This window comes from Mangifera indica, chromosome 6 (assembly GCF_011075055.1).
Source record: "Mangifera indica cultivar Alphonso chromosome 6, CATAS_Mindica_2.1, whole genome shotgun sequence".
Taxonomy (NCBI): Eukaryota; Viridiplantae; Streptophyta; class Magnoliopsida; order Sapindales; family Anacardiaceae; genus Mangifera; species Mangifera indica.
In genome coordinates this window covers 10,770,190-10,842,278 of record NC_058142.1, presented here as the reverse complement: position 1 = coordinate 10,842,278, position 72,089 = coordinate 10,770,190, and the positions used below count along the sequence as shown (strand labels likewise).

At 31.9% G+C, this 72,089-nt stretch overlaps 3 protein-coding genes across 3 annotated transcripts; 1 reads left to right on the top strand and 2 right to left on the bottom strand.

Moving 5' to 3' along the window:
- Positions 1-30,662: 30,662 nt before the first annotated feature.
- Positions 30,663-36,230, bottom strand: LOC123218837 (polyadenylate-binding protein RBP45-like). Its single transcript, XM_044640492.1, has 6 exons — positions 35,891-36,230; positions 33,787-34,261; positions 31,519-31,574; positions 31,310-31,440; positions 31,124-31,220; positions 30,663-31,018 (listed from the first exon to the last, which is right to left on the bottom strand). The coding sequence occupies exons 1-6, from the start codon at positions 36,143-36,145 to the stop codon at positions 30,851-30,853; spliced, it is 1,182 nt and encodes a 393-aa protein (XP_044496427.1). The 5' UTR covers positions 36,146-36,230; the 3' UTR covers positions 30,663-30,850.
- Positions 36,231-47,045: 10,815 nt separating this feature from the next.
- Positions 47,046-55,406, top strand: LOC123219250 (putative ALA-interacting subunit 2). The gene is made up of 9 exons (XM_044641089.1): positions 47,046-47,240; positions 47,586-47,679; positions 48,445-48,506; positions 48,616-48,690; positions 48,785-48,901; positions 49,266-49,336; positions 49,534-49,831; positions 53,963-54,252; positions 55,019-55,406. Exons 2-9 carry the CDS (start codon positions 47,601-47,603, stop codon positions 55,071-55,073), a joined length of 1,047 nt encoding a protein of 348 aa, XP_044497024.1. The 5' UTR covers positions 47,046-47,240; positions 47,586-47,600; the 3' UTR covers positions 55,074-55,406.
- A 9,424-nt stretch (positions 55,407-64,830) lies between these two features.
- Positions 64,831-66,200, bottom strand: LOC123218350 (NAD(P)H-quinone oxidoreductase subunit T, chloroplastic). The gene is made up of 2 exons (XM_044639769.1): positions 65,777-66,200; positions 64,831-65,322 (listed from the first exon to the last, which is right to left on the bottom strand). The coding sequence occupies exons 1-2, from the start codon at positions 66,112-66,114 to the stop codon at positions 64,899-64,901; spliced, it is 762 nt and encodes a 253-aa protein (XP_044495704.1). The 5' UTR covers positions 66,115-66,200; the 3' UTR covers positions 64,831-64,898.
- Between the last annotated feature and the right edge of the window lie 5,889 nt (positions 66,201-72,089).

Below are 72,089 nucleotides of genomic sequence, written 5' to 3'. Positions count from 1 at the left end.
ATGCTTCTTGACACACAAGTGGGTGTCCCTGTGTTCACACGCACATTACCAACCTTTCTGTGTAATATTTTTTGTATACACGAGCATATGCCTTTTTAGGTATTTATTTTACTTTCCTTTCTAAAAAATTATCTCAACCACACCGCTTTGTAAGGGTATTTTGGTCATTTTCTCCTATATATGGTCATGCTAAAACTTTACATAAGAAGTCCACATGTTCTAGTTAACCGCTAATTAGTCAATAATATCCAAAAATCATTGGAATGCTGGAAATCTTGACCTAAAATCTTGAATTCACACACGAGTGTGTATTTCATATCACACGATCGTGTGGTAAATGCAAATAGCAAATTGGGAAGACTTAATTTTGATCCTTACTTGATTCCAAACACTACGTATTCAATTCTTTGGCATGAACGAATATGTTAAGGTAATAATATAACTCAATCCTATAACATATATATACATATATCTACATATACATCAATAACTCAGGCTACATTCATCCCAATAGAACACGGTAAAATTATTCAACTTAATCTTCATATTATCACATGATGAAACCTTGTCACCTAACATAACTTTTGATTTGATGTTTAATAATACACAAGGGAGAGATAGAAGAATCCCTACTTACCTTTTGATAATTTTGTTGTCGCAACAATGATTACTAGGCTCTATTTTTCTCTTCTTTTCATGTCACCACGCCACAAGAATCAAGATGTTGGAGACACTACATGAAAGCTGGATGATTAGACTTTTGCTCTCTTTTTTTTGAAAGAGGTTTTATGTGTTTAAGGATTATAAATAATAATCCCTAAAACACAACAACATGTCTTTTATAAAACTAAAATGCATAACGCCACACACAGGCGCGTACTCCTTTGTACATAATCGTGTGTTATGCAATTTGAATTCTACATGGAATTCATCTTATTTAATTGATGTGGCAATGACACACGGACTTGGCCTTGCTATACATGGTCATGTGTCACCGAAAACTCATAATTTGACTTTCAAATCATAATAAGTCATTCATACATCAATTAAGCTCATGGATAAAGACAATTTTACCTTCAAGATGTGTTTATAGGTGTTACAATTCCTCCTCTTTATCAAAATTCTAACTCCAAAATTCATTGGAAATAGCTTGGGATGTTTATCTCTTATGGTCTGCTCCATCTATCAGGTAGCCTCTTTTACCTTATGGTTCCTCTAAAGCACCTTGACTAAGGGAATCAGTCTGTTCCTTAGTTGTTTGATCCTCCTATCTAGAATCTAAACTAGTCTCTCATCATAACTCAATTTCTCTAATAGTTAAATCTCTTTGATCATTAGCACATGAAAAGGAGCACCAATAGACTTGTGTAACAATAAGACATGAAACATATAAAAAATACGGTATATGTTTGCTGTAACGCCAATCTATAGACCACCTTGCCTACTCATTCCACAATCTCATAAAGGCTAATATACCTAGGAGCCAATTTACCCTTCCTCTTGAATCTCATCATGTGCTTAAAAGGGGTTACTTCAATTAAAACTCTATCACCTACACTAAACTCTAAATCTTGATGTCTTTTATCAGTATAACTCTTTTATCAATCCTAGGCCTGTTTCATTCTCTATCTAATCAAATGAATATCTTAAATCAATTTTTGAGTCATCTTCAGTCGAATAAACTAAACCAAGTCATCTCTATTATCTAACTCATCCTAGTGTAGAAGAGAACAATACCTTTTACCATAAAGTGTCTCATAAGGTGTCATCTGAATTGTTATCTGATAACTGTTATTATACAAAAACTTTACTAGTTTCAACCCAATTTTGTTGAGCAAGAACCAAATTGCAATTTTCTAGTCCTTACGGGTTGAATTACAAGTATGCATAATTTGAAAGACTAAAATATAAGTTAACACTTAGCTAAATAATTAAAATTAATTAATTTTAATTTTGATTATAATATATGTATGTTTGTATATGCATGGTGCTTGGTACACAGCTAGAGCCTATGGATGTTTAACTTTATTTTGGAGAATGATTGCTTGCAATTTATTTTTAGTAAATAAGACCTATATGTCCTGTCTTCTCTTATTTTTTTATTGTAATTTTGTTCTCACCTAACTCTCTTAAATGTAATTTGAGGTTTTCGATTCTAAATGTAAAATTAGAATTAGGTTATTTTATTTTTCTTTTATTGAAAATATGTAATTAGGAAACAAAACAATGTACTTTTTAAGAATGAAGACGAAGGAGAAACATTGAAAACCTAAAGAGCAGGACCTAGGTTGACTAGTCAAACCTCTAATGGCTTAAGGGTTTTGACATTATAATTAATTGTATACCAAAATAACTAAATTTTATGTTGTAGAATACATGCTTAGGTTTTATATTTCGTAAATAACACCTCACATGCAGATTAAAAAATGGTGAGACATTAAATAACAAATCTCTCAACTAAATATTAAGTCTAAGATAATTATTGGTGCCTTCCAATATGACACCTCGATTATGACTCTATTCGTCGAAACCTTGTTAACCAAAACAAAAAGTAAATTTCTACCAACAAATGATCAGGTGTTGCTTATATTGGATCTAACTTAACTAATGTACTTTTCTTGTCTTCCAAAATGAGGGTAAAGGATATCAAAGGCATGAGCAGGGAATGCATTTATTGATGCAATGAGATATGTAGTATCTACTCTACTGATACCGAGAGTCATAATTAATGTTGCATGATTTGTTAGGGTAACACTTGGCTTGAGATCGTGGGTTTTTATAATTAGATTGAATCTACCTAATGGATTAATTCGAACTTGTTTGCCAAAGCAAAATGGAAAATATGTCACACGGAGGTAATTTCACTAATTGGTATTAAAATCTTTAGATTGTACTGCATCAGAAGAAGAGGTTGTACATCCTTAAAAAGGTTATACCCTATAAATTTAGTCTCGATGCCACCTAGGAGAAGAAAGATAATTTCAATAAGAATTTTGATGACTCTGTGAAGGTTTAGTGTTTCATGTTATCTTCCATGACACATGAGTTGAAAAAGCTACTTGAGAAGATGGATATGTCATCCATTCTTACTCACCTTCATAAGTTGTATGACACTCGTGCGAAGGTCAAATGTTATGAGGTGTTAGGTGTATTGTACAATTATAAGCATTTAGAAGAAGGCCAAGTTAGCTCTCATGTGGTCAAGATGATTGGTTACATCAAGCGATTGATAAGCTTAGGTTTTATCATGGATAATGAGCTTGCCATTGATGTGATGGTTAAATATCTTTCTAGGTCTTAGATTAATTTCATCATAAATTTTAACCTGAGTAAGAAGGAAAAGACCCTTGATGAGTTATTGTGCATGCTTAAGACTGCAAAGTAGGAGGTTAAGAAGGCTACTAATAACATGCTTGTAGTTAATGCTAAGGCAACCAAAGGCAAAGGCAAGGTAAGAGCCAAGTCCAAGTCAGTTGCGTCCTGCTCACAAATGCACAAGTTGCCAAGTAATATAATAAATGTCATTCAAGGATTAGAAAATCAACCACTAATTAAACCAAGGCTTGGATTTAGCTAAGGATTAGAAGACTATATTCAAAATCAATTATTTGCTTAGATGTAAATAAAGTACTAAAACTAAATTACAATTTAAATAAAAGCAAGTAAATAAGACAATCCTAAAGAGTTCGTATATGTCAAATTTCTAGGACTTTAGGTTTGTTGATAACACATACATAAGTATGTGGCATAATGAAGCTACTAAGGTAATCAAGATATTATTACCAGTTGGATATCTTAATTTAACCTAGTTCTCCTTTCAAGGTTGATTAAGTGTGTAAGCCCTAAACAAGTTTTTACTTTCATGATAACTTGAATAGTTGCTACCCATTACAAGTTATGACTTCAATCACTTCATAAGGAGTTGACCTAACTTTAATATTGGTGATCCAAGTTCAAGGAATATATGCACTAACTCATTACTTACCTTTCAATAGTCTACAATCATGTGGAAAGATAGGCCCAAATCATTATCACAAGCATGGAATAACTATTCAATGAAGCAAAATATAATAATTTATAAAATAAAGAAATAATGTACTACATACTAATCGGTTTAACAGGTCCCCCTTAGTTCCTAGAATATAAAAAACTTAACTACTTATGCTAAAAACATGCACGCAATAATAAATATGAAGTATTGTATTAAAAATAAAAAAACTCATATTAACTATGAATGCGTGCTTCTAAAGACTACCTGACATTATTGCTGCTACCATGCACTATTGTAAGTTCTCCTAGTAGCTCTTGGAATGCAGACTATAAATTGTTAAAGTTGTCATTATAGGCTCTCTCTAGAAGTTCCTCTTTTAATGCACATTGACACCTTTTATATATTCCTTTCTCTTTATGCATTTAGGATTCTTTGAAGATCCTTTCTTGATTTTGTTCAGTGCCAAATCTATGCTTTCTCGATCTCTTGATGTTGATAGGTTTGGATTGTTTCCTTTTTCTTCTACCCACGTCAGCTAAATCCTAATGCAGTCAAGAGATTTCTTTGAAAGCTTCTTGTTTCTTCAAGTTTTCCTTAGCAAATTCTTCCTAATTTTTGAATTATTTTCCTATAAATAGAAAAAGGATAATTAAACAAAATATCTAATAATTATAAATAATTATAATTAAAAATCTTAAACTAAATTACTATTAAATGTAGAATTTTTATGCCTTCTGACCCTATATGAGAGTGCATGTTTTTAATACAACAAATTCCCCTACATTTAAACTTTGGTTGCCCTTAAGCAAATCAGAAATTAGAACTTAGAGTGATTATGCCAATATCATACATTTTGGTTCCCTTATCGGCTCAAGTATTTATGAAACCAAAAAATTTTGCGAATAAAAATAGATTTGTACAAAAGATTAAACTTTCCAGCACTCGATTACAACATCAATTGCCAACCAAACCTCTTTCCCAATTCTATTGCATTTAAGATTAGGCATATACACACCTTGTGCCTTATCATGACCTCAATAAATTATTATGATTTCCAACCCATAAGCAAAACAAAATAGCCTATCTCTATGTCTTTTATTTGGTTGCAATATCGCTAAAGTGTGGGCTATGAAATAAGAGGGTATAAGAATATTTTCACAAAGTCATGAGCATAATAATGAGAACAAGGTCAAAACACTTAATTGTATTAGCATAATTACTCAAAGAGGTCTTCTCGTAATAAAGCAAGTATACTTCTTATTTCGGTAGGGTAAGATGTCATCTATTTATACATTTTATAATTCTTTTCTTTTGTACCTATCTTCCCTTTCTTTCTCCCTCACACTTGATTCCTTGTATACTCAGGGTTCTTGTATTTTTTATAGATAATATTCATTAATTGTACACTTTTTTTTCCTTTTTTGGATGGAGTAGATAAATTTCCAGTGTCTATGACCTGTCATTAGTCTTATACTTATGCAAAGGTAAGGCTTTCTTCAGCGGCTAGGTTGGTTTATGTGGGTTCCACAAGAAAATTTTGCATGGCCATCATACATTATATAATCAAGGCTCAACAGGCTAGCAATTGTTGATGTACACATATGGGTTTATGAAGGGAAAATATTAATAAGCTTTTAGGCTTATGAAAAAATAAGTGCTATATCATCTCTTTTTCTATGCACACATTCGAATTTCACCTTGAAAGACCATCTAGCAAATTCTAAGGTGGTTGATGTTTTAGTCGAGTTACTTGGTACACATTAGCTTTCTTTAAGTAAACTACACTTCCCTAGTTAGTTGGTTATTTTAAGGTCCTTTCTGATTGGAAATTGTTGACCTTACTTCTGGCCTTGCCATATTCTAATGCCTTCGAGTCTGAACTTTATAGAAATAAAAGAAAATTTGGTTGATATAAAATGAAATTGCTCACATTATATCCTTGGCATAGGGTTAGGAATGGATTTTTGAGTCACATGCAACTCTTCATATTTAATATTTGGCTATGAGGTGTATATACGTCTATGCTTAGCCATGCATTTCTCAAGGTTATGTCTAAAATGGTGCAATGCATATACTATTATCTCCTAATATGTAAGACAAAATTGTAAAATAAACCATGACTAAATGAAAAATTAAGGTTGCATTCAAGTCGTTAAAAGTAATATTTCTATCCTCCCCCTACCCTATTCATACACACATATACATATACTTAAATAATGCAATGTCTTTATTGTATTGAAAAATAAAAGTAGGGTACAGAGTGCACCTTATGAAAGAATGTCTATATGTATTCTTGTAGTGTGATTATGTTGATATTCGTTCACATTTGCTCACTTGTATTCCCTGTTAATGCAACTTAGATGCTTGCATTCGAAACTAACTCGATTGATTGAATTGATAGAATCAAATGGCATACCCCATCTTGACCTAAATGAAAATAAAAATAAAAACAAAAATTTACTGACTAAAATATCTGAAAATAAATGTAAAATGTTTAGGTTGCCTCCTAGTAGCACTTGTTTATGGTTTGTAGCTTGACACTCTTTCTTATGTAGCTTAGGTTGGGAATGGGTTAGATAGTAGGCATGATGCTCCCACTATAATTGATTCATTTAGCAAGTATGTTTTGAGATGTTTACCTTCTACTTTGAAAATGCATGTATTTTATCTTTAGACTTCTACTTCATTGTGCGGATATACTTGCATGACCTTGAATAGTCCTAACCAATGTGATTTTAACTTTCTTAGAAGAGACGTAACTTGGACTTGAATAAAAATGTTGAATCTCATTCTTTAAATTCCTTTTTCACGATATGCTTGTCATGTTATTTCTTTCTTCTTTCTTTGTATGTGTGGGCATTCTCATATGCATCCAAGCGAAATTCTTTAAGTTCCTTTAATTATAGGAGTATTTTCTCTCTAACAAGTTTAGCATCGAAGTTTAGGTATCTTGTGGCCTAATATGTTTTGTGTTCCAACTCAACTGGTAGGTGGCATGATTTTCCATATATGACACAAAAGGGCAATATTCCAATTAGTGTCTTACACATGTTGTTATATGCCCAAGCTGCATCATCTAATTGTATACTCCAATCCTTGCATAAATTATTTACTGTTTTCTTTAGTATGGATTGGTTATCTCAACTTTTTTTTTGGTTTGTGGATGGTAAGGCGTTTTGACTTTGTAAGTCACATTATATTTCTTCAAAACCTTTTCCATCAAGTAGTTACAAAAATGTAAGTCTCCGTCATTGATTAATGCTCATAATGTACCAAAACGAGTAAAAATATGTTTTTTCAAGAATCACGCTATAGTCTTGGCATCATTTGTTAGAGTTGTTATAGCTTTCACCACTTGGATATAGAGTCCACTACTATTAGTATGTAATAATTTTCGTATGACATCGAGAATGGTCCAATTAAATCTACCCCTTATACGTCAAACAATTCGATTTCCAAGCTTATGCTTAAGGGGATTTTGTCTCTTCGTGAAATATTCCAAGTCCTTTGGTAGTGCTTATATTTCTTCACAAAATCCTTTGTGTCTTGGAACATCATGGGCCAATAAAATTTGCATTTCAATACCTTTGTTATGGTTCTAGATGCACTAAAATGTCCTCATGTTTCCAAAGAATGACAATGGGTTAGTATGTTGTGTATCTCATCTTTTGGTACACATTGTAACATAACATCGTTTGTATAGTACTGGTTTTTCCCAAAAATAGTTTTTGAAGTCTTATAAGAACTTTTTCCGTTAATGAAAGCTGAGGTCCGACGGTAAGATTCCACATACTAGGTAGTTTACTATGTTTGCATACTATGGGGTCTTTTTCTATCTATGATAGTGATCAATAACTACATTCTTTACTTCTTTTTTATCTTGTATCTTTAAGTCAAACTCTTATAAAAGTAAGATCCAATAGATTAGTCATGGCTTGACATCTTTCTTATTCAACAAATACTTGAGTGTTGTGTGATTTGTGTATACAATCAACTTTAAGCCTACTAGATATGATCAAAACTAGTCAAATGCGAAAACCACTGCTAATAGCTATTTTTTTGTTGTGGCATAGTTAATTTGTGTTTTGTTTAGTTTATGGCTTGCATATGGTTTGTTTTCCTTTCTCTATCCTAGTACTATTCCAATGGCATAATCACTTATATCATACATTATTTCAAATGGGAGGTCTCAATCTTGTGGTTGCATAACCAGTGCTATTATCAATGTTTTTTTTAACCTACAAAATGCATTAAGAAATTCTTTATTAAAATCAAAGTTCACATCTTTAGCAAATAGGTTCGAGAGTGGTTTGGCTATCTTTGACAAATCTTTGATGAATCTTCTATAAAATCTTGCTTGTCTTAGAAAACTTTTGACTCCTTTTATAGTGATAGGTGGTGGTAGTCTCTTTATTGTCTCTACATTTACACGATCCACCTCTATTCCTTATTCGGATATTAAGTGGCTTAATATGATTCCTTTTTTTACCATGAAGTGGCATTTTTCCTAATTAAAGACAAGATTTACCTCTTTACATCTCTGAAATACCCTGAAGATGTTTTCAAGATAGTTGTCAAAATTGCTTCCATAAATTGAGAAATCGTTCATGAAGACATTTATTATACGTTCAACAAAGTTAGAGAATATGACTATCATATAACGTTGAAATGTGGTAGATGCATTGCAAGGTTGAAAGACATCTGTCTATAAGTGAAGGTTCCATATGGGTAAGTGAATGTCATTTTTTCTTGATCATCTAAATGTATAGAGATTTGAAAGAAACCTAAGTGTCCATCTGGGTAACAGAAATATGAATAGTTTGCAAGCCTTTCCAATACTTGATCGATGAAGGGCAGTAGGAAATGATCCTTTTAGGTGGCACTATTTAACTTCCTATAGTCGATGCATATTTGTCATCATGTGACTATCCCTATTGGAATCAATTCATTTTTTCATTCTTTACCACAATCAATCATTCTTTCTTTGGAACTACATGAATTTGACTCATCCAGTTATTGTCGGATATTGGATATATTACCCTTTCATCTAGTACCTTTATTACTTTGTTTTGACCACTTTTTTCATGTTAGGATTCAACTTCATCTGGTTTTTGACTGAAGGTTTGTGGTCATTTAAGATATGAAGTTGATGCATGCACATAAAAGGATTGATACCCTTCAGCTTGTGGATATTATATTCAATCATTTTCTTGTGTTCCCTAAGTAATAGCACTAGTTTGTCTTCTTGTTTAGCATTCAATTCCACGTTACTGATAACATGGTAAGTAAAGTCTGGTCTGACATTTGCGTACCTTAGTTTGGCAGGTAACCACTTAAGTTCTAACTACGATGAATCTTTTGTGGATAATTGTAGTGTGTTTTTACTTAATTGTATATTTGCTTGATTTGAAATTTTAAACTTAAGGCGTGTCATTGCTTCTATTGTTTTTATAACTTCTAGGTATTATACATATGCAACAATTTCAATGTTCTCATGGGTTGTTGAGTTGTTATAGATTAAGCAAGACTTTAGTGCATCAATTGGTAATACATCTTTAAGTATCTTGTCTGCCTACTCTTTGGTGATATCTATCCTACAACATGAATTAATAATAGAACGTTGTGTAGTCAATTTAAACATGTTAAATTTTACCTTTTCTTGCCCCATTTTGAAAGTCAGTTTTTCATTCTTTACCTTTATAATAGCTCCTACAACTGCTCAAAATGGTAGCTTGAGGATTATAAGGATGTGGGCGTCCTCCTCCATTTCTAATATTGTAAAGTCTACAGAGATATAAAACTTGCTTAAACGTATAGGAATATTTTCCAATACTCTACTCTGATATTTAATCGATCTACCTGCTAATTGTAGAGTTACTATTATAGGTTTAAGTTTTCCGATGTATATTACCTATAGCTCGCAAGTATATGAGTCAATCAAGTAATATAGAAAGATGTTGATTGGTTGTTGAGTACTAGTTCATTTTGCAATTAAGATTAGCTAGAGAAATAAAATACTATGGAGGGAAATTGAATTAAAATTAATTGAAATACAACTAACTAGCCAAAATTAATAAAAGAAATAAACACCTAACAAATTAAAAGTGAATACCAATATAAAGAAGTCTAGTGTTTATGATTTTACTATCAATTACTCAAAAAATTAGTAACAAATTCAATTAAGATCAATGATAAAATAAATTTTTTGATGGTTGATTATCCTATTTTACCTAATTTCTCTCTCAAAGTTAATTAGACATGTTAAGATTAAAAGTTTACCGACTTTCATGGTATGATGTTAAACAAAACCCGTTAATTTATATGACAATTAATTTACTCACAAAAGATTTATATTTATGTCAACCCTAGGTTTAGCAAAGACATGAACTAATTGAATATGTATTTCTGAATATCACACTTTAATCTATAAACAAACATGATATTAGGCTTTAACACTAAGCGAAAAATTAAAAACACAATTACTAAATCAAACATTTATCATTATTGATCAATAATAAAAAACCATTACATAATATTTGAGAATTTATAGATTTATCATAAAACCTAGCAAAGAAAATTATCTATTCATGGTAATAAAGTTTATACTACAAAAAAAGTTGAATGGAGAGACATTTTAATCATTAAAAAAAGATATTAGGAGAGATAAAAAAAACTCTAAGGTCTTCAAATCTTGATTCTCTTGGGTCTTACTTTTTTAATCTTGAATCTTCACTCTTCTTATAGGTCTGGATTTTTTCTTTTTCCTTCTGCCTGCATTAGCTAAATCCTAATGTGATTAGGAGATTTCTTTGAGAGTTTCCTATTTCTTTTAGCTTTTCTTAGCAAATTCTTCCTGATTTTTAAATTATTTTCCTACAAACAAAAAAAGGATAATTAAACGAGATATCTAATAATTATAATTAAAATTACTAAGCTAAATTACTATTAAATGTAGAATTTTTACACCTTTCAACCCTGTATGCAAGTTCATGTTTTTTATACAATAAGTCCAAGGCCCAAAAGCAATCTACTTCTCCTACTGTTACGTAGCCCACTAGTAGTGTGGAGAAGGGAAAAGTTGTCTACATCTTTTATGGCAAGTCTGGTTATTAGTGCAGACATTGTAAGGCCTTCCTAGAAAGCAAAAAGAAGACAACTACCATTTCTATTTCAAGTATGTTTGTCATTGAGATAAACTATTCTCCTTACACATCCTAGGTTATAAACAAAGGATGTTGATCTCATGTTTGTTCTGGTATGCAAGAACTATGATAAGGTAGATTGCTAGCCAAAAGAGAAGTTGACCTATGTGTTGGAAATAGAGAACACATTGTTGCATTAGTTGTAGGATCTTATTATCTTAAGTTGTCCACTGGGTTAGTTTTGAAATTGACTAATTGTTACTAAGTACCTTCTATTTTTAGAAACTTAATTCTAGTGTTTGTTTTGGATATAGAAAGATATTCATTTTTATTTTTGGTGGTATTATAGTCATCAACTTAAATAATATTTTTATGGAACAATAGAAAAAGTAATGGTTTATATATTTTGAAACTTGATAATGAGGTACTTAATGTGTAAATAAAAGATTGAAAACTAACAGTCTAAATATCACATATTGTGGCATTGTTGACTAGACCATAGAGGACCAAAATGCATATAAAAACTTCTAAAAGAAGGAGTTTTCTAATCATTTGATTTTCTGTCAAATGATGAATACAAATTGTGCCTATTGGGTAAGATGACCAAAATACCATTCATTGGACGTAGTGAAAGGGTGATTGAAGTAATTATACACTGATGTGTATTGGCCCATGATAGTGCATGGCAAATGTGGGGAATCTTACTTTGTCATATTTACTAATGACTTCAATAGATATGACTATGTATTTTTGATGAAACATAAGTCCGAATGCTTTGAGAAATTCAAAGAATTAAAGATCGAAGTGGAAAAACAACTTGAGAACCATATTAAAATCCTTTGAAATGATCAAAGAGGTGAATACCTAAATGTTAAATTTAGAAATACCTGAAACAAAATGAGATAATATCTCAACTCACCTCTCATAGTATACCACAACATAATAATGTATTTAAATAGAGGACATGACCTTGATGGAAATAATCAGGTCTATGATGAGTTTTATGAATCTATCCTTATCATTTAGGGTTATGCCTTAGAAATAGTTGTTTATACACTAAACTATATCTTCTCCAGTTTTATAGACAAAACTCAATATGAGTTGTGGATTAGGTGAAAGCCCAATATAAATTACTTGAAGATTTAGGGATGTAAAGCTTATACCAAGAAATTGAGTTCGAACAAGCTAAGCTGTAAATTTTAAAAAGTATTTTTGTGGGGTACCCAAAGAAAACTAAGGGATATTACTTTTATCACCCGGAAGAGCAAAATATCTTTGTTGCTTGAACTAATGTCTTATTAGAAAGAGAATTTATTCTCAAAAAAACTAGTAAGAGGAATGTAGAACTTGATGAAATTTTAATAATACAATATACCACGGACATTGGATAAGGCAATATGCCATCACAAATAGTTAAACATTGTGAAAAGGTTACTTCACCTTAAGTGGAACATAGTAAACTAACTCAACACACACAAGAGCTATATAGGTCTAGCCAAGTACTTTACAAGCTAGAAAGATTCAATTTGCTCATGACTTATACAAAGACATACTGGTCATCCATGATGATAAGCCTATGACCTACATTGATTGTAGTTTGAGTCCAAACTCTAAAAGATGGCTTAAGGCCATAAAATCTAATATAGACTCCTGTACCAAAACCAAGTATAGACATTGATGGATACACCTGAAGAGGTGTAGGTTTTCAAAAAGAAAATCAACATGGAAGTTAATATACATACTTATAAAGCACAACTGGTTACCAAAGGTTTCACCTAAAACCATGACATTGACTATGATGAAACTTTTTCATCGATTGTAAAGTTTAAGTCTATTAAAATTATGCTTGCAACAACTACACACCACGACTATGAAATCTAGAAGATAGATGTTGAAATAACCTTTTTAAATGGTAACCTTGCAAAAGATGTGTATATGGCATAACCCAATTGTTTTGTTCTGCTAGACAAGCTAGCAAGGTATGTAAGTTGCAAAAATCCATTCATAGGATCAAGTAGGCTTCGAGAAGTCGAAACATTCATTTTGATCAAGTTGTAATGAGTTTGGTTTTATCAAAAATAAAGGTAAACCATATGTGTACAAAAAGGTTAGTGGGAATATTATAACGTCTCTAATATTGTATGTCAACGACATATTGATTATTGAAATTGATGTATTGCACTTGCTATCAATAAAGATTTGGTTATCTAAGTGCTTTTCCATGCAAGACTTAGGAGAAGTAGCATACATCCTCAACATTAAGACTTAGCACGATAGATCACATAAGTCGCTTAGACTAAGTCAAAACATTTACATAGATAAAGTGCTAACTAGGTTTAGCATAAAAAAGTCCAAAAAAGGATTCTTACCATGTCCTATGGTGTATATCTCTCAAAATAGATGTGTCCTCATACATAATCTAGGAGGAATAAGATGAACCAAATATTATACACATCCATGATATAATCAATCATATACGTCATGTTATGTACGAGGGTTGATGTCTTATACACTTTGAGCATTTATAATAAATATCAATATGATCCAAGTGAAAAACATTAGACAACTATCAAAAATATTTTGAAATACCTAAGAAGGACTAAGGAAATATTCTTAGTTTGTAGAGAAGAGTCTGAGCTCAATATGTAAGGATACAATGATGCTAGTTTTTAAACTATCAAGATGACTTCAAATCTCAAAGAAGATTTATGTTTTATTTGAATGATGGTATAGTTAATTGGAAAAGTTTCAAACAAAATACAGTTACTGATTCTACAATGAAGTATGAGTACATTGCTCTTTTTAAAGTAGCAAAGGAAACTATTTGGGTCAAAAAGTTCATCATAGAACATAAACTAGTTTCTAGCATTGTCAAGCCAATTGAGCTTTACTATGACAACAACAAAGCCATTATCCAAGCAAAAGAATCGAGGTCTTACAATATACTCAGATGATATCACATGATTTGAGAGATCGTTTAGCATGGAGACATAGCTAATACAAATGACAATTTGACAGACTCTCTGATCAAACCTCTGTCACACTAGAAGCATGATAGACATATAACTACATATAACATTAAACATATGAGTGATTGGTTATAATGCAAATAAAAAATTATTAACTTAATGCCTTAAAGTTAATCAATTTGTATATTTGCAATAATACAATTTACTTATTTACTAATATGCCCTTAAAATCATATCAATATTTCACAAAATATGATGGACAAATAATATGCTCTCAGGATGGTAGAATCATGATTAACAACGACTAATCATAAAAACCTTATGCACACATTAGATAGTCATTTCCAAAATGCCGTAATTCTAATATTACTTAGATCAAAGGTATAAGTAATAGTGATGAGATTATCACAGTGCTGAATGACCTCATCGAAAGGTGGTGAAAGTTTACACATGTCAAAACTGTTAGTTAACAATTTGGTGTAACACATAGGTGCATATTATAGATGTGTTCATCAAACCAATCTGATAAGAGGATTTCCATTTGGATGGCTATTTCAATGTCTACAGAGTAAATCCTCTAACTTACAAACACATGTGATCCTTAGACTTGAGGTCAATGAAATGTCTTGTACAATGATCGGTGCAATTTGACACTACCTAACATACCACCATAATTAGGGTAACTATAAAGGTGATTATTGGCCATATTGAGATATGTATAAAGGCTATATTGGATCAATAGAGGATTCTTCACTCACTAAGGAGTTACTGAAATAGGCACACATTTGTATCTCAATCCCAAGAGATATAGATTGACAAAAAGATCAAATTATATGTAATCGTGTAGTTGACAAAGCTTAGAGTTGTTCACTAATACTTTGTCAATTAGGTGGCTATGATGTCTTACTAGAGGTCAATCTTAGTCTATGTCTATATTCGAATCAAATCTAGACACTGTTAGTTCAATAGAGAGCTTATAGGTCACACGCATATAAAAGTTAATTCAAATTTAAGGGCATATAGTTATTTGGTGATAATCCTAGTGTATTTGGATTGAGGAGAAATCACAAATAGACTAGGCTTGTTTGATAAGATTGAATTAGTTTAGTTTGACTTTTTCCTTGACCATGAATGCTCATTCATTGTGAGTTAAATTTGGATAAAGTTGTATCCAAATCTGTATATGAGAATTTGAATAAATCCCAAATTGTACAGATAAGGATAAAACATTAATGATTGTTCAATGTCGTATGAACAATCATTTATGATGTTCTGTATACACGTTCTTTTGTGATTTTAAGATAACCTTTTGCAAACCCTAGCCAACAAATACACGTTCTTTTACATTGAAAGCCTATTTACAAAGCCCTAAAAGCCTCTAATGGATGGTTTAGCCTCCTCATCATCCATGTTTCATATGGATACCAAGGTGTCACCTTATTATGGACTGGAAAGTATTCATATAGTCACGTAAAGAATGAGTGAATCGTCTAACATAGGTATAAGATTCTCAAACACCCTTTGTTTGATGATTTCCATGTTTCATGATTATATTCCTAAAACATGATCCCAATGGGCCTTTTGGGTTATCTATGAATTTTTATTGTTTATTCTATTGTCTTACTAGTCTCCGATGACCTAATAAGCATTACTAAGATACAATTATGTTATTTATTAATTTTGAGTAAATTACATTTTCACACACAAAGTTTGGCCAAACAAAAAAAATATTTTTCCGTCATTCTATAGTGTAAATAACACTTTTTCACTAAAAATAAAACTTTGTAAAAAGTTATGTAACAGACAAAATAGCAATTTCATAATTTATAAATTTTTGAAAAAATTGAAAAATAATCATTTTACTATTAGACTCAAATTTCTTAAAAATGACATTTGAACATTTCAATAGTTTTGAATATTTTCCTTTATACCCCTAAAACCCTAGCCATTGATATCAAATGGAGTGGTAAAGGTTGATATCGATGGGATAAGTTGCCAAAAGTTGAAATCAAAGTCAAAAGGAGTAAAAAATGAGGAGATTAATGTGTGAAAGGAGCTGCCATTTTTTGTCAACATGAAATAAGATGGAAATAACAACCCTAGTTAGTAAAAACGAGAAAGGGAAAAAAACGGTACAAGAATTGTATGGGTATAATATAGTAAATGGTGAAAAATGTGTTTATAAAAAAAATAGTCATAAAATTTAGACATGGTAAAGATATAGAACCTATTTATACAAGTTTAATATGACATATCGCCAATAATACGTTTCTAAAAATACAACAATACCAAACATAATTTTAACACTTTTCATTGATCTTCTAGTTAACAAATCAAATGTGCAGTATCTAATTGACAGTTAAATCAAATATAACATAATATATAATTAAGATTCAATCATCATAAAAAATTATTGGAAGAGGTTAGAGATTTAAATAACAAAAAATTGGGTTTTTCATTTTATATAGTTATAATATTATTGTAATTAACTAAAAATGCAAGAGACATTTTTTACTTCAAAAAATGTTTAATATGGGAAATGTATACAATATATATTTAATACATTTTGAGTTCTAAAATTTGGAATGGCGTGTTTAAAACGATAATTAAATGAGAACACATAATTCACGTTTTTTTCTAACTAGGGTAATGACATCATTAGGGAAATGAGTCAAAGATGGATAAATGAACGTTGAAATTTTTTGCGGAAGTTGAATCGACATCAAAGATGAGTTATCAAAAGTAAGATTGTCAGTTAGCTTTCAAGGAAGACAAGGTTACAAGTGAAAGAAAATGAGAATAAGAGGGTTTTACTGTAAATTTCATGTTTAAAGTATTTTTTTAATTTTTATTAAATTCAAGTGATATGGTAATTTTGAAAAATTGTATAATTAAGGATAATATGATAATTTCACATCCAAACATTGTTTTAGAATTCTTTTTCTTTAAAAATGTTTGATTTTGGGTAGGAAAGTGTTATTTATACCATCAAGGGTTAGATAAGTGTTTTAGACCAAACCTAAGGTAAGAGTGAATGATGGCACATAAATTAACCCTTTAATCTTTTCTTCAACTCTTAGAAGATTTCCTCACAAGCTTCCATCCATTGAAATTGGTCTCTTTCTTCTTGAAAGTTGTTAGTGATCTAGCTAATCTTGCAAACCCTTTAATGAATCTTTTATAGTATCCATACACAGGCATACGCGTTTAATAATTTTGTTATTCCAACCCATGTATAATTGTGACTCTTCAAATCTTAGTCGTAAATGGCATCCTAGAAATTGATTTTGGCTAATTCTTAACTAGAATCCTATGTAGCTTTTAGTAATTCAAGCATAACACATTGACTCAACATCACAAGCAATCAAGTAAGAATGAAATCCTTTTGGAATATCCTATTGATAATTACTCTCTATCGATTTCTTGAATTCATATAGCATATAATCAAAATCTTATTCTCATTCTTATAACATCATCACAAAACATCAATCGAGACCCAAAAGTAATCAAGAATTGAATCAAAGAAGTGGAAAGAACACACCTATTTTCTTAGTCTCCAACTAGTAGAGTGTTATGATAGGTATCCTAGAGCCAATCACATTTGGCATTTGTAATTGTAATTTTATATTAATCATTAATAAAGGATTTATTGTTATTTAATTCATATGTCAGTTAATTATATGATTGTATGAATAACATGTCTTTAGAATAGTAGTATTATGATGAAAGGATCAAACGACTGATTGTGAGGGCCCTATACATATATTAAATGGTTATTCTATAAACGTCCATAATCCAAATATTATAATGAATAAGGGCAAATGTAATAATAATAGGATTCTCATAGTGTTAAGTGATCCCACCAAAAGGCAGCAATAGTTCTCAAGTGTCGAAGCTATTGTAGATAGCTTGGTGCAATATGTCGATACACGTTATAGACACGTTCACTAGATAGACCTGATTAAAGAATATCCATATTGATGGTTACTATAGTATCTAAGGAATAAATCTTTTAAACACCATATGTGCATGCGATCCTTTGACTTGAAGTTACCAGATCATCTCATGTAAAGATTGATATAGTTTGACATGATCCAATGTGTTGTCAGAACTGGGGTAATCATGAAGGAAATGATTATTCATATCATGAGATATATAAAAGATATGGTTTATCAATAAATGATTCATCACTCTTTAACATAAGAGAAGATATCTCACATGATAATACTGAATGACATCAATGACCGCATGAATTTTTGGTCATAATTGGATTATGTTATAGTCTAATTCATGTTGGTTGTTGATGTATATTTGTTCATACCAAGGAACCACTAAGATAGACAAACTACTATGTCTTAGCCTCGAGAGATTTTAATTGACGAAAAGATTGAATTACAAGTAACTATGATGTTGTAAAAGCTTAAAAGATGTTTGTTGACATTTTATCGTCTGAGTGGCCATGACACCATGCTAGAGGCTAATCTTGGTCTGTGTTTGAATTCGACCTAAATTTAGACATTACCGACTTAATAAAGAGCTTCTGGGTCATATGCACAAAAGAGTTAAATCAAACTCAAAGGTAAGGATTATTTGTTGATAATCCCATGTTTATGGATGAAAGAGAGACTACAAATGCATTGGGCTTGCCAAAAGGCCTGGTTTTACCATGACTTAACCAAGTGCACAACCATGCATAAGACATGCCAATTGGGAAAGGAAGTGTAGGCCAATACCATATGAAAAGGTGATGGGTCGATTGTGCAAGCCTTTTGAGTCAGTCAACACATGGTGTTTTGGAATAGTCGTCAGCATATGGTATTCTAACCGTGCATCAACTCCTAAACATAAATATAAATATGTGTTGCATGGAAATTTAATACACAGTTTATTTTATAAACCCTAGCTATCATATACTCTTTCTCATTCGTAAGAACACAATCTTCCAATCCAAGGGCCCTAGTGGCCTTTTGATTAAATTAGCCTCTTCCATCATTTGTGCTCTACATGGATATCAAGGCATCGCTTCCTAAAGGTTGAATAGCATTTTTTCTCAGGCCACATGAAGACCAAATGAGTCATCAACACAAGTGTAATTTTAAAATACCCTATATGTGTTTTGCATGTTTATAAATCTTATGCATAAAACGGGTATCCTGGTTAGGGTTTCCAAGATTATTTGATTTTTAAAATTTTTAATTATGTTGCACTGCCAGTTATTAGTGCCATGAAAATGCAACACAAAGTTCGATGTTGTCTTTTCTCTCTTCAAGGACTTGCTCTTTGGATTATCTTCCTATCTTATATCACTTGTTGATAGTTTTTTTGAATGTCTCTCTATGCTCAAACAAATAATCTATCTTTATTTGGATGGAAGATAATGACAAAAATTGGGGTTTTAAAGGTGGATATATATATATATATATATATATATATATATATATATATATATATATATATATATATATATATATATATATATATATAAAAATGGTTCTCTAGAATCCTTTTTTCACTGGGATTCATATACCCACCTAATGTACAATCATACATCCCCTTACACAATTTACAGGCATACATTCCTTAGGTGCACAAATATACGTTAGGCCAAAATTACTATTTCATTCCAGATTTAAGCTCGATTTAATTCATATTCAATTCTAATTTTATAAAAAAGATAATAATGTCCTTGAAACGTACTTGAAAGTGTTACATCTTCATATTTGGAAGATGAAACCTTTTGGATTTGAGGATTAATCTTTACCAACCCAAGGAGGATGATGTAAGAGCACTTAACACACCTTGTTTAGCCTAAGCCCATTACATGACCCATGACAATTCCAAAATAGCAAATTTAACCTCAAATTGTCCTATTGGTTGTAATATGATCAAATGGATCAAGGGCATTAGTTCTTAAAAAGAAATAGGAAAATTAAATTGATTGCCCTAAACATTAGGGTTCTAAAAAAATTGCCCCAAAATTTTAACATTAGGCAAAAACAAAATTGCCCTGAAATTTTAATACCAATATTCTTAATTTATTTATATTCTCTCAAAATCAAATTTTGCCTTATTCGGTAATATTTAAATTACACTATCCTATTAATGAATAATATATCCTACCAAATTTTACTTCGCATCAAATCCTAAATTTATTTAAATCTTTCCCAAAATTCAAAATTTCTTTATCCATGGTAATATTCCAATTGTAACAATCACCAACTCTTATCTCCAAGGTAAAATAAAGTAAAAGCAAATTATATATTCAACAATCATCAATATTATTTTTTTTTTTAGATTCTCTCAAAATCCAATTTTTTCTTATCCAATAATATTTACATTACACTGTCCTAGAGTAATATATCTTACTAAATTTTACTTCATATCAATATCCTAAATTTATTTAAATCTTTCCCAAAATTCAAATTTTCCTTATCCTTGGTAACATTCCAATTGTAACAACTACTAACTTTTATCTCCAAAATAAAATAAGAGCAAATTATATATTTAACAATCATATCAACAAAAATGAGAGCTATCTTATATATTTACCTAACATTTCATTTAATACCCTCATATATTATCTTGTTTCGAAATGGTCCTATATTTTATCAAAAATTTTCTATATTTTCCTAATATTTCATTTAAAACCTTAATACATTGATCAATATCAAAATACATTTATATTTTTTAATATTTTATTTAACACCCTAATATATTATCAAATATCCCCCTCTATATAATAGATGAACTTAATTTAATAAATAAAATTAAGTTTTGAGTTAAGATTCATATAAATATTTTATTCTCGTGAAGTGATTTATTTTATTCGAATTTAGAAATATGAATTTTCTTCCTTTCGAACAAACCCACAATATCAAATATTGAGTAAAAAATAATATGAGAGTGAGAGTTTGAATAATGTGAGAATGACATAAGAGTGAGAGTTTATATAGAAGTGCTAAAGGGTAGTCTTGGTATTTTTTAAAATTTTTTGGCGCATTTTTGCGTGAGGCATTGAAAAGGGGACATTTTTGCTTAGTTTAGGATATGATAGGTTATTTAATTTAATTTCCCAAAGAAATACAAGGCATAAAAAATCAATACCAATATTTACAGCCATTAATTCATTTTCAGACTTTTAAAGATAACTATGTTTTCGTTTCAAACATTTTGAGGCAACTATGTCAATTGAGTTGTCATTTATAGTTTTCTCTTAGTTTTCTTGAACAATTCCTATTTCTTTTTTTTCATTCCAATCTAACTTCACTCTTGATCTCCAACATGTCAAAATCCTCCTTAAAACCTTATCTTTGAGTTTGGCTCACTAAATCCTACCACAAATTACATTACAAGGTGAAAAAGTTTTGATATGCAATAGAAGTAAGTTGGATGAAGTTAACGAGTTTGTTTGGCATGAAAACAAAGTTCACACTAAAAAAAAAATCTATATTGATAAATAAATTTAGGTACAACGTTTAAGATGAGCAAAACTTGGATAACTGAGACTTTTGTGGAAAAGCATAATGTCATAATAAAAAACAATTCACAAAGACATTAAATTAAAAATTCAAGAGCTTGAAGTAAAACCAACAAGGGACTTGTAATAGAGGTTACTTTGCTCCTCAATATTGCTAATCATTAGCCCTAAAGACAACTTATGAAAAGGAATAAAAATTACATTATAGTGAAGACTACGAACAAGTTTACTTACAAGAAAAAGGTTGAACTTAAGTTCAAGAACATTAAGAACTAAGAGCAGTTGAAAGCCAAAAAGAATAATATCTCGCAAACAATCAACCTTCATAAATGTTTCATCGGCCACTATAATTGTACTATCATCAGTAAACTTCTAATAGGAAGTGAGGCCATTAAAAGACCTTGCCATTTGATTAGAGGTCTTTGTCCTAACTATCCAATGGTTATCTATAGTTGTTTGTGTTAGAAAGGACATTGGCAAGGTATCTTTTTAAGCAATAAAGGTCATTGTTTGCAAATCATTTACATCGAGTTCCTTAGAAAATTGAATAAGATTTTTTTAGCATCTCCAACTATTCAATAGTGAAAGGAGAGAGGCTTGATTTTTTATCTCCATTGCAAACTTGATGGCATAAGTAGATTGAGTTTGATGCCTTTCATTTTGTGGCTTCCAGTCAATCTATTTATTATGAATTTTCAACAAGTATCTTTGGTACTAAGAAGTCTTTCCTTGGATTATTGCCCTTTAGAAGTAGAATAATTATGGTTGACAACAAATGTAGAATTTAAAGGAACATTATCTATAGTAGAGCTAGTTGGTGAATAAAGGATAACTGTTACAACAACCTAATCAGACTTGGATAGGAATGCTACTAGTTTCCAACAACTACAATCCAATAAGGAGATCTCGATAGTAACAAATAGACCAAATAGTAACATTTAATGACCTATATGATTTAAGAACTAATAGATCTCACAATTATAAGGTTTTTTATATTCGATTTCTTCTTCTTAATTTAGCAAGTAAATATTTAATTAGTTTTCTAAATTATTATTTTAATTAATATTGGAACTCTTATTTAAGGATGGATTATAATGAAGAACACAAGCAATTTGTTTTTCTCCAAAACTTTCTTTTTTTTCCCTTTCCTTTGTTTCTTTCTCTTTGTTCTGTTATGCTTCTTCTTGGATACTCTTCTTACAATTTTTTGTGCTTTCTTTGATCTCTACCTCTATGGCTAACGGAACTCACTCTCATGAATTCATGGACCAACTCTAACACCTTAAAAAACAACATAAGGCACAAACTTCATAAATCATGCATGTCTAGGACAACTTGATCTCCTTATTGGAACAAAGAGAAAACAATTAATGGAACTCATTACATTCACCATTACTATTCACATGTCCAATTTTTCTAGTTCTAAATCTCTTTTGGAACTAGCACATGATAGTGTTTTGGGGTCGCCTCTGCCTTTGTAGTTATCTTTTTGCAATGATCCACCAAATCATCATTTGAAATTACTTTGTCCAAGATTTGCTTCAGAGGATCTAACAAATTAGTTGTTTATCATTAATCAATATTTTGTTTATCACTCAATTCCATATGAAGATAAGGTTTTAATCTCTTTTCTGCACCTAGATAATCCAACTTGTCATTGGTATCAAGGGTGGTTCAAGATGACCTAATAAGTGATTAGATACTTTTGTGTCTATAATTATATGTTGTTTTGGCCCTTTTGAATATGAAGACCCTGTTGGCCTTCTCACCAAGTTGACTTAAACAGGTTCAATTCTTGAATATCATGATGCTTTTGAGACTTATTCTAGCTAGGTAACGGCATTGTCGCGTAGTGCTCTTTTACTAAGGCTTAAGCCCCGCTTTCACCATGCAAACATAGCACAACAACTTTAGGATTTCCATGATGCCTTAGCTCTTGCACATTTTTTTTAGGATCAATTTTAGAAGAAACAGAATTTTGCTTACACATGGTTGCCTCATTATTTACCATAGAGTGCACCAATGACTCCACCATCGTAAAAATCCTTATTAGTTGATTTTGAGACTACACAACTGTCTTTTCATCACCTCTCACCATGGGAAATCCAAAGTTTTCAAGAGAAGGGCTTATTTTATTATTGTAATGAGAAATTTGTAATCAGACATTGCTACAAAGGTAATTGGACTCTAGTTTTTTTTTTTTTTAATGGCATTATGGATGAACAAGAGGTTCCTTCTGATTAAGATGTTTTTAATTCTCATGAACCTAAGATTAGTTTAAATGCTTTGTTTAACCCTTATTTAGCTAAAACTATTTGGTTACTAGGTTTTGAATTGTCATCTCCGATTCAAATATTGGTAAATTGAGGCAATACACATAACTTTATCATGGGTCAAATGGCGGAATACCTTATTTTGTGTATTACTACAATTCCTCTATTTTGAGTTAAAATAGGTAATAATGATACATTGGTATGTTAGGGGGTTTGTTGCAAGGTTTATCTATGCATTCACTTTGCCATACTTTCGATTGATTTGTATGTATTGGATTTACAAAGAACAAATGTTGTGTTGGGAGTGCAGTGCTTATAGACATTAGGTCATGTTACTACAGACTAAATGACCTTTTCAATGAAATTTCAATGGTGTGATCAACTTGTTACATTGGTTGGCATAAGCTCATTTTGTCCTAACTCAAATTTCTTCTCTAAATTCCATAAGTTAGTGTCTAAGGGTAATATATCAATATGTTTTATGGGTCTCTAGGTTTCAAGTGATCAAAAGGTTGGTACAACTCTTTCTTCAAGTCTAATTTTTGATGGTTCTGATTCAATTGACTTTTACATTATATTGAATGAATACTAACATGTTTTCAAGCTCCTGACAGAATTACCTTTAGAACACTTAGTATGCCATCATATTAACTTGGTTAAAAGGATATCTATAATGAGAGTAAACCTCATCAATACCCATAATTTCAAAAGAAAAATTCCTTTGTATGTTGATGATATTCATAAAATGGCTTTTCGTACCCATCATGGTTATTTTGAGTTCATTGTCATGCCATTTGGATTGGCAAATGCTCATGTAACATTCCAGTCTTTTATGAATGAAATATTTAGGCCATTTTTTCAATTCTTTATGGTTGTTTTCTTTGATGAAATCTTGGTTTACAGTTAGACTATTATGGCTCATTGAGATCAATTATAGTCAGTTCTTCAGGTTTTCCATAGTCATCGCTTATTTGCTAAATTATCTAAGTGTTCTTTCGATTATTCTACAATCAATATTTTAACGCATTAGATCTTTTACTTAGGTGTGGCACCTGATCTAGAAAAGATAATGACAATTATTGGTTAATCGACTCCAAGCACATAGCAACAAGTTCGCATATTTTTTAGTCTTACAAGATACTATAGGCACTTTATGAAAAATTATGTCATGCTTACAGGTCTTTTCATAGAATTACTAACAAAGGACGAGTTTATTTGGAATGAGAAATAAATGCAAGCTTTTACAAAATCATCACCCTATTACTTTTTATAAACATAAACTATCTAAGATGATGCAAGCCAAATCTACCTACATCTGTAAGATGTTTGTCATAACTTGTTATGTTAAAGTGGTGACGATATTTACTTAGTGTTAAGTTTGTTATAAGAACTGATCTAAAGAGTTTACACTACCTGTTAACTCAAGACATTCAAACACCCAAACAATAGCAATTCTTGTCCAAGTTGTTGGGTTTCAGGTACTCTATTATTTATAAGTTAGACAAGACTAATCAAGGAGCTAACACTTTAGCTCATCTATATAACTTGGGATTTGCTTCACCACAGGGATCTATTATGGCCATCCTTTTTCTAACCAACTCAAACATCTCAGTTTTGGAAGATGAATTATAAGTTAATTCTCATTCCAAAAAAAATTTTGAACAGTTACATTGATACCTAAAAAGCTTACAGCATTGGTGCTTTATTGAAAAACTTCTTCTATTTTGGGGGAGACTCTTTACTCCTTCCTTATTAACCTTGATTCAAAAGTTGTTACATGAATATCACTCTTCATTGCAAAAGGGACATGTTGGGGTCCAATGCACTCTTTAGTATCTTTCAACCTATTTTACTTGGGATGGTATTCGGAAGGATGTTGTAGCCTTTGTAAAAAATTATGAGATTTTCCAAAAAGGTAAACCTACAAATTATTCTTCTTTTAGGTTGCCACAACCAATTATTCCACCTACATTATTATGGTCAAACCTCTCTATGGATTTCATTATTCATCCTTCAAATTTAGGTGGTTTCACTACAGTCTTGGTGGTTATTGATAAGTTTTCTAAGGGTGCCCATTTGTAGCCTTACCAATTTCTTATTTTGCTTCATATGTGGCTCATTTTTTTCTTTGGATATAGTGGATAAACTTCACGACATGCCTGAATTGATTATCAGTGATCATGATCTAATTTTTGTTAGTAAATTTTGGAAATCGTTTTTTTCTTTGAATGACTCACCTTAAAGTTTAAATCTACTTACCATCTTTAATCTGACGACTAAACGAAGCAAGTCAATAGTTGTCTTCAACAATATTTGTGTTTTTTTGTGCATAACAAATTAACCAAATGGTCAAAGTTGTAAAGTTGGGCATAATATAATTATAATACCTCTTTTCAATCCTCAGTTGGAATGACACTCTTTTTGAAATGACTTTCAATAGGAAACTACCCTCACTTTTAGTGTATTGTGACATTCCAACACTCTTTTTGAAGTGACTTTCAACAAGCTACTGACAAGTAGAACAGGCATCTCCTTCCCAATCGAAGGTCGTGTGTTACTTAAGTTACAACTATATCAATAACTTTTTGTAAGACTTCGGTATTATAGGTCATTTGTTGTGTTGGAATGTGTGGGGGAAACAACTTACCATCTTTACTTGCCTTCCCAATGCCACATTCATGATGTTTTTATCGTTCTCTACTTATGCCATTTCATAAAAGGCTAGCTACAACAAGCCAATATCTTCCTTTTAATTTTTTAGGCCATTAACCAGTGCATACTTCTTTGGCTATTTTGTAAGAGCGTATTGTTTTGCGAAATGACACTCCAATGAAAGTGGTTTTGATTCAATGGCATGATCTTCCTTTAGATGATACTACTTGGGAGGTTTGGGATGATCAATATTCTATTAGCCTTATGAACAAGGTCATTTCTCAAACATTAAGGAATGTTATGTAAAACCAATCAAACTTGGATAGGAATATTACTGGTGTCTAACGACTACAATCAAGTGACGAAACTCCAATGGTAACAAATAGGCTTAAGAGAGACATTCAATGACCTATATGATTTATGAACTAATAGGTCTTGCAATCATAATGTTATTTTGATATTTAGTTTCTTATTTTTAATTTAGTAAGTAAATATTTAATGTAGCACTCACAGGTAAGCCCAATGGCTTTTCAATCTTTTTCATGGTTTTAAATATGGAGTTTAATAATTTTTTAGGATACACACTCGCGTACGGAGTCATACACGATCGTGTACAGTTAGCAAAAAGTCAATGAGTGGATCAGATTGTGATCATGGTGAAACAGGAAGTTACCTTAATTATGCAACTAGACACATGACTATGTATATCTAATACACGCTCATGTATCGCGTTTAGAAAGTAAAATAAAAAGGTGATCAACCCTAACTTTCTCACATTGGTTTGTTTTCCAACCGCTCAAAAAAGTGAGAAAGTGTGAGAGAAGAGTCTGTAGTTGCCAAGGAGTAGCTGTCAATCACCAGAATCACAATTACTATGCAAGAGAGTCTTTGTCATCAGAATCCAAGTAAGTGGAATGGCTTCCCTTGCTTGATCATGATCTTTATGATTTCTAGTTTGTATGAATGTTATATGTTTTGGCGTTATTGATGTTTTAGAGCCATGTATGTGTACTTTGATTAAATAAGTTGTATGAATATCACGCTTATGGTGTGTAGAGACTTTTATGTGTGCTTTAAAAGGAGTGATCTTGTTGGAACTATGATCGAAGAAGCATAGAAACCCTAAGGTGTGATTTCCAAATTACGACACATGATCATGTATACTCTCATACATGCCCATGTGTTGTTCCAGAAGTTTTTGAAAAATATGAAGATCTCATGCTCATTTTGAAAGAAGATATGCACGGTCATGTGGTAAAGGATATACGCCCTTTGTGGCTTTCCAAAAGTGGATGACATACGTTTGATGACACATGGCTCATGCACGTGGATCCAAGTGTAACTCCCTATGTGTATCTATTTTATACATAACCATATGATGAGTGTCATATGCCTATGTATATGGCTCAAAAGGCAAACATGTGTAAGTTAAAAAGCATATGTCCATGTACCTCTAAAGAAAGTTAAAAGACGATTATACCTCTAATCTATGTGCATAAGAGGGGAGAGTTACAGAAGAAGAATAAAAAGCAAATAGAGGATGAATAGTTCAATAAAGACTTAGATGAGGTGCCCAACTATGTGAACGATGGCACAAGATCAAGTCGAATTCAAGTCAAAAAGTGAGCAACCTTAAAGCTAATACCACACAACTAGATAATCACTAGTTATATGTGTAAGTGACGATATTTGTAAAAGCAATAGAGCTAGATACCTATGAGATGCATCATGCACTCGACACCAAGGCACATAGCCACTCAGTTCAATTCAGACGTGCATGGAAAAGATGTGGCTTTTAGATATTCCTCACACAATTAGTAAGATGCACCACATATGTACTGGAGGTAGGGGCCATCTTTGAATGGTTAGTAAGTAATTTTGATTAACTTATGTGGTAAGGGGATGAGCTATTATGAGAGATTTTTTTGTGTGATAAGGTATCCCAATTAGATAGCCCAATAAGCCATTTGGCACGTGTACAAGAGATTACAATAGCTCTCATTAGGGCATAAGATATGTCGATACTAGCTTAGATCTCCACAACTTTCATGAATAATCTATGTCAGGGCACTGAGGTGTTGTGACAATAGTTAGCTTACAAATAGAACGTGAGTTTTATCGTTAGATGATTTAATGGCCATGGATGCCAAAAGGCTTCCACTTACTGAATTTTACTCACGCGTTTCTTTTTATATGTTTTGCAGGTAGAGATGAGTATCGGGGTAGGCAGAGATCCAATGGTCTAGTCAATAGTTGCATAAGGAGACGGGCTTTTATTATCCAGTTTATTAGAGTCATGTTTTTCTTATTACTACTAGTATTGGTTTGTTATTACTATCCGTATTTTCAAACATTTGAGGATGTATAACATTGATTAATAAAGTGTTTTTATTGCATCACCTTTTTGCATGCTTTAAATGTTGATCATGCATTAAAGTTTTGATGTAGTTTAGTTGTACACGTCTCTTTTGGTATATTCTCACCAAGGATGTGTATCCATAAAAAAGGTGTTACATTTAATTAGTTTTCCTAACTTATTATTTCAGTTAATGTTGAAACTCCTATTTAAGGATGGATAATAATGAATAAAGCAAGGAATTTGTTTTTCTCCAAAACTTTCTCTTTTTCCCTTTCTTTGCTTTTCTCTCTATTTTGTTATGACTCTTTTTTAATATTCTTCTTACAATGACACAACAACAACTTTCTTCACGCTAGAGTTAAGCAAAATTTTCCTACATATATGAAGAACACGATCTCGAGCATTATCTAAGTCATAGTTAAGCATTGTAGAAAGTTAAAGACGTGTTTCTTTCTTAAGGAACTTATTGCATATGATCGTTTCATCAAGGCAAGTTCAGCTTATGGAATAAAATAAGTCCATCTCTTGCCATCGTTCTTGTAGCTTGTTAAAATACTAGGCTATGAATTACATCCCTTGCTTAGTGGTGCGAATAGAAAATTGAATTTCAAAGCATTAAGTAAAGTTGTTGCTTGGAAGTATCCCAAATTTTCTTTGTTGTCTTATAAAACAGATAAGCACAATCTATCTATGCTTTAATTTTCAAAAAAAAGTATGATATATGCTTAGTTCCATAGAATTAATCAGATATGTCATAATAATGGAATTCTCTACTTCCCAATTTTCGAAGGTATAAGTGGTTTGTTATAATATCAAGAGAGTACCAATGAGTTAACTCATTTGTCCTTTACCCTTTATTTTAACCTAAATGGACAGAAACTAATCTCAAAAGTTCAACCCATTGAGTTTTTGTTAGGTTATTGGAAGAGAAAGACGCTAATGTAAAGGTGTTAGGGTGGAAGAAGATTTGCATTAACCTCTGTTCTAAAGGTAAATTGACATCGATATTATGGCAATGTTCAATGTAAATTATTGTCAACAGTTTTTGACTATGATACAATGAAACAATAAACTTTTGAATGAATTTCTCTTTCAAATGATTCATTGATCGTAATTCAATATATAGATGATACAACCATAGATAGTTACCATAATCTGGAAATGGAAATAAAAATCAAATCAAAACCTGTCAAAAGCAAAGAAAGGAAAATTAATTATATCTATAATCCTACAAAATCAGTTCTATAATACGACATACAAATAATAGTATGGTTATTCACTAGAGTTGGAATTTATTCGATGTGATTAGTTTGATCTCAAAAAGGGTGATCTCACTTGGGTGGGGTTCCTCCTTACCCAAAAAAAAGATACAACATGCAATCCCTCTGAGTCAAGACAGACTTTCCAACAGAAACAATGACCTAAAGAGCGTTTCTTAGAAATTTTGCCTCTTGAAGATATTCTAGGTTCTTAATTCTGTTATCAAATATTGTTATACTCAATGTTTTGGTTACGGAAGGCCTTGGCCTGAATTTTTATTTGATATGCACTTCTCTTTATGCATAACTATAATTTGATATGAAATTCTGTTTTCAGCTTTGTCTTTTAATATTTCACAAGACCGACCTCCACAAGATAGAGAGCAACAATTATTATGATAATGGATGATGTTCCCGTATCAGTTCCATCTCAAAATGTCCCTAGTTGTTGAGATATCCTTTAGAATACAACCCAATTTCTAAGTTGCCCAATGTTCGCCTAAAATACAACATCATAGTTATATATAACGAAAAACCATCTGACAAACCTAAATATTATTAATAAAGTGCTCACAAAATTCCAAGAGAAAGGAGGTTCACATTCACACAGCAAGCAGTAAAGCCTGAAACTTGTTTCCCCCAGAAAGCGGGGCTAAGATAATATAGCATCAATCAAATCTCATAATAGTACAATAAATTGCAGCCACATAAATTACAACTTCTCAGCCTTATCCTAATTGCTGCTGCTGTTGTTGCTGGGGCTGCTGATAATTTCCATATCCAGGATAACCTCCATAGTACATGTTTGGGTCTTGCGGTGCAGCATATGCATAATTATCATAACCTTGTGCATATCCATAGTATCCACCACCCCACTGGTTTTGGTCAGGCTGAACCTGAACATAAAAGGAAATCTGGTTCCATTAGGACAGATTCAAGCGCATATATTAGGAACTCTAATATGAAAAATATCAAGAACCACATCAGAAATGGCAAATGACCTGTTTGTTTGAAGGACTGCGTCCCCACGAAAGGCGTATATTTTGCCCACCCAGCTGAGTTCCATTCAGTATTCTCAATGCTTCCTCTGCACAGCTTCTGATACGTCATAAAAACAAAGTAGAGCATTAATAAAGGCTCGTCTCCCTTAAGACATCTAAGGAGAGAAATTTGGAAAGTTAATTAACCTGTCAGCAAATTGAACAAACCCACATCGCTTGCCAGCTGGTATTTTCACATGCACTAATTGCCCGTATGGACTGAAAAGTTCTCTCAAATGGTCATCCGTCACAACAGAATCCAGATTACCAACAAACACCTGAAGTGAAATTAGTGAGGTCACAAATTTGTTACAGAAAAGTTAGTTTTAAAATTAAAAATGACCCAGAAAACCCACAGTCGTATTATTTGGATCGTCATCACTTTGAGTCCCCTGAAAGTTCTGATATGAAGCTGCATATGGGAAAGCAGATGTAAAACAGAAGAAAAAAATAGGTGTTGAATAAGTATTAACACATTTAAGGATCTTACCAACCTCAGACCCCATCACTTAATTAAATAGTGCACATATGACAAAACAGAAATCGTGCAATCTGTTGACAGAGGTAAAAATCATACTGTAGAAACGTAATGTCAACATCCATTAATTTATTTGATGCAAATGGGCAAATTTGCATATTATGATAATATATATCATGTTCTGACCACCACAAACGACATGAAAATCAACAACCGTGAACTCAGATCCAAACAGTTACATGAGCTTCAAATAAGTGCTACTGTCATAGAAATATTAAAATAATTTCACAAAGTAATTTCGATTAGAGGCCAATAATATATGTGCATAATTGTCAAACTAGTATTCTAGCAAAAACACTAAAATGCATCCCTAGATGGTCATCCCATTACAAGAAAGCAGTCAAAATGTAGGCCTCATCAAGATGATTGACCTAATGTCAATGAAGGTAAGTGGTAACTTTTCCATTCTTGGTCATTGATGAAAAAAACTCTCCTTCCATCACCAAGAACAAGCACAACATAATTACAAAAACCATAAAGCATTCATCTCTAAAATTTAAAAAGCTTAAAGCCAAATCAAATGCTCTGCAAATTGCCCAACTACAGAACAAAAAATAAATTTCACACTAGCAACACTATTGTGAGCAAAAACAATGCAACAAGTTAATTACACAACTTTGTTAAGCAAAACAGTACTCATGTCGATAGGCTTGAGCCATTCCTTGAATATTGTCTGGTCAACTAACAAACTAAATTAATTAGGCAAAAACTAAAATTTAAAAGCACAGCTATGACAAATCAAGAAAGCCATATTCCACACGTTATTTAAATAAAAACCCTGTAATTGAACATTTTCTCCAAAATTAGCTGCTAAGCATTTGTCACCTTATTCAATAGCCTCACTGTCTGGGGAAGATATGCAGCAGAATTTTCTCATTAACACAATTAAATAACTCCACAGAACAAAATTTGATCTGTTAATGTATAAGAAAACAGCAGTCACCTAATGGTTAACAAAGTGAAGATATCAGAAGTAAAATGAAAATAAAGGGAAAGTCAGAATAAACTTGAGGATAGCAAAGGGAGTATACAATCACAAACTAAACACAAAAAATTGCATTAGTGAAACATATGGTCATCTTCCCAACAATAACCAGCATGCCATAAGCAATTTTACCCAGATTAGTCAAGTTACTACCACACCTAAGAATCTCCACTCATGAACTAAAACTTTTAAAACACAGGCAGGAACAATGTGAAAAATCATACATAATGAAAACAACAGAGGGAACAATATAAACAAACTGAAATGTGTAAGGCACATGGAAATACTGCATAAGAAATTAGAAATATGATTCTTTTGACCAAACAAAAAGAAGGGAGAAGCCTTAAAGATAAACCAGAACTTTATTGGGACGATAAATCTTCCATGTAACAAGGGAAGTAACAAAGACTGACAAGACTGTCTCACAGCTTAACTCATGAAATGAACTAGAAAGGATGTTTTGAAAATGTAGCATACGAGATGCCACAAAAATCTCAAATTAAGGGCAAGACATAAACACAAGAACTGACCTAAGTGAGGGCACGAACTAAAGGAATAACCATATCAGCTGAAATCAGTCCCAGGCCCCAAGATGATAGAGCCTCTTGACACCCTGCTTTGAGACAACAGGAGTTCTATAAGCTTCAAGAATTTAATTACATTTAATGTGCCCAAATGTTAAAAGGAGAATAAAAGAACGAATAGACTTGGAACTGCTGCACATCTGAAGAACATAACTGAAAAAAAAAAAAAAAAAAACAACACAAACTTAACAACAATATTAAGTACACTGCACATCAAATCACAATTGCCACTAATATAACCAACCAGACAATTTATCAGGATGCAACTCAATGCAATAACACTTGAAGAGCAGAAGCAAACTCACAAAGTATTAACAAAAATATCAGTGAACATCAAAGAGTAAAGATTGCTGAAAAGTAAAATGGAAACAGGAAACCAAAGTTAGCTAGATATTTTAAATTTAAAATAAACAAAGAACTAGTGTCCGGTCAACATAATGAAGAAGCAACTAAACAGAATGTAGAGGATGGTAGAATAAAAGGATTATGACGTTAGATTAACAAACAAAAACCACACCTTTAGGATACTGCTGTTGACCAGCCACAGTCTTCTTATTAGTGGCTGGCCCAATTCTCATAGGCCTAGTTGAACAGAAGGCACCATTCATCTCACTCATTGCTCGTAACTGTTCACTTTCATCACTAAATCTAACAAACCCATAGCCCTTGCTGCGTCCGGTAAGCCTATCGATCACAACCTTGGCACCCTTAACACTGGGATAGCGGCCCCTGAAGGTCTCTTGGAGCATGTAGTCAGTAACATCGGCAGCCAAGTCTCCAACAAATATTGTGAAATCAGAGGTCTCATCTCGCCTCTCACCAGCACTGAAAGAAGCCCAATTCAGTCTGAAGTTCTGCTCACCATTTGGCATTGGGGTACCGTTATAGGTCTGCAAAACTCTTTCAGCAGCAGCACGTGTAACGAACTCAACAAAGCCATAACCCTCAATTAGACCAGTCTGCTTATTACGAATAACTTTTACAGAAGCAACCTGCAATAAGAAACACAGTTATAGGATACAAGCCACGGTACATACCCCTTATCCTCGTACTATATGTAGTAGTTAAATAATCATAAAAGAATCTTTTTCCAAACTTCATATTTAGATTCAACAACAATATCCTGTTTCCATCTTTTCATAAGTGAAATTGGGCATAATAGCACAATATTTACAAATTCAAGCTGAAAAATCCAATTTCAAGAGAATAAAAATAAATTAATATTCCTTTTTCATAGTAGAGTCTTATACAAAGTTAGGGTGGTATAGCTTTTCCCAAGGACAAAGCTACATTGAAGGAAGTAAGGCTTTCAAAAGGTCGAGGAAAAACAAGGTTAAGGCATGGAGAAAAAAGAGGTGAAAGGAAGATCCAAAGCAAGACAGAGGCTAGGAGGAAAAGATGTAAAATGCTTGAAAATGTAAAAATAAATGCAAGGGGGTGGTTGAGTGGAAAGAATGTCTAGCATGATAATGTAACATGACATGTGGCATGATATTGTGGCATAACATGTGGCATTATGTGGCATGTTAAGTCTTATCTTAAGTAAAACTGTTAAGTTCTATTTTAAATTTAGGAATATTTTATATTATGAAAGTTAAGTTGTAATAAAAGTAATTTGTGTTTATGAAATAGTTTCATTAAAGTCATAAAAATAGTAATTTGTGTCTAAGAAAGTTATGAAATATAATAAAGAGTTTCTAGAATTTTATTGTTCATGAAAATTCAATTAAACTCTATTATAGTTTATTCACTAGAGTCTAAGTAACCTAGAATTTGAAATTAATTAAGATTCCTAATTCTAGTCAAACTAGTTTTCCTTGTATGTTTAAGTTATCATAGTCTCATTAAAAAAAGAAAACATATTTAAAGGGCATGAGTATTTGTAATTATTATGAATTCATCAATTAATCAAATTATCTATAATAATTCAGATTTAAGTTTGGTATTAAGAATTCCTTTGCAATATTAGAGTGTTGAACAATATCAACACAATTTATCATTGTGAACAAGATCACAATCCCATCAACATTTGTCCTGCATAACTTTTTGTTATCGTGCTCCTTTTCCTTCAAGTTTCTTCAGTTGCTTATTCCACTACCAATTAGTTTAATTTTTTTAATGTCACCACTCATTTGACCACTTTAAGATATAGGATAATTGTTGATTCATATATGACCAATACAGAGTCATATTAATTTAACAGTTAATAAATACTTTTATGAACATTTCAAGCAATCTATGAAATTAAATAAGAGATTAATAGATGAATGATATATAACTAAAACAAATAGGTAAAGATAGTAACAATAAAGAGGAATTATATCATATGGACCTAAAGCAGATTCAGTGTTGAAACTTAGCCCTTCAATTAATGAAATATGTAACATAAATATGTATTGGAAAAAATTACAAGTGTATGATACAAAAATAGTATGGATGTAGCTCTTAATTTTTGTATATAATATTTTTATAGACTATTTTTTCTCTTTATATTGGCTGTGCTTATAATTGACATTGGAAGAAAATTTTGTGGGCTTTTTCTTAGTAATAGAAACGACATAAACAACATAAAAAAAAAATAAAGGTGAAAACAGGGAGTCGTTCATGATGAAACAATATACCTCGCCTGAATGAGCGAAACAGGTAGAGATATAGTTCTCGTCCATCCAATACTGCAAGTCTCCGATCCACAGAGTCCGGATCTCCCCGGATGGAGCTGCCTGTTGTTGTTGGCCATACTGAGGTGGAGCCCACATTGGTGGAGGCTGAGGCTGCATCATCATATAAGGAGGAGGCTGTTGCGGTGGCTGTTGTAGATATTGATACTGATGGGGCACCTGCTGCAGTGGCGGCGCAGGTGGAGTTGGCTGCATCATCTCTGTTTCAGAAAGATAGAAAAACCCTATCTCTTGAACGAAAGGTTTGTAGCAGCAGACTCCTCGTGTTTATAGGGTAAAATCATTTGCCACGTATTCTGCTAACATTACGCGTTTTATTTACGATTGATTTTTAAGCCGTTCTTTTAGGGGAGCAAACCAACCCAATTGAGTTTAATAAAAAATAATGGAATTGTTAGTGTAAGTTTTGTTTAAATAAAAATAACTTAATTTAATTATATAATTCGAATTCAGGAGTTTGCCACTCTTTAAAAAAATTCAAACCAGTAAAATAATTAATAATGAAAAGAAGGGTATTATTTTAAAATTAATTATAAATTCAAATCATGAATCTGAAATATAAATTTTTAATTATATATTCAAACAAAAAATTTAAATTGAACTTAAGCTATGAATTTAAATTATTTCTGAATTCAAATAATTTAAACTTAAATTTGACTTGAATTAAAAAATGGGTTATCTTTTTATATTCAAATTCAATTTAAATTTGAACTAAATAAATTTGAATTAAATTAGATTAAACTGATCAACTTCCAAAACTAAACTCAGCCAACAACCAACCCAAAGATTGAATGATACGCATATCATCATTTATATTTATATAAATAAATTTATTTATTTATTATGGCCAAAGGACTTATTTTTATCCAAGTTTTGATGTGTTTCTAAAGTTACATCTGTGCAATTTGAAAAACCTAAAATCCTACTTATGGGTCAACTGCCTTTAAAATTTTTTATTAAAAATAGGGGTGAAATCGTTATTTTATTAATGATATTAAAAAATATATAAAATTTATTATATTTTTCTTTTAAACTTAAAGAACTAATAATTTCATTTTTATTTAAAGTTTTTTAACTTTCAAAAGTAACATTTTTTCTCCAAAACTTAGGGTTTATTTTCTTTCCCTTTTCAGCCATCGATGACGACACTTCAATACACTACTTCTATCGGCGATGAGGTAATTGTCCAATTGCCTCGTCACAAGCAAAGGAAAAACCAAAGCTAGTTGTCGAAAAATGGAAAGAGATTTTGAAACCCTATGGGGGAAAAGTGATTTTTTCAAAACTTAATCTTGGGAAAAAATTCTTAGTTTTTCAAATTAAAGGAAGGAAATGATATTATTTTTTAGGGTTTTAGAATTTGTTAGTAAAATAATGATTTTACTTCTATCTCTTACAAAAAAATTTTAAAGATAATTGACCCATGGATGAGACTTTAGGTTTTTTAAACCCTATGGATGTAACTTTGAAAACATATCAAAACTTGGGTGAAAAACAGTCCTTTGGTCATTTATTATTTATAAACATAATTTTATTACTTTTTAATATTTGCTCAAAACCCCATTTGTTTTTGCCTTCTACAATACGTTAGACCCTTTTGCATTGAGAAATACACCCTAAACCCGATCCTATTAATTTCTTTGTAAAAATCTATTAAATGTTAAATTTTTAAATCTATTATCTAAATTTTAAAAGAAATATTAATTAAACTAACTATATTTTAATACAATTATAAAAAAAATTAATAAATTTAATTTGTCAAAAAATTGAATGAAATAAACTTTGTATATATCTTTTATATTGATACATGTGTAATTTATTCATGATAATGCCCTAAATAAGGAAATAGAATAAGTATACAATAGAAAATAGAATATAGACAATAAACTAAATAGGAAAATATATATTTTAAAAATATTCTAACATCCCCTTTAAACTCGAGTAGGCAAAGAATTTGTTATTTTGAATTTGTGATATAAGTCATGAAAACATCCTAGAAGATGAGCTTTAGTGAAGATGTAAGCTATCTAATCAATAAAAGGTTCAAATGCAAGATGAAGGGTCCATTTGATAAGATAATGGCAAACAAAATGATAATCAATCTCAATGTGTTTGGTACACTTATAAAAAAATTATTATGGGCAATTTGAATAACATTACGATTATCACAGTAAATGTTTATAGCATTTGGTTGAGAGACTCTTATATCTTGCAATAACCATCGAAGCTAAAAATGTTTATAAGTAGTGTTTACAAGTGTTCTATACTTTATTTATATACTTGAACAAGATGCAACCATCTATTTCTTACTTTGCCAGGAGCTGAGAGAATCTCCTAGAAAGAAACAATAACCATTGGTGGAACATTTGTCTATAGGATCCCCTACCCAATTAGCATCAAAATATACACTAATATAAGTGAGGACTAAGCAAAAAAATGAAAATCATGGAACAAGGTACTTTTGATATTCAAAGGATACAAAACACTATCGTAAAATGAGTCATATGAGGAGTAGAAATGAATTGACTAACAATATGAATGATATATGTTATGTTTGGTCAAGTGACAGTTAGGTAGATAAGACTTCCAACTAATTATTGATAGAGAGTGGGATCATCCAACATAGTTCCTTGTAAGGTTTTCAAAATGCAGATAATCAACAATGCAATAGAATTTAAAAATAAAACAATCATGAAAACTCCAATTAGGATACCCATTTTAAATATAGAGTTCATGAACATGCAAAAACACTCATAGGGTGTTTTAAATTTATACATGTATTGGCGGTTCATTCAAAACTTCGCGTGGCTTGAGACAAAATATTATCCAACCCTCGAGAGATAAAGCCTTGGTATCCATGCAAAGCACAAACACAAAAAAGGAAATCCAAGTGAAGAATTTGCTAGGGCTCTTGACTGGATGCTCGATGTTCACAGGAAAGAGAAAATAGATAGTGATTACAGTTAAGGTTTTGTGTATATGTTATTTTGTTAAATTAAAAACACACACTTTAATTTATATATGTAAGCAATGTTTTAATAACTGGACCGGGACATAAACCATTTTGAATACTGGTTTTTGTCAAATCAGTAAAACCATTTTGACCGGTCGGTCCAACCGAAGTTTTAGAATCCTAAGCAGTCACCAAAAGACCAGTAAAAGGCAACTGGAAGAAGACATGACACCCAAGAAAATCTGGAAAATTTAGAAACAAATCAGTAGAAAACTTGGCAAGGAACCACAGAGAGTTGTAGCGAGAAGAGGGCAAATGGATAGGAGACAAGCAGCAGCAGGGCAAGGCTTCTCCAAAATCCTTAGGCGCAGGCAAGGAGAGGCAAAGAAAACTGACTTCAATGTGCTACACCAGCTTAAGAAAAGGCCACGAAAGCACACTTCGACTGAAGTAGACAGAAGCAACATACTAGAAAGCATCCAAAGCATCACCCAAAAGTAGCTCCTTGACAGGAAAATACAGCCAAAGAGGAAGGGAACCCAACAGCAAAAAGTTCTAGAAAGCAGCAAAAAGCTCCAAGATGTAGCAGAAAGCTCTAGGAAGTAGTAGAAACCACTAAGAGAAAGAGGAAGTGAAGCATTGGCAGGAAAATATTAATGCATGTTGTCGTCAACCACATCAAGCGTTTGCAGAAACCGGTCTGCCTGCGGTTTAAACTATGAAATCATTAAACCGTCGGTCCACCCACGATTTACTCCAAAAATTAATTAAAAACAATTTTGTGCATTACAGAAACCGTTACAGTACTTGGTTCAACGGCTGGCCAATCTGACCAGCTGGTCCGGTCCGGTTCTGTAATCCATATGTGTAAGCGTTTGAGCACAACTGGAAGTTCAATCAAGCATGACACTCCTCAACATTTGCATGCACGATTGGCAACACATGTGTATGTTAGCTGACATGCAATTTATTCAAGGTGTTGGCTAGTATCATACATGTGCATGGTTAGCACCTCATCCCACCAAGTGTACAACTAGCATGCTCTATGCATGGTTGTGCACTTGGTCAAAGTATGGTCAAATTAGGTCTTTTCAACCCTAATGGGCAAACCCAGTTTATTCGTAATCTCTCTATTATCTCTAAACACTAGGATTATCAACAAACAATTATTGCCTTTAGGTTCAATTTAAATCTTTTATGTGTATGACCCATAAGTTCTCTATCAAGCAGATAGTGTTCAAATTCAGGCTAAATCTAAACACAGACCAAGATCGACCTCTAGTAAAGTGTCACGGTCATTCGAATAACATAGTATCAACAAACATCTCTTAAGCTTTTACAATAACATAATTATATGCAATTCAATCATTTTGTTAACCAATATCTCTCAAGACTAAAACATAGAAATGTATTTATCTCAATGGTTCTTTGATATGAACTGATACACATTAATTACTAACATGAATTAGGCCATAACATAATCCTACTATGACCATAAATTCAAATGGTTATTGATGTCTTTTAGTAATCTCATGTGAGATATCTTCTCATGTACTCAAGAATGACAAATTGCTTATTGATTAATCATAGTCTTCATATATCTTACGATATGACTAATTACTATATTTATAGTTACCTCAATTACAATGATACATTAGATAGTGTCAAACTATGCTGATCATTTCATAAAAGGATTTAACGATCTTAAGTCAAAAGATCACATGTACCTGTGGTGTTTAAAAGATTTATTCCATAGACACTAAAACAACCATCCATATAGATATCCTCTAATCAAATCAATCCGATAAACATGTTACAATATGCACTCATGTGTTACATCAAATTGTCTATAATAACTTTGACACGTTTGAATTGTCACCACCTTTTAGTGAGATCATTTAATACTATAATAATTATATCATTATTACATGTGCTCTTATTCATTGCAATATCAGGATTACAGATATGTCTAGAATGACCACTTAATATGTACATAAAGTTCTCATGATCAGTCATTTGATCCTCTTATCATAGTATTACTATTCTAAGGGCATATTATTTGTACAATCATATAATCAAACAACGTATAAATTGAATAACAATAAATCCTTTATTAATAATTAATATTAAAATTGCATTCATAGATATCAAATACGATTGGCTCTAAGGTATCTACCCTAACATTCCTTTCGTAAGAGAAAACTTAGCATTGGGCTCAAGTGGAATGGAGAAAGTTGTATTATTTGATAGAATGACATGAGACAAGAGATCAGTAGCATATTTGACTTGAGATAAGTAATAACCAACACCAATAGAGGAAGCTTCTAAACCAAGAAAATAACTTAGATAATTAAGATTCTTTATTTCAAACTATATGTTGAGATACTACTTTAACTCTATAATACCCTGTATATCATCTTCAGTGATAATTATATCATCGACTTACAACAACAACATAGTACATCTCTTTTTATTTTAAAGATAAAGAGAGAATTATCATAAAAAACTAAATGAGAATCCAAATTGACTAATGATATAGCAGAATTTGGCAAACTATGCTCTTGAAGCCTGTTTAAGTCCATATAAGGCTTTGCGAAAATGACAAACCTTGCTAAGTGGATGAGTAAATCTAAGTGGAGGTGTCATATAAACCTTTTTAGAGAGATCCTTGTTTGAAAAGGCATCATTTACATCTATCTAAAAAAGCTGCCATTTTCTTTTAGCTACAACAACTATAAGACTGTGAACAGAGATGATACTAGCCATTAGAGCAAACGTTTCCTCATAATCAATCTCATATTCTTGAGTAAATCTTTTGTCACTAATTAAGGTTTATAGCATTCCACCTAGCCATTAGCATAGGTTTAATTTTGTAAACCCATTTACATTCCATAATGGATTTACTAAGCGGTAAGTCAACCAAGTTTCAAGTATGAGTCTTTGTTAAGGCTGGCAATTCTTTTTGCATTACTTGTTACCAAAAAGGATTCACACTAGCTTTTGTGTAAGGGAAGGTTCATGCAAAGAGACAAGAGTAAAGTAATAATGATAATCACATAAATAAGAAGAGAGTTGACGTACTCAAGTGGGTCTATTATTTTGAGGTGAGGGAAAGCTTAGTAGAGGCTCAAAATCTATCGATGAGTGGGGTGATTCAAGATTAGTTGTAGTGTAATCACTTGTATGGCTTGCATTAAAAAGATTAGAGGAAAGTGGAGTGTTTATATTGTTATCATTAGAGGATGATGCCTCAAGGAACAACTCAACTGATTGATTTGTGAAGAAAGTTAGTTGTTTTCAGACAAATGAAACTCAAACAAAGTAGAGAACATTTTATGTTCCCAAAAGGTGACATGGCAAAAGAGATAGACATTCAGAAATAGGATCCCGATAACAATATCTTTTATGTTCAATACCATATCCCAAAAAAATACCTAGAAGAAGGTTCTAGTTTTGTTTGTTCATATAGTTGTAGAAAAATAGAACAGGCAAATCCAAAGACTTCAAGTAGAAGGTTAGTTGAGGGAATGAAATATTACTTTGGTAATCTATCTTTTATTATTTAGATTATTTTGCTTGGTTGTGAAGGTAATAAAACATTATGATAATGTTTTATTATTAAGTTAATGTGACAGATAATATAAACGATAATTTGATTATCATCTCAATCTTAGATATTACTATAGTAATCTTAATTTTCTTACCATGTTAAAAGCAAGGGCACGAGTTGTTCTTCTTCTCTTTAGATTATCTCAAATCCTTACTACCAAAAAACATCGTAGAAAGTTGCTACCATGAAGTTGGGATATCAAACCCTAATTCCCTTTTACTCTTTACTCTTTCTTATGCTTTTTTGGATATGAATGAATATCCTTAAAACATTGTAAACGTGCCTTTTTAAAACTGAATCCATGTTTGGCACACACGAACATGTATCCAAGGTATATGATTGTGTGTCACTTAATTGGAATTTTACGTGAAAATTATCTTGTCTAGTTGACGTGGTAGCAAAACACGAGTATAACCTTATTATACATGGTTGTGTGTCCGAGAAAATTCATACTTTGACTTTCAATGATATGGTCATATCAGTTAGCGTAGATGTTCGAACTAACTGAGCAAGTCATAGTTCGATCCGAGAGTTAAGTTATATAGCCTAGATGTTCTCGAGTTCAATATAAGCACAAATAAGAGATATAAGACCCATCATTATCTTAATGAGAGTTTAGTGACAAACTTTGAATGATTGAGATAATATTAGTTGAGATAGGGCAATGTAGGGATTAAGTAAAAGTTAGCAGTAGAGTCTTCAATTTACTAAGTATTTTACCACTTACTCCCCTATTTTTATATGTGCAAATACAGGTGATCGTGATAAATGTGGGGTAAGCAGTGGTCATAAGGCATAGAGTAGTAAAAGACCTTTATTTTATTTCATTATTTTACCAATTTATGTATTCAGTTTAACTTTATGATTTGGCTACACATATTATGTTGATATTGTTAAAATTTTTATGTTGAGGACATCTTTTGTATACTTCCTGCTGGATTATTTCTAATTTCTAAAAGGGTATTTTTTGTAATTTTTCATAATTTATAAATAATGTTTTTATTTAAGGTTTTATATGATTTAATTATGGTTTGAAAATGTATGCATGCTCAAATTGTCTAATCAATGACATCTTTTTCTAGAGGGTAGAATTTTTGAAGAGAGGTGTTACACTTGAATTCATAGCTTAAATTAGTTATTCTAAATTTATTTTAGGTAAAACGACATCATTTTGTCAATAAACTAAGAATGCGAGCCCTAAATATAAGCCATAAATTTGAATTATCAATTCAAACCATAAAACCAAACCGCTCGACCCATGAATTTGAACCACCAATTCAAATTATAAATTCGAATTGAACTCAAACTAAACCAAATCATTTTTCATTTAAGACAAGCTCGAACAACTCTTAATTTTATGTCAATGAACTCAAGTTGAATAATTTTTTATTCGAACTAAACTTAAATCAAGAGATATTTGAGTTCGACCCAGTTCATGTTCATCCCTATTAAAATTAGGTGTGGCCTTTTGTATTTTTGTTATTTTTCAAACACATTTCTTAATTTTTAAAAAAAAAAAAACAACCTAGCTTCCTTTCAATTTTTAGAGTATATCTTGTTTATTTATTTTTTTAAGCATATAGAATATTTGAAATTCAAATAAATTACTCTTTATTGATGACCTAACTATTTTACCGAATCCAAATAAAACTTTTATCTTAAAAAATCATATTATAAAAAAACATAACAACGATTAATTATAGTTGAGTTTTACTTAGTTTAGATAGATTTTGTTTAATTTCGGTGTATTTAGTGATTTTTATGAAAATAAATTTGGAAAAAAATATAATTTAAGATTTTATAGGTATAAATGTCCATGTCAACACATAAATTATCCACGTTATCACAAAAAAATGTCTATGTTAATAATCAAAACCATCATATTAGTGTTTTTAATGGAAAAAACTATCATAATAATCTTATTTAATGTTGTTTAAAGTCAAGTTATAAGTTCAATACCTTCAATTAAAAAAAGTAAAAGTTTGGTTACTAAAAATTTTTTTTGATCTTTCTAATATGAAAATAGAAAATTTTGGTATTTTTAATAGTATAAAACAAAGTTCAATCCTTTTATTATAAAAGATATTAGTTAAACATATTAAGTATTGTTATCTCTTATAGTACAATATTTTCAATAGAACTATGTAAATATTTTTTAGTATATAAATAGATATATATAATGTGTTATCATGTAATTAGATAATATTTAAAAAAAAACTTAATTACATGATAGCATATCATGTATTTACCTATTTGTGTATTCAAAACTAGATATGCATAGTATTGCTCTCATATTTTTTTTATTGTTATCTCCTATAATATATTATTTTGTATTGTTATTGTTAAATTTTTAGATGTTTTGATTATGTCAAAACTAAGTTTAAAATTGTTAATTAATATTCAATGGGTTAATTAAGTCCATGAAATCAAATTCTTATGATCGAAAAATAGGCAAAATCTATTTTTTTTTTAATTTTTCAGATACGGGATGCCTATCCCCAAATATGTGATTCTTGTTCCTTATAGGACACTGGTTTCTTTGCTCATCTTATACTCATCCGTACAAGTTTAGAGCTCTTGGAAATTTTTGTCAAATGGATAGGGATGTCCGTTTCAAATGAAGGGATGTTTGCCCAAGATTGGAAGATGACCAAGTGATGTTTGTCCCATCTCCAATGCATTCGAAAGCTAATTTGCTATGATCAACAAAGTCAGCATGGGAGGATGTCCATTCCCTTGCCTGATCCTTGCTCGTCCTTTTACGTAAGAAGCATTATAGAATTTTAAAGGAGCAAGGAACGATGCCCGTCTTGATAAAGAGAGTGTCAGTCCTGTCATGTGTTTCAAAAATTTGACCGTTAGATGTTTGATTCAAAGCTACCCAAGCCAGAATGTGTAAAAGGATGCTCGTCCCGTTGTGTTTTTTATGGCCAAAACATCATTTTCAAAACTCAACGAAGACATTATCTGAACCAACAATCATTTGAGTCATATTAACCATTTAAGACTATAAATTGAAGATTCTTTGATGAGAAATACATTAGAAATTACTAATGTAAAATCTTATACTCTTCTCATCTCCAAAATTCACTCCAAAAGCTTATAACTCATATCATTGAGAGACACCTTGCACTTATTCTTTGTATTATCCTTGTAAAGGCACTTTACATTCAATCTTTTTATATTCAAACAAAAGTGGGGAAAATCTTGGATAACTATTGAGTAGGGCGCAATCCCAAATCAACTAGGGAACATGAAGAAATCTAGAAAAACTATTATAAATAGGAGATTCTTTACTAGTGAAACTTTAAGTAGATTGTTTGAAAATGTCATTGAGACTCTACTTAAATCAAGATTTTTTGGTTATCTCTTGTAGTATAATATACTACAATCAAACATAATGATGAATAAATGAAAAATTTTCCATTTTCAAATCCAACTTTAATTCTAAACTTTTTTTTAATGTAAAATCATTGGCAAATATCATGAAAATAACAAATGATTTAAGATATTTTATACAAAACCTCAACCGAAGAAAGCGTACATTGGACTTTTGAAATCTATGCACACGTGTTAAAAAATAATGGAAGTGGTCGAAAAAGTCACCGGAAATGGGCATGGGTTATTTGTTTCCAATATACGGGTTTACCACTTGCTTTAAATGATAGAAAATGAATTTGATGCTTGTATGTATGTATATATGGACAGTCTTGTTCAAGTGTAACATATTGGTCACACCCATATAAGCAAAACTAATGAGTTGGTCAATTTTGTATTGACCCTTAATTTTTGATCAATTTATTTGAAATAAAAATTGCGTACACTTATTTATAAACATCATGACATTTTACATCTAATAATTTTAAATTAAAAAAAACTTAATATTTTATAAAATTTTCTCTAAAAATTATAACATTAATGACGGTATTTTACATGCATTGTATTGTATTCCTTTGATATATTACAAAGGCCAAAAGACTATTTCCCACCCAAACTATTTTGAATTCTTAAAATTCCCCCTATTAACTATGAAAATACCGTTTACCCACCTATGACCGGTTAAATTTAACGGAACCATAACCCCTAAAAATTAATCTCATTTCCCTCCTAAAAGTTTAAAAACTAATCATCTTCGTCGTCTGGAAAGACAATTTCTCTTCCCAGATGACGTCTCTTAGCCTCAGATAGATTGGGGTGGAGTTGAGGCGGACTGTTGGTGGAAGAAAAACCGTCGGAAGAGAGAGACAACCGGCGATGACGTCAGAGAAAGTGAAGGGGTTTGGAAACTAAATCCTAGGGGGAAAATGTGATCTTTTCAAACTTGGCTTAAGGGAGAAAAGTTAGTTTTTTAAATTTAGGGGGGGAAATAAAATCATATTTAAGTTTATTTTTAATATTAAATATAAAATAATAATTTTACCCTTACTATCATTAATTTTAATTGCTTATGGGTGGGTAAACGATATTTCCATAGTTAATAGGAGAAACTTTGAGAATTCAAACTAGTTTAGGTCGTTTGGCCTATTACAAAATCAAAAGATGATCCGGGCAGTGTTGTGTAAAGAAAGCGAACGGGTTTCCCATAGCAGAACCCATGTTGATTAAAGACACGGTTCGTGGACGGAAAGACAAGAACAAAGTTCAGATTCCAATTTTCTCTTCATAAGCTATCAAAGAATATAAATAAATTACTTCTTACCCCTCAATTTTCAAATTTCTTCCCATTCCAGGTAAATTATGCTCGTTCCAATTTCATATCTTATTCTGTTTTGATTGTTGTTTCTATTGTCTTAATGATTCAATTATACTTCCGATTGGAAGATTGTTTACAAGTTATCAACTTGATAAACTTCGGTACGGTTTTTTTTTTTGTTTGGTAGCTGAGAAAATTTAAAACGCAATTGAGATTTCTGTGTTTCTAGTACAATGTCGAGTTTTGAAACTTGTTTTAGGAATTTACTTAGTGAAAGGCTATTCGATTTCATACTATTGTGTTTCTAATCCGAAAGGTACCTCACTACCAAACTCGGGTTAAAGATAAATTTAAAAACTCAAGTTTGCATTTTTGGGTGCAGATTGCTGATCTTGCAATGGAGGTGGACGGAGGGAGTAGTTTAGCAGGTGCTAGAGAAGCTCAAAGCATTCGTATGCAATCTGGGCGCTCAATGGGTGATTCTTTTTAATTCTTGATGCTCTTAGTATAAGCTATGCTTCTATAAGTAGAGTAAATACTTCTATACATGCTTAGATGATTATATGGCTATAATATATATTCAAGTGTTTGTGTTATAGAAATTCTGAAAAATATTTGGTAATGATTGACCCCCACTTTTTCTAACTATTATCAATATCAAATAGCTTAACAGGAAATAGTTATGACAATAATTCTTTAAATATATTAAAAACATAAACTAAAAGAAAGTGAAAGGCTAAAGTTACCAATAAGGTAGTCATGGACTCAGTGTGGGAAGGATATGGATAGGGGGGAAGTGTATGGATCGATATTCTGTAAAATCCATTGAGTGAGAAATCATCCATCTTGTTTGGACCATGCAAAGTAGAAGTTCAATGAAAAGATTAAAACCAATGGATGACTTAAAGAAATTTGGTAGGACTTTGACAGATTAAGGAGAGTTTAGTGATACATAAAACAGTTGTATACAAGTTGCAACTTATATCTTAAATAAATAAATAACTGAACTTACTTTGTGTAAATGATTACTTGGTAAACATTGTTCTGTATTGTATCCTGTGAATTATGTCACAGTTAAATTACTGCAAGGATTGCATCTTTATCATACATACATCCATAATTCAATGGATTATGGAACAAGTTAACTTGAATTATACTGGAGTTGAAGGTGATCTTTAAGCCATGCTCATCCAAGTTATCCTATTCTAACTTACATATATCTTATTAGGGTTGTTTTGCAGTTTTCTTTCAGTTTACACAACAAAATCTCCCGGCTTGTAAACCTGTATTAACACCAGCGTGGGTGAGTGCTTTACAATTGTTATTGGTATATGAATCTGCTTCTCTCTCCCTCTTGTGTGTTTTCAATTATTACTTGCCTATACTAGGTGATGCTGATGTCATGTTTGCAGGTTATTACAATATTTTTATTGGTGGGCTTCATTTTCATTCCTACAGGGTTTGTGACTCTTCATGCTTCTCACAGTGTAAGTATACCCTATCAATTTTTGCAATGCAATGGTTTATTGCTTTCTATCAAGCATGCCTGTGAGTAGTTATTATTTCATGTTTGATTGGTAGGTTATTGAAATTGCAGACCGTTATGATATCGAATGTGTACCTGAGGTATTCAAAAGCAATAAGCTTTCATATATTCAAAATAGCTCAATCCCCAAAAACTGTTCCTGGTTTCTGAAGGTTAGTTTTTCCTCTTTGACTTCATTCTTAAGATGAAAGTTGTTGAGATACTTTGGAGCCCCTTTCTGAATATGAATAGTTGCAAGCATTCAATGAGACATTTCATAGAAAGACTTTACTAACACTTGTTGTTTTCTTTTTCTCTGAGTAATTAGATTTTTCTTTTATTTTCTGTGAAGTTTTAACATTTCAGAAAGCTGCATTTCAGTTTTTCTATGTGCTTCAACTGTCCTAATTAATTGTCTTGATGCCATTATTAGTAATATGGTTTAGATAATTTGGTTGGTTTCAGTCGGGGACCATGTGTTCCTATTCATTTCTTACTTTTTTGCTGGTCACATCTGTTTCATTGTTTGCTTTGTAGGTTCACAAGTATATGAAAGCCCCAATTTACATCTACTATCAACTTGATAACTACTATCAGAATCATCGACGGTAGGGTTCGATGATCACAATTTCTAATGTATTGATGGACTAATTTGTGAAGTTTGATCAATCTTGATAATAATCTAGTCTCTAGTTAATTCTGTGACATTTCCTGCTATTTATTCACAGAATTCAAATGCCAAATGTCATTGGTTTTTGTTTCTGCGCTTGCTTTGATTTAAAACTGACTCCTAGATATTTGCTAGGTATGTAAAAAGTAGAAGTGATTGGCAACTCTTACATGGATTGAAGCACAATGAGACAACTTCTTGTCAACCTGAAGAGTTCAACCATGGTCGCCCAATTATCCCTTGTGGGTTAATAGCATGGAGTTTATTCAATGATACATTTAAGTTTATTCGTGAGAGAACAGAATTGATGGTCAATCGTAAGAATATAGCATGGAAGAGTGATCGTGATCACAAATTTGGCAAACAAGTATATCCCTTTAATTTTCAAAATGGGACCTTTATCGGTGGTGGAAGTTTGGATCCAAGTATTCCTGTAAGTTATGTTGTTAGTTTTTGTTTGTAGAACTTTGCAGTAACATTACATAGTTGATTGACTTTTGAGACTTGTTGAATTACTATTAATCCCAAGAATATTACTACGGTTATTAACTTTTTTACTAATTTATTTATACAAACAATGTGATTAGATGATTTTGAAATAGAGATAAAATAAACTATTAGCTCATCTAATTACATTAAAACACATCAATTTGTATAGGTAAGTTAGTAAGAAAAGTTAGAAAGTGTAGTATTATTCTAATCTCGAAAATGAAACTGCCAAACAATAGTGTTTAAATTCTTACATTTTCGCTTACATGCATAGTGTTGGGAACCTAGGACCTTCAACACCTGAATCACAACACTCCAACAAAGTAACACACAAACAATCTATTTCTAGGGAATTAGAGTAGACCAACACACCAGAAATTAAATGAAAAACCTGCACTGTTGTTTTAATATGAGCAAGAAGAACTACAACACTTTTACAAGGATGGTCTCTTGTAACAGGCAACAAAAAAGAAAACAAATTGATAATTGAAATTGATATCCAACAATTCGAGAAGTTTGACCTCTCAAATCAGCCAAAGTTGCCCAATATACCCAAAAACAATACTCTTCTCTCCCTTTCTCTCTCATGCCTTAAATGGTCCTCCCTTTCTTTTGTGTCAACAACTCATTTGAGTTTATGCCCTCCAATTCTTTGTTTCCTATGGTAATAGACACGTGATTGTAACATTGCCTGTCCCATTAAGATCTAACTTGTTCTCAAGGTGGGAAAATTGAAAGTTTTTATTATATAATTTTTTTTAATTTGTTGTGATTTTAAAAAGCAACGAAATATAGAAAAAAACTCAAATAAAATATATTTTAGGCACCTCACATGTGCCTGCTACACCTTCATCTCTCACTTCTTCACATTCAACAAAACACCAGCACTGCACCAACTCTCTCTGTCCAAACACCTTTTACTCAGTTCAAAACAAGCTCTGCTTTCTCTTCAAGCTGTTAGACAATGGGAGCTAGTGCCTCAAGGCCTTTGAAACAAATTCCATGTATTCACCTATTTTTTCCTACTTAATTTGAAAATTTTCACCTATTTTTATGGTAGCCTCATTGCTGTTGGTGGTTAGATCACCATTTAGTGTCAAATACTTCACCCCCAAGATGAGTATTACTAGCCATGGCCTTCACCTTAACAACAACCCATTCAATCCCTTAGTTCTTCATTCTAGCAAGTATATTAACGAAGTAATTAACATGGTCAAATGCATGCTACAACAGTTGGAAGGGCAAAACCATTCCTTTCTTTGTAATTGTATTCGTTGAAATTTGAGTTGTCATGATTTTTCCTTACTGCCATATCAATACCATCAAACAATGAGTACAAATCTTGAACTCATTTCTATTGCTCCCACTTTTCATTGTCCATAGTGAGAGGATTGCTTCATGTTCTTCTTTACAATCATCTTCTTTCACAATAACAAATTTAGTGTCTCCCAAAGGGATTAGATAAGTTAGTGTTGTTATGATTTTGGGTTGGGTCAAAACAATTATGTTATGGCCTAATTGTTGGGTTGGGTTAGTTCTTTTGGTGAGTTGGGATTGGTTGTCTTGGTCGATGGGTGTTGGAAACATTGAAGAAGCTCGATTGGGTTAGGTTAATAAAATTTCTAGTTGTGGTTTTGGAATAGCCCATACCTTTGCCAAAGCCCAACATTCCCATTGGCTCACTCCCTCCTTTCAAGGCCCAATTTCAGCCTTTATAAAATGGGATAATCTTATCATCTCCTTCAACTCCTTAGGCCCAAACAACCTGAGATTTGCATGAATTTCTTCATTGTTTGGCCATAAACACCTTTATCAACCAATCTTCTAATGTGCCATGAACAATCATTGACAAACTCTCAGGTTGTTCTCAATAATTAGCCATTGTGCTTATTTGCTTGTGCAAAATCAATTCCTGTTGTGGCGATCTCATTTGGATTAGTCTAAATTGGAGCAACAACTTATCACACAACTCTCCTCAGCTGTGAAATGACCAACAAAGCTCTTGGAACTGTAACCATTCAAGGGTTGCACCTTCAAAACAGTAAGACTAATGGCAACCTCTTTGTTTCATCCATTCCATTGATTTGAAAATACCGCTCCAAATTGGCTAACCAACCATCCAAGTCACCGCTAGAAAATATGGGGATCTCAAGTTGGCAATGTGATTGGTCATACCTCTGGGTTCACTCTATCACCTTAAATCGTGGTGGGAGTTCAAGATGGGAAGACTTGTTGGCTAGTGGACTAGTCTCTTGATACAATAAAGGCCGGTTTATGGTGACCATTTGTGAGTTGTTGATCATTCTAGAACTTCCCTTTTGCCACCTTCATCATATGGTGCTTGAGTTCATGAATGAACTTGGTTAAGGTGTCATACCATGTTTCATTTTTTTTCTATCTTCATCTTTAAGTCATCCACTCATTTACCCATGGATGCCATTCGATCATAGTTGTCAAAGGCAAGGTTTTACTCAAGACAATGTTGCCATCACCTTGAGTATGGTCAAGACAACTAGTAGTTCAAAGGAGATTGCCTTTTTCAACACCTTTGGAGAAGCTTTAAGCACCGTAATAGCGAGCTTTATTATCACCTAGGCTATCTCTGACCAGATTTGAGGATTGCCAACAATTTTTGGATAGTTTCTGACACAGTCTCAAACATTCTAGCAGGTTTTGGGAAATTTTCAACTAAATATAAGGGTTATTGGAAATTTCATGTGTCTTTGGTGAGGTTTAAGATCGTCAGAGAAATCGCCAACAAGTTCTAAGGTCACTGAGAGGTAAATGGTGAGTTCTAAGGTTGTTGAAAAGGTTGTCGGCAAGTTCTAAGACTACTAGAGAGGTTGTTGGAAAGATTTAAGATTGTCGAATAACTTACTAGTCATTGATCCTTTATAGATGGTCATCGAAAATAATTAGTTGCCAGTCAATTTTTTATTGTCAATGTAGTAGTAAAATATTTTAAATTTAATGGAAATTGAAAAATTTTTAATGGAACGTTTTAATCGTCCTAGGTGAAAAAGCGACATTTTTTCCTTGCCTTTTTCGCCTAGGCAATAGGACCTCTTATTGTTTTTGATGCTTTGTCGCCTTAAAAACCATACATTCGATCAACCAAACCACAATACCCATGCACCAATTCATCCATGGCCTTCCATTCTCGTAGAGATCATTACCTGGCTTTGATGCTCTAATACTAAATTTGTTAGAACCCTAAGACCTTCAACACCTAAGTCACATCAATCCAGCACTCAGAGAATCTATTCCAGGAAATCAGAGCCGACCAACACGCCAGAACATACGAAAAGCATTCACTGTTGTTTTATATATGAGCAAGATTTACAACACAAAGTCTTGTTACTTATTAAAAGGGATTAATTTTCAGGAACCAAAGGGAGCAATTTTGATCAAATATGCTTTAAAATTCTAGTAGCATGCTAAGTAATCATTTGCCTCAAATATTGAGTTGATAAGAAACGATCCAACTGTAAAAAGGCTCAGACAGAAGTTTTTTGTATTTCATCTGTTTTATTCGTACCCTTGTAAACTTTTATCCTGACTTCATTGGGTACATTAGAAAAATATTGCCTTGTATTATATAATTTGTGCATAAATATAAAATTCAGTGGATTTATATTCATTGATGCAATTCACTCTGTTAGGGAATCATTGGTTGGATCATGATGCATAAAGCAACCTAATTTGAGATTATTATCATTTCTCATCATTGTCCAAAGTTTGTGATAAAGTAGTAGTACCACAAAAAAATTGACTATGATTACTTTATAGATTTTGGGATCAGAGACATATAATGATGTCAGATTAAGTCTGTAATCTGGGTTTGAAATTAAATGGCTCTCCTTTGCAGAATGATCAATCACCTACCCTCTGTGCTATGACTTTTATGTGCATGATATGCTAAAGATACAGAAGACAGTAACTGCTTTGTCCTGTGTTGATGTGGCTTATATCTCTTCACTGATCTGTTCATATAAAACTTGAGCTAAAAAATATGGTTGCTTTTTTTTTTTTCTCTTGTTGGCTTTTGATGGATGGGCTTCATCAAATTGATTAGCTGAGTGACCAAGAGGATTTAATTGTGTGGATGCGAACTGCTGCTCTTCCTAGCTTCAGAAAATTGTATGGAAGAATTGAAGAGGATTTGGATGAAGGTGATTTGTTAGAAGTCCGCATAATGAACAACTACAACACTTACAGTTTTGGAGGGAAAAAGAAGCTTGTTCTTTCAACATTGAGCTGGTTGGGTGGGAAGAACGACTTCCTGGGTCTTGCCTATGTCTTTATTGGCTGCTCATCTATAATAATCTCCATTGTATTTATGCTGCTTCACGTGAAAAATCCCAGGTATTTTACCCTACTTAACTTCATGATTTCCATGCATATTCATCATCCTCTATTTGGTTCTAGTCCCAAAAGTATAACTTCCTCAAATGAACTGCCTTCTGCATGTTGCAATGTTATCCTTGGATGGTGTTCATAACTTTTTTTTGTTTTACTGTATTGATATGACCAGCAAATATCTTTTCCCACCACCCTGTACTAATCGCATATACATACTAGAATTACTTATCAAATAAGGTTCTCATGATAGAGTCAGAGTGATTCACTGGAATTGTTTTTACTTTTTCCTCTTTGAAATTCATGATTTTTTAAGCTAAAGTTTTCACTCATATAATGCCTATGTATCACAGAGCTAGGCCTAGTATATCATGTGCCTTTGTTGGGCTGCTATTGTGTAGCCCATATATGTAGCCTTAGGTTGGAATGCTTATTTATTGGTCATACCTGGGGCTGCCTATTATTCATTGAAAATCTTGATGGGGAACTGAGATTGCAAATTGATGTCTTCTGTTGATGAAACTAAACTACATTATGAATGTTGTATCTATAGAACATTCATCTCTCTGATATGCATTTGTGTCATTTGCCTTTGCTTCTTTCGATTACTATATAAATTATTCTGCATTTTGTCAATTTGGTCATGCTCAATAATTGATTGTGTCATTAATCAGTGAACACAACCGGCAAATATTAAAAATTTGCATGCACAGAAATTGTTACTGTGTTTTCGGTACTACAAGTTGGTATAATTCATTCTTTTTTTCTTCAGGCCTTACCGCGAAACAGCTTATTTGTCTTGGAGCCGGAAAAGTATTTCTGGGTGATGTTGCTTTTGAACGCCTGGTTTGGTTTAAAATGCTGCCACCGCATGTATTGATCTGATTTTCAACCATTTATTACAGGATGCAATTTAGAAAGAGAATTGGGATTTCATGAGTTATTTACAAATGCAAAACTTTTGTTGTGTTTTCAACATCCCAGTCTCATTTATTAGTAAATATTTAGGAAAAGAAAGGTTACCATGTCAATACTAGTATATCCTTTTAAACTTATTACAGATTGATGATTTTATTCTTCAGTGGAGACTGAGAGCCTCTGCTACATTTATTCCATGTATTTGTTTCTTGTGTAAGAAATGAAGAAAAAATATTCTTTAATTTGGAATTGTTCGATGCCAAGAACCAACACCTTGCAAAGATTTATTACGATGTGCTCTTTTCCTGCTTGCTTGTGGAACCAGGAGTGGAGATGGTGCAGTATATTAGTCAAAGTTGTTCAATTAGTTTGCAGTTGAGAAGGTAGAGTTGGTTATAAATATAATTCATAGACACAGAAAATTCTTTCATTCTGTCAAGTAATGGGATTAAAGCCTATTTGAATCGCCGACAATGGGAGCCTAACCTTTACACAAGTTGGTGTTATAACAAATGAGCTATTGAAAAGTGACTATTTTGAGTACTGGGTTACATAAAGCATTTAATAAATAAGAGTGAGCATAAAAACCTTGTTCAGATCTTGTAGTACCCATTCCTAATGATTGTTTTGATGTATCCTTTACTTTCCATATAAGCCATAATCAAATGATTATTTCTTCACTTGACTTGCTCTTTCTGAAAAAATGTTCAGTGTTTGTAGATTGCTAATTTCCAAACTTTATTGTATCTTGAAAGTAAATCTACATTATCTTAAAACTTTGTTGCTAATTTCACCTCCATAACCAGACCATGATTTGATCAACTTTATCAATTCAAAAGAATGCTATATGTACACATTTTGTGTACATAATATAAGTACCTAAATGATGTTTCATCATGTAATTGAGTGTTATTTTATCTTTAATTAAAAATTATCTAATTATATAATAATACATAATTTGTGTATCTATTCTGTATATTCAAGTGTGTATATATTATTTTATTGTTAAATAAAACTCACAAATCGAAGTTTCATAAAAAGGTACATAGGGTGAAACTCCAGCTATAAAAGTATATATCCCATAACAAACACAAGATGTTAGTGTTTTTTTTCCCGTTAAGTTTTTTTAGATGAAGTAGTTTGGAACACTTTTAGGATCTTACAATAGTATTATTAATTTACCTTTTCAATATAACTATTTACCTCAAACTAGGGGCTAGCAAAAGTCTCCATTGTAATAAAATTAGTCAGATATTTGCTTAGTTCTAGTTCTTACTTGAAACTGACTATTCCAAATTGATTTCAGTTTTAACTTTTTTGTAGAACTAGAATTGTGTTGATATGTTTTAGTTCCATTATGTAAGAAACCAAAATCAACCTGTAAATCTGATCTTGAATACAATCTAGGCTAACCTTTTTGTTTCAAATCTTTTTTAACAAAATGAAGTCGTTTAATAATCGAGAATTACTGTCTTCTTGTGATTTCTTGCCTTAAGTTCAAGCTTTTTTCTTGGTATCAAAGTTATTTGACTAATGACAATGGCAAATTAGTCTTCATTTTCTAATAATCCGATGACTCCATAAAAGAACTACAAAGCTTGTTCTTTTATTGATGCCTCTGTTGGAGTTGGTGCTATGCAACTAATCTTTTTGGCAATATAAATCCAAGAAAAAATATATTTAAACATTCAAGTGACATTCTTTATCTATAAGTGCATATATTTACAAGTATGACTAGATAAATATCTTCAGGTTGGTAGAACCATAATAAAGAGATCAACATATAGGTTTGATCGTGACGACCCTAGTAGCATGTATGATGGCCAATCTTAAAGTGTCAATAGTTTTAGTATTATCTTAACCTACTGCACATATAATATAATAAAACTTCCATAGTATTGAACGAATCTCTCGAAATGTAACGACATATCTCAAATGTCAAGATTGTTGGTGTTGGTTGCATATTCACTAGATTGACTTGCCAAGAGGATTCCATGAAAGATTGAAATAAAAAGGATAATGAAAGTCACACATGCATGTTCATAACATACATAGTATGGTTGTATGACAAAAACAAACATATTTTTAAAAGAAGTTAGAGTACAAATTACCTATTTCTTTGCTAATTTTTGCTCAATTCTTCTAATATGGATGAAGTTGAGCCTTCAAACCATGAGACTCTAAAAGTAATCCACTCCCTTGCTAAAGTACTTGAACTATATCATATTAGAAAAGTACTTAAACTATATCATATGATAAATGCAAAGTGTGTGAATGTTCCTATGGGTGCTCATTTTAAATTAAAATTTGCTGGATTGTTGTCTTCTAATGAATCTGATTTCATAAAGAATATACTATATTCTATTGTGGTAGGAAGTCTAATGTATGCAATAATAGACACTAGACCTGATATAGCATATGCAATTAGTCTTGTTAGCAAATTTATGAGTAGTCAAGGTAAAGAACACTATAATGCAACAAAATAATTATTGAGGTATTTGAAGGGTACATCTGATTATGGCTTGTGTTATACTGCTAATGCTACTAACCTATTTTCTGTGATTCAGATTTTGTGATTCAGATTTTGCAGCTGATCTTGATAAAAGGAGATCCCTCACTGGTTATATTTTCACCTTTGGTGGAAATGTTGTAAGTTTGAAGTATAATTTGCAACACATTGTGACACTTTCAATAACTGAGGCTGAATATATAACATTAACTGAAGCAGTTAAAGAAGCATTGTGGCTGAAGGGAATTATTTATGAGTTGGGGCTGAATATTGATGTTCCAGAAGTCTTCAGTGATTCACAGAGTGCTATTCACTTGTCCAGAAATTTTGCATTTCATGAGAGGACTAAACACATTGATGTAAGGCTGCATTTCATCAGAGATGTGTTGGCTGCTGGTAAAGTTAATGTGAAGAAAATATTAACAGATGTTAATCAAGCTGACATCTTAACAAAGCCTGTGCCATTGAGTAAGTTTAAGGATGCCTTGAATTTGCTCAAAATTTGTTCAGTGTAAGTGTGTTATGGTCTGTAGAGGTGTCTTTAGATATGTTAGTTTTTTTGTCAAGGTGGAGTTTTGTGAATCTGTGACATAAAAACTAATGGCAATCTTATAATTAGGAGCAAAAGTTTGAGCAAAGTTTGGGCTATAGTTATTGTCCAGGGGCAGTATTGTCTTTGCTTGATTAAGTCTTTTAACTAATGGATATAAACCATTAGTTGGTTTATTGAGAAAGAGAGAAAGAAAGACATTTTTCATTGGCTGTATCTTAGAAGAAAAATAGGGTGCCTTTGGGTGTGAATATTTTCTCTCTGGTTCCTCATATCTTCTCTACTAGGGTTTATAAAAAATCCATAAATCCACTATTTTTCTTAGATCTAGCTGTCTAAACTCTTGAGTCAGTGTACAAGGTTGTTGTGGTGCTCGGGTTTAGGAAGGATTTGAGTCGACAAAGCTGGATTCATTTTCGTTTGTTTTTGTAATGCTAGATTGGCTTTTGAATCTGTAAGTTGTACTATTTTTCTTTCTAATTAGTGGATTTGCTAGAGGATTCCTTTGCCTTGGATATAGGGTTCTAATCTTTTGAACCCGAACCAAGTAAATTTGGTGTGTTGATTTGTGTATGGTTGATTATATGGTTCTTGTGCAATTCTTGACTGAAAATCGATCCAAATCTCTGATTAATATTTGAACTCGGTAAAATAAAACATTAATAGAAGCTTTCTTACTAAATGAGATAAAATTTGTCCTTTTTCACAAGAGGTTTGTGAAACAATTTTTAAATTGTTTACATGGCCTTTATGCAAACTAATTATTATTCATAAGCCCTTGATATAAATCTTATTCACATATTAGGCTTATGTGTTTTCTTATTTAATATTTTAACACAAAATATTATATTTACATTCATGGAAAAATTTCACATAAAATAACTTTATTACCATCGGAAAGTGCTAGTCATCCTCGTATAACCAATTTTCTCTCTTTGCTCTCTCTAATCATTCAGGTTTTTTGTGTGTAATCTTTTAGATTCATTGTCCGTGAGCCTAAATTGACTCCTAAAAAAATATGTTCAAAAGTTCATCAACTACAGTAAACATCTAGCAATGAGAGAGAGTTAAAATAATTTGGAAACTTAAAATCAAATTATTTTGAGCCAATGAATTCTTTTTTGACTATCGCTTGTTTCTATCTATGAACAACAAATGACCAATCCGACTATTGTACATGAAATGAATAGTCTCGTACTTATATACCATATGAAATATACATATTTATATCGAATTCAATCGTGCTATCTCAAGTTTAAGAAGCAATGGTTCATTAACTACATTTTAAATGCCCATGTGATTCATTATAATTGGTCATATTCGAAAAATAGTTCACTAACTGTTAATCTATACTATTGCCTTAATAATACGATTTTCATAGTTATCCGCACTAATATCATCTCATGATAGTCAACGTAGGCATTTAACATATATACTATGCGATTTCAATGCCTAATTGGCATCACGTATGCAAGGAACACTTTGATGATTCAATATTCTAAAGATCTAAATCATCCGATATATTTAGTGAATAAATAAATAAAGTGAAGCAAAATATACATGTGAAACACAAAACACTTCTTTTATTAATAGAAAATGAAACGCCTTGAAACCGACGATATGATTGGTTCCTAAGACATATACTAACATTCCATATAGATGGTAACTCTAGTGTATATAAAATGTATCCTCTATTGGACAGTGGTGCATGCAATCCTCAGATTTGAGGTTATCTAAATGTTTCTTAATTCAATTAGCCTAATTTGACACTAGCTTAATATAGCATTTTTCAAAGGATTATAAGAAAGGTAATGATTGGTTATGTCAAGAAATATACTGAGACTATAGTGGATTAATAAAAAATTTATCACTCTCGAGTATGAGAGCAAATATCTCAATGCATCTTTTGGTTATGACTATTTACTAAAATCTATGGCTATTGTAGGAATAGATGGGCACCAAATGCAATGTTAATGCAAATGTTGCTTGACTAGTCAAACATTAATACCAAAGATGACTTAAGTTAGACACTATTTTTGTGTCTTAGCCTTAACGAGATATCAATTGATGAAAAATTTGAATGTACGGTAATTATACCATTGAAAGTTTAATATTAGCCTTCTGTTGATTCTCGATCGGTTAGGTAATCTTGATTTCTTTCTAGAGGCCTCTAATGGTTTTTGAATAAATGGATAATTAATTATAAATTAATCACAAATTTATTCACTGTCAATATAATAAGGAATCTATGAGTCACACACAATAAAAGGTAGATAACCATGATGAACAAATTGTGGATTAATTACATATAAAGTGAATCACACTTGAACATCTTGATTTTGAGCTATATAATGAGTAAATTTGGATTAAGTCATATCATGATGAATGTCTTACTCATTATTGGACTTAAATGTATAGGATTAATATATTAGGAGCCATACGACAATAATACAATTGTTTATGAGCTAGAATATAATTATTGAAAGTTGCATTGGTGTCTAAGTGAACAAAGAGTGAATCACTTAAGGGTATCTCAAAGATGATGAATTTAGATCTATGATAATGTGTGTTAATATTTAAAAATAAATATGAAGGACATAAATAGACCCAATTAATATATATCAATGGATTGGGCAAAAAATGTAATTAAACTATCCCATGGGGTGACTATATTAATAAGGGATTTCAGTTATAATTTGTCTCATATAAATTGGGATATTTATCATAAATTTATTAATTTTTAAAGATCCTTAGCTGTTTATTAGAGATGTCAATGGGTCGGGCGACTCCAGTTCGGCCCGTTGGGCTAATGGGTCGGGTCGAGCCCGAGGCCCAAACAGTAATGGGCCTTCGGGCCGGGCCGACCCTTTAAAATATAAAGGTCCAAAGCCCGGCTCATATACTAACGGGCTTTAAATGGGCCGGGCCGGGCCGGGCCTTAATCAATATTTAAAAAAAAGTTTTAATTAAAATTTTTAAACACAAATTATTTTTTAATTATTAAAACTGAGGACAGTACCCCGAATATTTTATTTATAATCCCTCACTTATGGTGGAGGAATACCGTGGTTACATGATAAAAAATATTATAAATTGTTAATATAATACAAATAAATTAATTTATATTGTATAAATTACAAAGCATAAATAAATTTTATCTACTATATAACATTTATGTATTCATCTTCTACATCCAAATCTCTGAATTCTTCAAAGACATCTTTTGTCACACGATTCTGTAATTTAAAATCAGCTTTGACCCAATCTTTCATGCACATTATCGCTTCGACCATATTTGGATGTAAATTGGATCGTTTATCATCCAGCACGCATCCCTCTGCACTAAAAGCGGATTCCGATACTACAGTTGACACCGGAGGTGTTAGTAGATCTCGAGCCATGGCTGCAAGCACAGGAAAGGTTTCTGCCTTGTCTTTCCACCATGCCAAAACATCTAGTTTTTCAGCATTACATCTTTGAACAATTTCAGGATAATGGTCCATATTTATATAATTATAAAATTGACTATAATTTGTACTTTGACTAGCAGTTTGTTTATCTTTGCGTAATAAAGACCATATGCGTGACTTTTTTTTACCAGAACTTACCTCTGGTGCAGAACTTTGTCCAGTTTTTCCATATTTTTGTTCATAAATACTATACATATCAAATAAAAAATCTTGAACATATTCAACAAAATTTACATTGCTATTAATTGACAAATTTTCATTAATAACATCAAATAAATTTTGTAATCCATTAGTTTTTGCCCTAGAATTTAAAATAGTAGCTGCAGAATAAAGTAAAGGAATTTCACTCCAATATTTTTTAAATTTTTGCTCCATTTGCATACATATATTTTGAAAAGTATGATAAGAGTGACGATACCTATGTTCTTTAAAAATATCACTTATTTCTACCATACTATATATTATAGAACAAGTTGTTGGATAATACACACTTGAGCAATGATCTGTGGGTATTTTCAATGGCTCTAACAAGTTCATTAAAGCCATAGCTATTTCCCAATCTTGATCTGTCAAAAAAATAGGATCTTGCGAATCCATTGGTTGGGTATTGAAGTATCGTGTTATAGGAACTTCATACCCTTCGCATGCTTTCAACATGAGATATGTTGAATTCCACCTAGTGCTAATATCTATTTTTAATTTTTTTCTTCTTAACCCCATCGATCTACATAATTGATGATATGCTTGTACCCGTGATGGGGATGATGAAATATATGCAATGACATGTCTAATTACTTCTAAATGTTTTTTTGCCAACCTCAAGCCATCTTGAGCGATTAAATTAATAATATGACATGCACACCTAACATGAAATAATTTTCCATTAAATGGAGGAGATAAATGATTATACATATATTCAATAACTTTATTATTATTTTTAGCATTATCAAAAATAATTGAAAAAATAGAATTATTAATTTTATATTCCTCAAAAATATTTGCTAATGCACGATAAATTGTAAGACCACTATACGGATATTCTAAATTTCTAAATGCAATAACTTTTTTACATAATTGCCAATCAGAATTAATATAATGAGCAGTTGCACAAAGATACCCTATATGTTGATTTGTAGCAGTCCATAAATCAGAAGTTATTGAAATAACACCATTAAAATTACTTAATTCTTCAATAATTTTTATTTTCATTAATTTATAATTTCTCAATATATCTGACCTAAGAGTTGACTTAGGAATTCTTCTAAATGCTGGTTGAATACTATTTTGCATCATCAATTCTAAAATTTCATCTTCTGCACAACTAAAAGGTTGATTAGAAGCAACGACACACTTGGCCATGTAATCTCGCACCTTCATTTGATCGTACGTAAAAGTCGACATTTCTCCCATATGTCCAGAACCGCTCGGACCTCCTACTGAAGCGACACCTGGACCAACAGATCGCGATCTGGTGAATGCAATTTGTTTTTGTCCTCTAAGTTCATGTGGAATTTTTTTACAGTAATCAGTAACATGTCGACGAAGATGTCCCGTCCCACTTGTACTTGCACATGTTAAACAAGAACCGCAATGTTTGCATACTGCTCAATAAATTAATTTTCCCTCTATTGTTTCCTCTATTCTATCAAAGTGTTCTCATACCATTGACCTTTTTTTTCTTTTTCTGTCTGTCGAATAATGCGAACCTGTACCCGTACCATTTTCACCCGTTGGTGCTCCACCTATTCCACCTTGTGCATCATCAATAATATCATCAGCACCAACATGATAATATTCAAATGGATTGAATTCATTTGACATTGGATCCATTTGTAATATTTTGTAATGATAAAATTAAAATAAAATGAGATTAAAAATATAATAAATAGTTGAGATTGAGAGTTTGAGAGATTGGGAGTTTGAGAGATTGAGAGTTTGAGAGGTTGAGAAATTTGTAATTGTAATTGAAAGTGAAAATGAAAAATTGAATAGGTTTTTATAGGAAACAAAAAATTAATTATAAAAAGTTCAGCAACGGCTACTGGCGCCACTAGCCATTGCCAGTAGAAGCCAGAACGGCTTCTGCCTTGTGGCAGAAGCTACGCAACGACTTATGCCTTGGCAGAAGCTAGACTAGAGGCTTCTGCCAAGTAGAAGCCGTTTGCTTCTGCTGCCTTGCGGCAGAATATGCGGAAAATATATATATATATATATAAACAGTGTCGTGCCGAGCCGGGCCAGCCCATGGGTTTAATATTAAAGCCCAGGGCCTGGCTGATAGGCCCATGGGCCTGACCCGACATGCTACAGTGTCGGGCTGGGCTTTGTCGTGCCCGGGTTTTTTTTTGTGCTTCGGGTCGGGCCTCCATTCGACCCGGCCCAATTGACGTGTCTACTGTCCATCATGAATTTAAGAGAAAAAATTTCTCTCATCCTAGAACACATTCACCAAAATTAAGGTGATTTAGTAATCACTTGAGCTCCAATTACCTTTACACATGTTCATGTGTTTGTGACTTTCTTCGTGTGGATAAGTAAAAACCTACTATGTTGTAGAGACTTGTGAAAGAATTCGAGATGAATTCAAGGCAGATCTTGATTTGGGTGAGCCTCCAATCACATATTTGCATTCCAAATCCTTTTATTATATGTATAATAACCCTTAGGTCCTATGGAGCTGTTCAGTGATAAAAAAATTCTTGTTCATGTACAAATTCTGCTGCCTTCTTTGATATATGAGGGATCACAAAACACCACCAATCTCAATGATTCAACCTCGGAATTTTCCATCTTTGAGCGTTGCAGCTATTAATCCAAAGCTTATGGAGGAGAATAACAGGTATTGGCGAGCTTAGGTGCTTTCAATTGTTGATGCACATGAGTTAAGTGGATCATCTTACAGGTTTGACTCCTTATTCATTTCCTCTTGTATATGAGTGGAGCAAGCTTAGACGAATGGCTTAGAAATGAAGGCAATAAATTCATCAGAAATGAGAGTAAACAATTCCATTTAATGCTTTTCTAACAATTGACCCTTATGGGTGGCATGTTTTCCCATAAATAGTTGCACCTTCTTTGTAAAATGGAACATGTAACATGTGTTCTAAGATTTTGAGAAGCAATAACGAAAGATCCAGTATTACAATTTCTCATCTGATTCATATCTTATTCACAACAACAGGGTGATACTGCCATCACTAATGAATCAATAAGATGGTTCTTTGAAGAAGAGCACATAAATAATACAACAAATTGCAAAGATAATTATAACTATATCAATGGTGAGGGCTGACATTGCTTGATCACTTAGCGCAATATTTCTCCCACCAAGGCGATCTACCATGTCTGGAATAGATTCAAAGTTTTTCAGATCTTGCTGATAAGGATCGTCCAACTTCATTTTCATTTTTTCAACTTGGCGACTGGCAGCCTCTTGAGCAAGTGACCAGTCATAAAATCTGCGGCTTTCTTCGTTGCTTAATACATTATAAACTTCTCTTAGCTTCACAAACTTCTCCGAAGCTGCTTTTAACGGAAGGGAAGTTGTGTCTGGGTGGTATTCTTTTGATAACCTTCGGTAAGCTGCTTTAATTTCTTCCAAATCAGCTTTTGCCGATATTCCTAAGAACCTGATCCAATTAACAACGTTGACATTAAGTTTTATATAATCTGATGATCTGCATATGTCAATATTCATTTTAACACTTTTTTTTCCGCATAAACTGTGAGGTGTTGCTGCTGATATTTCTTGAAACCTCAAGGTCGGTCATCATAGAAACTCAATATAATATCTTAAAATTCAAGAAACTTAAATTCATGGGCTAATTTATTACATAAGATACTGAAAACCACTCTCATTATTTTCAAACTTGTAAAAACAGGGACCTCATCTTTGTTCAACTGAAGTCAAAACAAGTACGATGGTATAAGAGTTCTAAAGGTTCTCACATTTACTAGCTTGCAAAATATCAACACAATTTTTTGTATCTAAATTTGGCAAGCTTTTAAATTAAAATTCCCACTGCATACTCTAAAGCTGTGGCAAGAATATAAGATGCTTGACAAATAATTAAATACACTCACTGGTAATGAGAATCAGAAGAGTTGTTGAGAAGATCAGCAAATTTGTCAGCCAAAAGGTTCTGCTGCTCATCTTCTGCATTGAATTTTTGTTGTGTCTGTTGAGTACCCCCAATCCAACCTTCATCTGGGTTGTCCCAGTGGATTCTTGTATCAACTCCTGGTGGCGCTTTTGGGCGTTTCCCAGCTCCTCCTTTTGAAGCAGAAACTTGTAAAATACCATGTTTTGTTCTTGCTCTTCTTGAACTCCTGTACTGCTCTTCTCTTCGCTGGAATTTTTCGCAATTTTGTGTTTTGAGAAAGAAAGAATATGGAGCTTGAGAAGCAAATGTAGAAGCCATTACCGACAAAAAGGATTGGCCGGCTATTTCAAGTTCAAAGACACTAGATTTTATGGCCTCCTGTTTATGTGGCTCAGAATCAATTGAGCCAGAATTTTTTTTTTCCTCATCAAATGTATCGTCACAAATTTATCAAAATTTAATATAAGGCAAATGCTATTTTCCATCTAAGTTTTATCTCAACGCAAAATGATATCTATAGTAGTTAAAAAATTTAAATACTTATTTATAAATTAATTTTTCTTAAATTTTTTTTAAAAAATAAAGTAAAATTATTATTTTATCAGTAAACTATAAAACTTTAAAAAACTATATCATTAAAAAGTTATCATCCCCCCGCCCCCCTTAAGGTTTGAAAATCTTTTACAGACAACAAATTTAGCTAGTCATCGATGGCCGAAATGACGGAGGATGGCGTATGGACAATGAAACATCTTTCGTTGTCTAGATGCCAAAAGACGATGGTTCTTCATCTAGATAAATCATTGTCTCTAGATCAATGATGCTTCTAAATGATGAAGCATTGTTGATCTAGACAATGCTTTATCAAGAAGTGTCATCAGTCTGGATAACGTTCTCCGCTACTTCATCATCTAGATTGACGACACTTCATTATCCAAAAACATTATTGATCTGGAGATGACCTTTCGTTGTCTAAACGCCATATTCCTGTCGTTCCGGTCACTAATGACTTGTTGGATTTGTTAATTGGAAAATATTTTCAATCCTTATGAGGGAATGATAACTTTTTAAAACTTAATTCTAAGGAGAAATAGTTAGTTTTTCAAACTATAGGCATAAAATGATTTTTTTTTAAGGTTTTACAGTTTAGAAATAAAATGATAATTTTATCTCTATCTCTGATAAAAAATTTTAATAAAAGTTAATTTATAAATAGAAATTTAAATTTTTGAACAATTACAAATGTCAATTTGAGATTGAGATAAAACTTGGATGAAAAATAGTCTTTTACCCATTTAAATTAATATTTGTTGAATACGATAAGTTCGAGTTTATTGCAAGGAAAACATATAAATTTATAAGATTTGTAGACAAAGTTAAGCTACATTAATCGGTTATAATTTTTTTTTAAAATTTCTTTAACTTTCTGTTTTTAGGAGCTTAAGAGGTAAATGTGTGATCTCCCGTCATCATACATTTGACCTTAACCCTGGGATAAACATATTTTGTCGTCAAGCCAATTGTCCTTTTCTAGGATGGATAGTACATTTAAGGTTGTTGACGTCGTGATTTTTTTCATCTCCGAGTGCAAAAAAGGTGGACTAAAAATCATATTTTAAATTAGTAATTTATTTAACATAAATTTTGTTAAATAAATTGTTATTATTATCTCCTTAAGTTAACAATCCTCCCTATTGGATTGGGAAACTTTTGTTTGAACTTTCTAATATATTGAGATCTCATTAAATCAATTCTTACCTTCACTTTGATGAAAAAACTTGAATTTGACCATATTAGGTAGGCCAACAAACTAATCACAAAAGTCTATGATCCTAAATTCATTAGTTATATTAGACAAATCATATAATATAAATTGTGATTCTTAGTATTAGTAGAGTGAATATTACATATCGCTTATAAAATGATAATTGTACATCCCTACTCAGCCTCTAATACACTTTTAGCTTTATTTTGGCGAACAAGTTAAGTCAGACTCAATATAAATAATCACTCGATTTTTCACCTAGTAGAAGTGTATTCTTCGCTTTAGTAAATAAAGCTTCGATGAATCGAAACTTAGTCGAGGTGTTCTATTGGAAGGTTTTGGGTTATTTTCGACTTAATAATTAAGGGATTTGTTATTTGTTTGTCTCACTAGTTTTAGTTCGCATGTAAGGTGATTATTTGAAAAATAAAAACCAAATATGCACTCTACAATATAAATTAAATGTGTTGGTATATAGCCTTATTTAATGTTGAGTCCCATGAGCCAAGAGGGGTCGATAGGTCAACCTAGGGTCTTGCTTTTTAGGTCTTCAAGTATGCTACTCATTTTCTTTCTCGGTCTTCAATTGTTATATGACTTTTCATAAATACATTTTATTCTAGAAAATAAAATAAAATATATTCTAATTTTACATTTGTAAAATATGAACCTCATATTACATTCTTATGTGAGAAAAAAAATTACAGCTAGAAGTTTAAGAAATGGCAGGGCTCGTAAACCCTATTTTAAAATCTTACAAACATACATTTCTAAGAAAAATAATATATAAATTAATAGGTCTTTTGGGTTGTATACCAAACACGACACGTATTCATACACAACATACATCTAAACAATTAAAATTTAAAAAATATATATAATCTTAATCATTCACAAAGTTGTTAAATTATTGTAACACCCTCAATTCAAAAATTGTAGTTTTGTCCTTGTCTTGGTCAATAAAGTCAAAATTGACTAAATCACACACAATTGTGCATGATGTTGAAGTTTTCAACCCGTGCACGGGAAGGGGTCACTTACATGCATAAGCAAAAGTTTGTCTATACACAATTATGCATGCATGATGTACATCCATACATCTCATCATAATTGGAATTCGATAAAATTTAAAAAACATGAACAAGATGAATGCACAAAATTGTGCAGTTATGAGATTTTGCTTATGTACATGCGTGCATGGTGGATGCACAACTAGGGCTGGATTCGAGCTGAGCCGGGCCGAGCTCGAGCTCGGCTCGATTCACATATGGGTGGCTCAAGTTCGAGCTTGAGCTTAGCTAAGACCGGCTCGTTTCAAGCTCGAATTTGGCTCGACTCATTTTTCATTTTCAAAACGACACCGTTTTTAATATATATTGGTCAAAACGACGTTATTTTGTATCAAAAATTTTAATTAGAAAATCTGACGAGTAACTCGATGAGCTCGATCGAGCTCAACTAAGCCCGACTCGTTTCAGACTCGACCAAGCAGAGCTCGAGCTGGCTCGACTTGAGTCCAACCCTATGCACAACTATACTAGGTGTTACATGAGGAATTGCACAAACGTAATATGTAATTATGCTATTCATGGTCGCACACTTTTGTATGCATGACCGTATAGGGCATATTTTCCAAAATTTCACTATGAAGCGAAAACACTAGAAAACCATTCCAAATTTTGGTAACCCAATAAGACAATATGCTATGAATGCCTATCTCATCTCAACAATAACCGTCATTGTGTCTTGTACAACATACAATGAAAGTGATTTCATGCAACAACATAAAGTTAAGACACACAACTAATTGATTTTCACAAGAGTATGCATGTCAATTCATCAACAAAATTAAAAGGCATAAACTCAATAATTAATAATGAAATTTATGTTATACAGTAACAAACAAATATGTATGAACATATTCATCAACCATTACAATTTTTCATACAAAATCGATATCAAAATAAGATAAGCAATTCATTCAATAGAATTAAAAAACAACAACATATATAATTTTGTAAATCAATAGCTCAAATGTTGTTCTAATACAACGATTAGTGTTTATGACCTTCAATAGCAACATAACAACAATTTAAAAGTTTAATTTACCAAAAAAGGAAAACCATAAACAATTCCTATGATCCATTTGTAGTCTATTGTTCTACAAACATCTTATATTAATCAATTGTTTTTTCGATCGAGTTAAAGTATCATACTAGTTTTTGGAAACTTCTTAGTATTTCACAGATTGTTAGAATGTGCCAAAAAGATGCTTTCAATCCAAGTTTAGGACCACAAATTGGTATCCACACGAAGCAAGAATTGAAAGAGGCTAAAATGCGCACTAATTGTCATCTAGAATGTGAAGCACAAGAGGAGGTGTTTGATGAATGTACATTCATAATGTATTTGGGTGAAAAAAAATATGGAATTGTGGAATCATGTTCTTATGCATCACTTTTATCCTTATCCTATGCAATCCATGATATATCTAGATTTTGAGTGCATAAATATCATAATTAATCCTTATCCTAAAATCATGCACATCTGCGCATGATGCATGTATGGTTGTGCGAAGGCCAAAATATCCAGTTTGATTTTATCCTTATCCAATTTGTTGGAAATTCATGCCAAAATTTGTAAATTCAAAAAATAGTAAATTTACGTACCTAGATTTGATTTTGTTTTATGCCTATTGAAAGTGATCCATGGCATATTATTCATTTCTACAACACAATTTTCTTTATCGTATTTTGATCTGGATTCTCTATGAATAGGATTTTTTTTAGCACTTTCGTATTTGCCTAATTTGCATTTTGGGAAGCGTAGAGAGGAGATGCAAGAAAACAGGAATAATGCATTGTGTTTCCTATGGTAGTTGTAGGCTTTAATATGTGTCTAATTGTCATCAAGGTAGTTAACACAAACGAGTCAGATTGACTTGTCATAGATAAACTCAAATCCAATATCTTCCACCCACATATGACAGGAGATCCAAACTAAATATTTAAGACACAGAAATTTTATACAACGGTACATGTTATACTTGCAAATGTGTCATGCAACCTTACAAGCAACTTATATTTGAGAGCTAATTATTATATATCTGTTAGGGATAACATGATTGCTTTAACTTGAAAAAAAATATTGTTAGTTTTGTTGTGCCTTGACTTGCTTAATAACACCAATCTCTCTAATCTCTCAAAATAATTGTGTTATCTCCCTATATATCCATAATTAAGTGATATCTTATATGTGATTAACATGATCAACTGACCAATGAATACATGTAATAGATAAGTCTTCTTCTTCTACTCGAAATTCTCAATTTAAATTTAGTTGCTTTTCCAGTCATATTCTATAGACTGAATTGTGTGCAGCTATAAGTGTCAAGCTAAGATAGCAAACACTAAGAATAAATTTGAATAGTAATAAAGAGTCTAAGAATATCAATATAAGGTTAAACCTCATAAAGTCTCACACAGTAAAGAAGCAGAGATTTATTAACTCACTACTTCTATTGGTTGACTTATGCACACATGATATGAAACATGTGCTACAATATATATTCTCCATAAATGTTATCTATTAACACTATACAAGTCTTAGTTCAATCATTATACCTAGTGGCTAACTTGAGTTCTTAATCATCTTTAAACTTGTAGGTATTTATTAAGAATTCACATTTGATATTCACAAGTTATTTAGACATGGGAAATTCAAACAGTCATTGTCAAATATATATCTATCCATGACCTTATCTTGACTAATTATCAAGGCAACATTTTGACTTTAATAATTCTTTTTTCAAGAAATATGTATTATTTTTGCTCATTCTCTCAATGTCAAAGGCGATAGCTTGTGTGAGTGAGTCAACCTCTAACTTGTGTAACATTATAATCTTGTCGAAGTTTCAAACAAAACGATATATATATAATGAAACACCAAGAATTTTGGGATGCAAATCTAAAACAAAATGAACTTAAATTCATAGTTTTTGATATTGTGTCACAAGTACAATATATAAGTTTAATAACTTATCGATCGCAATCTATGAAATCTAAGAGATTTAACATATGCAAGATATATATCTCTCATAATGAATTTGGTTAAAAAATCAACAATTAAGTAATGTTCACTTTTCACTTAGAAATGATGTCTCTTACAAAATTGTTACTGTTGATATGTTTGGTTCAATTATGAAATTTGGGATCTTTTATAAAAGTCATCTCAGCTTGATTATGACAACTGACAGCTAAAGCTCTAACAATATCGTCTTGTGTATCGAAATTCATGTAAAATCTTTTTAACCAAATAGTGTTTTGCACAATCACTACACAGGATATAAACTTGACCTCTATTGTGGATAAGACTATGTATGTTCGTTTTTTATCGCTCTAAGATATAACACCTTATTAGAGTAAGAATGCATAACCAAAAGTGGATTTGCATTAGTTTAAATCACTTCTCTAAGTGGCATTTGAATAGCCAATTAAATGAAAATATGATTCTTGGTAGTATAAATAAT

Excerpts from the sequence above, each read along its gene's own strand:
- LOC123218837 (XM_044640492.1), bottom strand. The coding sequence starts at position 36,145 with ATGATGCAGCCAACTCCACCTGCGCCGCCACTGCAGCAGGTGCCCCAT. Across the intron at positions 31,441-31,518 it reads ACGATCCAAATAATACGACT|GTGTTTGTTGGTAATCTGGA; the intron begins GTGGGTTTTCTG and ends ATTTCACTTCAG. Across the intron at positions 31,019-31,123 it reads GCAGTCCTTCAAACAAACAG|GTTCAGCCTGACCAAAACCA; the intron begins GTCATTTGCCAT and ends TTTTATGTTCAG.
- LOC123219250 (XM_044641089.1), top strand. The coding sequence starts at position 47,601 with ATGGAGGTGGACGGAGGGAGTAGTTTAGCAGGTGCTAGAGAAGCTCAA. Across the intron at positions 48,507-48,615 it reads CTGTATTAACACCAGCGTGG|GTTATTACAATATTTTTATT; the intron begins GTGAGTGCTTTA and ends TCATGTTTGCAG. Across the intron at positions 48,691-48,784 it reads CTCTTCATGCTTCTCACAGT|GTTATTGAAATTGCAGACCG; the intron begins GTAAGTATACCC and ends TTTGATTGGTAG.
- LOC123218350 (XM_044639769.1), bottom strand. The coding sequence starts at position 66,114 with ATGGCTTCTACATTTGCTTCTCAAGCTCCATATTCTTTCTTTCTCAAA. Across the intron at positions 65,323-65,776 it reads TCTTCTGATTCTCATTACCA|GTTCTTAGGAATATCGGCAA; the intron begins GTGAGTGTATTT and ends TAATTGGATCAG.